General features: G+C 28.7%; 1 protein-coding gene across 3 annotated transcripts; it reads left to right on the top strand.

The window, feature by feature from the left end:
• The first annotated feature begins 32,418 nt into the window (after positions 1-32,418).
• zyd (sodium/potassium/calcium exchanger zydeco) lies at positions 32,419-53,895 on the top strand. 3 transcript variants are annotated; one of them, XM_088187285.1, is made up of 10 exons: positions 32,419-32,529; positions 40,312-40,485; positions 43,769-43,956; positions 44,028-44,217; positions 48,179-48,253; positions 48,371-48,786; positions 49,274-49,436; positions 50,340-50,441; positions 53,191-53,312; positions 53,592-53,895. In XM_088187285.1, the coding sequence occupies exons 1-10, from the start codon at positions 32,505-32,507 to the stop codon at positions 53,799-53,801; spliced, it is 1,665 nt and encodes a 554-aa protein (XP_088043411.1). In that variant the 5' UTR covers positions 32,419-32,504; the 3' UTR covers positions 53,802-53,895. The 3 variants fall into 3 exon arrangements, with proteins under 3 accessions (XP_088043411.1, XP_088043412.1, XP_088043414.1); XM_088187288.1 differs by lacking the exon at positions 32,419-32,529 and adding an exon at positions 39,905-40,062; XM_088187286.1 differs by lacking the exon at positions 48,179-48,253.
• Positions 53,896-72,089: the final 18,194 nt, after the last annotated feature.

Below are 72,089 nucleotides of genomic sequence, written 5' to 3'. Positions count from 1 at the left end.
TTGCACAGTATGCTGCAATATTAGAATTCATCGAACATTTCGACCTATTGCTAAAATATAATAATGTCTTTGTTTACTTTTTTTTATATTATTGTCTATATCTGTAAAAAATATATAAATAATTGCACCAGTGTATATATATTGTTAGGAAACAAACATAAATGTACCCGAATCAATCGATACAATAGAAAGGCTATCATTAAACTCTTATTAAGTTACACATGCATACCTACATAATCTTTATCAAATATTATTGTGCGGTTTTCTGCGTACATAACTTTATACGTTATGTAAATTTAACGCAACATAAAAAACATATAATATAAAAAAATAAAATAATAAAAAAGATATTCTAAATTGCAATAATGTTGTTTGCTTTACGTCATTAATTTATTATATTACGTTTAAATGGTTTAATAACATTATTAGTTCAAATATTGTGCAATACTTAAGATACGGAGTGATTTGTTTAAATTTAGAAAGTTTTTATTATTGTCAAAAAAATTACACGTTAGTTATTTATATATTACACTTAAATCATTGCAAAAAAATTTGCAAAATTTATCGATAGCGAATATTCATTTAATAAAAACTTGTTAATTTATATTGATAAAAATATTATATATTTATTTATTTTTGAGCAATACGGTTTTAATGTATCTTTGATTACCTTAGATATATTAAATTTTAATATTTGACTTTTATACATACATTACGTATTGGTTAATAGCAATAAATACTTTTTATTGACTTTAATATTACTTGTTTTGAATGTTGAACTGTTTTATACTACCACTTTATTTGTTAATATACCTAACCAGACTTTTTAGATTATTGACCGAAACCAGACTTCAGAAAAATTATTTTGATCGATAATGGCAAAAAAGCAATTCTGTGTAGTTAAATGTTTAATGAACAGACTGTAACTCAAAAGATTTATTAATTATTTTTACTAGTAATTAAACTGTTTTTTGTGTTACTAGTAAATAATTTAAATGATTCATCATATACAAAAATAAGATGTCGAATGAATGATTTCTGTGTTTATAAATTGTATATACAAAAGATACAGATATTGTCTCTTGTGGCACTTCAGAGCCTGCTGGGCCATAAGTGTTATTCGACGATGCTTGAAATAATTTATCTTATGTAGTAAGTAATTATTGTTATTAAGTTACGACATATTTTCACCGGTGAATCGGCAATGACGAAAATATACCGTTTCATGCTTAATGTAAGGTGACGGTAATTTGCAATCGCTTATGCATATTCATGTGAGTAAGAAAGTCCCATTTAATAATACGACTTAAATTTATGGATTGTCCGTTATAATATTATATTAAATTTGCTTCTATTGTATTATTTAGACACATATTCTGTTGACCGATAGTATCAGATAATTATGAAACCCAATATTTTTTTTAATTTGATAATTTCCAACGTGCACAGTTTTCCAATGAGAGTTGCGTCGGCACACGACTTAATTATGCGCATTTCTAATGCGCTATTGTTGACCTCTAGGGTTATCGTGTCAAGCATTAAATAAAGCTCCGATATTAATTATATAGTCTGCATGTGTTATTTTCACAGTAAAAATATTTGATTTTTTCCGTAATAAACACTCATACGCGTAGTTATTTTTATGAAATATACGATTATGCATAAAACATACAAAAATAGATGCATATTGAGAATCGTGGAATTTTAATTGCTTTTGCACAAAAAATTGATTTATTACTCTAATAAAGATGCACTTTTATATTCGTTATATTATTAAATACATCATGGTTATATTTTATAAATTAAATTTCATATAATATGTTTTCAGATGGATATAAACATGTTATTAAATATTTTTTATTTAACCTTTAATGCATGGTGTTGCAAATCTGCAACAGTTTATTTAAGCGCTTATTATTAACTTATAATACATAGTGTTACATATGTGTAACAAACACCGAGCCAATATATTTTTAAAATATTCCGATATATGACTCCATTTAAAAAAAATCATTGGGTGCAGATTTCTCACATTTTTAGGAACTTCAACATTTAATAATAAAAGAAATAAAATTAATTTATATACTACAAAAGGTTAGTCTACCATTGTTTATTTATTTTTGATTTCTATTTTTTGTAATATTTGCATAAAATAAACAAAACATGCAGTTATAGACACCGGCCCATATTGATCATGAGAAATAAAATCAAAATGCCGAAATCCAATTGAATTTCACAATGTGTGAAAAATGTGGTGTGGTCTTATTTTTTAATACGAAGAAAAATTTCTTTGAGAATTTCCACTCTTATATATTTTTTGTATGTTTTTAATTTAATATATTTAGTCGCATTTTAGTATAAATATATTTTTATTTTTGAATTTATAAAAATCATGCATTTAAGAGTTTAATTGCTTTGACTTTCATTTAACTGCATATAGGTACCAATAAAATTTGAATGAAGGATCGGTTTACCTTAATTGTATTTGGATTAGGGGTTTCAAATTATAATCCAGAAGATATCCAACATATTTTTTATTAATATTTTCCAGAAGATATCCAACGACTAATAGAATTTATCCAATATGGTTCTCGAATGAGGTAATTACAATTCTTAGAAAGAAACATGTCATACATAAAATCTGGAAACGAACATGAAATTCTCTCATCTATGAAGAATTTCGTACTCTGCGATCGCGTGCAAAATTGATGATTTCCAATTGCCATCGGAACTATATTGGAGACTATGAAAAGTCGATAATTTTAGATCCGAAAAAATTTTGGAAATTCGTTAACTCAAAACGCGATGGCCAATCCTTACTGTCATCGATGAGTTGGAACAACGTCAATTTTGAAGGTTCTGAAGAGATTGCAGATGGATTTGCTAGGTATTTTCAAACCGTATACCATAATGATGGGTCACATTTAGAGTTTAATTCTAATTACGATGAGACTCATCGTTCATGGTCATCTTTGTTATCAATCAAAACCTTTAGTTTGGTTGATATGGAATATGGATTTAGCAGACTAAAGTCCATTTTTACCTCGGGACCAGATTTTATTCCAGACTACATTCTGAAAGGATGCAAGTCTGGTATTTTACAGCCTCTAAAATTTATATTTAATTTAATTTTGAGATCCTCTTGTTTTCCAGAATTGTGGAAATGTTCAAAAGTCATTCCGATTCATAAAAAGGGTCCCAAATCTCAGATTGACAATTACAGGCCAATAGCTTTGATCTCATCACCTGCAAAATTATTTGAAATTGTTTTGCATAAATACATTTTTAATCATTGCATGTGTATGCTTCTCGACCAACAACATGGTTTCCGTAAATCTCGATCCACTGTCATTAATCTAATGGTTTTGTCTAACTATGTTTCAAAATCATTGGACTCTGGTGTACAAGTGGACGTCGTATACACAGATTTTGAAAAAGCATTTGATAAAGTTAACCATGCTTTACTTGTAAAAAAGTTATCTAATTTCGGGTTTTCTGAAGATCTCATAAATCTATTGTCAAATTACTTGACCAATAGATATCAATTCGTCAAGTATAATAACTCTTTTTTAGAACGATATAAGACCTCTACTGGAGTACCTCAAGGATCCAATTTGGGTCCATTGTTGTTTTTATTGTTCATTAATGACATAGAAACAGCAATAGAGCATTCAGATTTTTTATTATATGCAGATGACTTAAAAATTTACAAGAAAATGCATTCGATTTCTGATTCCCTCGACCTACAGGAGGATCTCAACTCTATATGGAAATGGGCTTGCTATAACCAATTGCCTTTCAGTGTAAAGAAATGTCACACAATTTCATTTTCAAGGTCATTAACGCCGGCAAAATATTCATACCATCTAGGCGGATATTTTCTGGAAAGGTTTTCTTCAACTAAGGATTTAGGAGTGACTTTCGAAGAACGTTGGAAATTTAGCCAGCACATTGCAGAGACTCATAGCAAATCCTTAAAAATGCTCGGTTTTATCTTAAGAAATGCGCGTTACTTCAGGAATACTTTAGTATTGCGCACTCTTTATGATACTCTAGTCCGCAGCATACTAGAAACTAGCTCCATCATTTGGATCCCAGGCGTAATGAATCAATTTAATAAATTGAAGCTGGAATAAGTACAAAGTAAATTTCTTCGATATTTATACTTGAAGGAATACGGGTATTATCCGTTCTTGTTTACCAGTGCTTTTATTTTAGGAGCCCTGGGATACGTTTCTTTGTCGACTCGCAGAAGTGTTTATGTAATTAAACACTTCTGGAAATTGCTCAAAGGCATCGTAGACAATCCTTCAGTGCTCGAGCAGCTTCAAATGTGGGCTCCTGAAAGTGGTTATAGTTCTCGGTCGCGTCCACTATTCTTGCCTGTTAAGTCTAGAACTGGAGCACTTGCCAACTCTTCTCTGGCCAAGGCTATTTATCTGCTCAATTCTGTCCATAGAAATATTGACATTTTTTCTTGCACATATGGAGTTTTGGTTCAGTTCGTATGGGACAATGCACACCTGTTGAGGTGATTTGTATCTGTTGTTTTGTCTTGTTTATATTTGTATGTATTATGATGTATTTGTACTTTTGACTATCGTGACGCATTGGGGTTGCCTGTCAGGTCACGATGGTTATAATTTTAATAAATAAATAAATATTAATCCAATGAAAAATGTCTGCGCATGTGGCTAAGCAATTTATTGTATACGAACCATCAATGCATTAAAATAAATATTACTAGATTTATTCGAAAATTATAGATAGTCTAGATTCTAGAATATATTCTGAATCATTTATTTTGTGATTGGTCAATTTAATCAATAGGAGCATGAGAATAAGTTTCCTGATTAAATCACATAATGCACGTAGATTATAATATTTATTGTCACTCAAATTACCATTGCATATAAAGTTTATCGATCGTTAAATGCTTAATGACTAAGAATGGCCTTTGACTACGATCTTGATCACTGTTTTAAATTCACGACTAAGACTTATCATTAAATTTTGAGCTACCGATGCTTGATACGCATGTTTATGCTTAGGTATAGCCTGCGTAAATGCAAATTTATTATATAACTACAGTTAGTAGAGATTTTAATGCTGGAGCAATTGATTATGTTGTTTAAGAAAGATTTGGACGGCCATGCGTTGTCAATCATTGGCGTTAAACGATAGATTAATGTCTGTAAAAAGTATCTAAAACTGTTCTATATAAAACAGTTAACAAAAAAATAAATGCTTCAGAAATATAGTCTAGACTTTGTGTTTAGGCAATTAGGCAATTAGAAGAAGTAGAAAAAGGGATCAAATACTTTGGAATCAATAAACTCGTTTTATGGCTTACCAAATGCATTGAGATCAATGATGACGTTAAGTTGTTTAATTTAATAAGTCATTTGAACAATATAATATAATAGACATTTTTTAGACTTTTAATATCCTCAGTATAAATGACTTATTACAAATAGGTATATAGCCCGCAGTGATATTTTTTGGATCTAATTTGATTTATCTCACTATTACGAAAACGTCAGTAACTTTCGGCATCTTCTAATCCAATATCGAATAAGACATAAGTGGGTTAGGTGTTTATATGCGTTTTTTGTAAGTTGTTACATTAAATTACAAATGTAACTCACAACATGGAGATGTATGAGATCGTGATGCTGGGAAATTGCGAAATTGTCGGACTTGAGCGCGTTTGGCAACGGAATTTGTATAAAAAATGCCGTTGATGATAATGATGATGATTCGTTAATTCGCTTAAAGGGTCGAACGGATGTTTTTTTACTCAAATTGAGTAACGTGCATCGGTTACTTACCTGCCAATGTACATACTATTACATACTGAGATGAAAAGTGAAAGGCTTTCGCTGCTCAAGTGAACTAACTACCAGTGACCGCGGGCTCATCAGCGAGCATAGCACGCTACATGTTATATAACATTTTTAATGTTATGTACATTCTGTATAATACGCTTGTATAACGAACCGTTTCGAGTTTCGAGATTAAACTATTATGGTACACTAGGGTGGCAATTTAGGAGTGACATAAATATTGACGAATATTAGAAAATTGTTAATACTGTACTGTTTTCGTGTACCCATTTTCGGACGCGCCTATGAAGCCCTTTTATATTTACTATAATGCGTAGCAAAATGTGTTTTAAAGTTTAAATTAATAGAATAGTTTTTCTAAATATTTCATAAGACTTTTGTGAATATTTGGATATCATCATCAGATATCAGCAAAGTAAGTTATGATCGTCATCATAACTAACTTTGTAAAAAAATTTTCAATTCATTAAAATTATTTTTATCTAATTGTAAAAGTATGATTGATAGATTAGAATGGTTGAAAGTTCAAGAAATATTGAGTATGAATGTTTTAGTATTTATATATAAGTTAGAAAATAATATGTTACCTGAATATTTTAATAAGTATTTAATAAGAAATAAAGATGTACATAAATATAATACTAGAAATAGAGAAAATTTAAAGATAATTAAGTATAAGAAAACGAGTACGGCTAGGGGAATTATGTACGGAGGTTTTGATTTATATAATAGTCTTCCAAGAGAAATCCGAAACAGCAAAAATATAACGGGTTTCATAAATGGAATAAAAAAACACCTTCGTACATATAGAAATAAATTATAATATTAAGACTTTATTATTGTATATTTTTAGTTTTTCTTTCTGTTATGTATTTTTTATATATTTTTATATATGTTTACTAAATTTGTTAGATGTAAAGATTAGCTATTAAGCTAAATAAATTAATAAAATAAAATAAATAATCTGTGGTTATTCAAGGCAGACTATTTATCTATGGAAGCTAATACTTTAATCATTTCAAGCATTAACTTAACTAAACACGATTTTATTTTTATTAACTAAACACAATTAACTCTACTAAACAGTTCGGTGGAAATCAATATTTTCTGTAGAAGCCTTAAAAAATTGTCACTTACATTTACTATTTTTACTAAACCTTCTATTTATACAAAATATTCACTAAGTGCTAAAAAAACACTTACATCATTTGCTTTGCTTTGCTGTTCTCAGTGAAATATACATATATTTTTAAGCAAATTTCTTCTGTGATAATCAAACATGACTTGATTAATTTATCATTGGTAAAAAAACTCTTTTTCATTGATTAAAATAAATATTAAAATAACTTTGTTATAGCTTCATTTTCAGTATTTATTTTAACGAAAAAATGCTTTGTAATGAAAAATTTTGTTTTCAACTTTCCAACTTTTTTAGCAGTTGTAAATATCGTCTTGAGTGCTTATTTCAGTAATGATGACGTATATTGTATTATTAATTCATACATAAAGTCATTGCACAATAAACATATTTTTTGTCATCTAATTCAATAAGAAAATAATTCATACTGCACTCCGCTTTAAAATCACGACATTCGAAGCACACAAGTCTTCTCTTCTTATGTTTTAATAATGATATAACGAATATCCATAATTAATCAATTGATAATGAAATGTGGCACTGAAGACGCTATCGAATTATAATATATAATAACTGTATAACGTAAAACGTAAGCACGTATTTAACTGTACCATTTAATCTGATCTTAGCTTGTAGGGCGAATTTATATATTATTTATATCCATAAAATGACGCATTTATTTTTGTTTAATTTACTTTTATTTTAATAAGAGATTTTAAATTAAACTATGATATTTTAGTTAAATTGCATTTTAAATATTTGTAATTCATTAAGTATGTTAGGAATTTAGATTTATTACAATGTCCAGGTAACAATGTCTATAAACTGATAAAAAGTAGAGCATTCATAAAGAATTTGATAGAATTCTACACGATATTTGCGTTTGGTGTTTGAAGAGTTTGACATTTCACCAACATAATTTTATGAATGGTTTGCATCAATAGTTTATGTCAATAGAAATAATTCAAAAAAGCACTTTTTTACTGAAATATTAAACGTGAAATATTTAATGGATCATTATGTGTAAAACTAAAGTGAAATCGATAACGTCATAAACTTCAAACACATATGAGTAATTATAATATACTGATATATGCAACTTTTGAAATCGAAATTATGTTTGTCAGTTCTATTTTTTTCTCCTACTCATTCTTCGTTTCTTTCTTTTCATCGAATGCGCCTAAAGCATTTTACGTAATCGAATCATTAAACATAATATGCAGCATCGATTCGACATCGATGGATCGTTTCGACTTCTATTATAAAAGAATTCAGTTTTTTTATTATTAGCCAACGACATGTCTCAGCGCAAACACATCGTGTAAAGAAGTTGTCATACACCGTATGTTTTTTTGTGTGGGTTTGTTGGCACGAGCGAATAAAAAAAACAACTAAACAGTCAGAATATGTAAAGATGAATTAAATTGTGATAAACAATGTATGTTGTAACTATTTAAAACATCTCGATGCCGGGTTCTTATAGAAAATTGTAAAAAAAATGGAAGGTCAGATTTGGGACTAATTTAGACAATTAAATCTATAGTAAAATAGGAGCATTGATTCAATAAAATAACAGAATCAATAATTTAAAATATTTTTCTTGTATATTACGACTAGAGTCTCCAATTACTCGAACCATCAACTACTCGAGTATCGAATATTAAAATTTTAAAATACTCGAGTACTCGAGTACTTTCGAGTATTTACCAAATGTACCAAAATAGCTATTATTCAAATTCGTGCACATATAAATAAATAAATAAAATACTTGGTATGCTTATTTTTACAATTATTTTAACTTCACGAACATACTTTTTAAAAACAATAATGCAAAAAGTGTCTCGAATTTAATATTACTGCTAACCTTTGGTTTTATTATTCCCGTTATGGAAAAAACCCTTTCCGTTGCTGTTGATGTTGGTCTTATTGTCATTAACGCGTTGGATAAGGCTTCTAATTTATATCTGTTCGCTTTTTATAGATATAAAATTTTTTGAACTCTCTTTTTATGTTCTCTTCTTTCATTCCCTTTTCTGCTTTTCTCTTATTTCCTTCGACTATTGACAAAATAGCATTTTGTAATTCTTCTTGAATAGATTTTTTTTATTAACAATATACAATATTCTACTCCTTCTGATTGATGCGAAGAATTTAAATCTGTATCCTTCGAAGATGTATTTGGGTGAATCCCTTTCACTCTAGAGCTAAACGGTTCGCAAAGAACTGACTTTACTTTAAATGCCTTTAAAACACACAATTGTTTTGATTTATATTTTAAGCTGAGGGATCAGTATAAACAATTGACAACACTTTACGCTACAACTGCATAGTCATAAAACCTAAAAAAAATTTTTGTTGATATTTCATATTGTTCATTGCCATAAATTAGATAAGTCGGGACTGTCGAACAGAAAACACAAAATAAATTTCTCCGTCGTACCCACTAAGGGCCCATACGCACTGTCGGCTAGCCGCCGGCGACTGTACTTTATATGGTTTTAAATGGGTGCATACGCACGCAGGCGCCGAGTCGCCGGAGCGTCAGGCGCGATCCTGCGCAGAGGTGATGCACAGGCGACTTGCCTGTCGCGGCAACCTATAAAAGCATGGGTTTAGATGAGTGCATTCGCACGAGGAGCGACTTTCGAGGCGACTTATACATCATTCACAAAAAATGGCTTCGACACAGAAACGCTCATCGTAGAAATTGAATCCCGAATCGTTTACAATAATTTTATATGAATATTGATAACGAAAAAAAAATATTGTGAAATAATATGCATAATTATTTTATATTATTTCTTGCTTCTCAATTTAAATTAATTTTATTAACATAATACAGATACATTTATAATTGAATTTGGGAAACAAAAAGCGTTTCATACAGGGAAATTCAATATTATATTGAAAATAAAATAATATTTTTTTCTCTTTAAAATTAATATTGCAATTTCTTCGCGAATGTACTACCCGACCTCGAGTCGCTCGGCTTAGCCGCCTAGCCTAACTACCTGCGTTTTTGAGCCGGCGGTCCCTAGTTGCCGGCGGCTAGCCGACAGTGCGTATGGGCCCTAACATAGCCGACGACCGGAACTATGCAACTATGGAACTATGAAAAAATTATACCTGATAGTAACCGCTCTAAGGGCCCATACGCACTGTCGGCTAGCCGCCGGCGACTAGGGACCGCCGGCTCAAAAACGCAGGTAGCTAGACTAGGCGGCTAAGCCGAGCGACTCGAGGTCGGGTAGTACATTCGCGAAGAAATTGCAATATTAATTTTAAAGAGAAAAAAATATTATTTTAATTTCAATATAATATTGAATTTCCCCGTATGAAACGCTTTTTGTTTCCCAAATGCAATTATAAATGTATATGTATTATGTTAATAAAATTAATTTAAATCGAGAAGCAAGAAATAATATAATATAATTATACATATTATTTCACAATATTTTTTTTTCGTTATCAATATTCATATAAAATTATTGTAAACGATTCGAGATTCAATTTCTACGATGAGCTTTTATAAGTCGCCTCGAAAGTCGCTCCTCGTGCGAATGCACTCATCTAAACCCATGCTTTTATAGGTTGCCGCGACAGGCAAGTCGCCTGTGCATCACCCCTGCACAGGATCGCGCCTGACGCTCCGGCGACTCGGCGCCTGCGTGCGTATGCACCCATTTAAAACTATATAAAGTACAGTCGCCGGGCGGCTAGCCGACAGTGCGTATGGGCCCTAACTCGGGACTTCGGGCATAAACGCCAAATAAAAGCAAGACGTTAACCTTTACCGGACCGAGTTAAAGTTATTTTTGTTTCTGAAATATTTAAAAAAAAATTAATTTCGAGTATTAATCGAGTAATTTTCAAAATACTCGATTATCAAGTACTTGAAAAATAGACAAAAATACTCGAGTATCGAGTACTCGATTACTCGAATTGGAGACTCTAATTACGACCAATCTTTTATTCATAAGCACTTCTTACATGAGTCCTATTTTCTTAAGATTAAAATTACAATTGTGATGTTGACTTAAACTAATTAAACACTAGTTCTCATCTAGATTCCGCCTGATGATGCCAAATTTAACATTTGTAGAAATATTTATATAAAAAATTGATAATCCCTGCCTTATTACTCAGTTAGAGACGAACATACAGAGAAGGATACAGCATGCATCGAATGCACGTAGTATGAGAGCAAGCGAGAGCAATGTACAGATCCAAGGCTTAGGGAGCGAGTATGACGAGTGGGAGCGTGTAAAATCACATAGATTTTATATATTTTAGATAAAAATATCAGTACATTTAATTTTAAGTATGAACTCATACGTCATAAAAATATTTTTATTTAAAACCAATTATTTTTTGAAGCTTATTATAAAGTGGCAATTTATTTGTAGAATATACATTTTTATGCAAGTACGTTTTTATGTTTATTAAAATAGTAATTTATAAAAAATATTAGCAAAATCTTATCGATTTAAAAGTTCGGAGACCCCTGCTCTGGAGGGTCCATACTGAGCATTATGCAACTACGAGAAAAGCTACGCTTATTAATTCGAAAGTTATGGGTCGGTTATGCACGTAGTAAATCAGAACTGTGTGAATAATTTTGTTCCTCTTCTTAATGTTTCCCAAAGAATCCTGCATTTACGGGTTAAAGATTGCCATTCATTACATGATGCATATCAAAAGCTTGGGAATTCGAAAAATTCCGCATTGTTTGCTAAGCAATTACATAGTACATCGATTAATTAACGAACTGTTTCAGGTGCAAACATTTATGTCTAAAAATATACAATATATATTTTACTGTTTTTATATTTCTAGATAACTATAATTTTTTGTCGGTATACTAAAACTAATAAATGTATAACATATTTAGGACACCCAAACAACAAACATATTAGTGTTGCTATTATTTAAGAGAAAACCTCAAGAAATATGTTCATTATCTGAACGCGTTATAATAATACAACCAATATAAAATCAGATTAATTTCAATATAATAGAGACGATGAGAAAATTTTACTGATAAATGAAAAAAAATATAATAAAATATACCAAAAAAAGGACATAAATATGACAATCTTACTTAGTTTGAGTAACATAAAATGAACTGAATTTGCAAACCATAGAGCCATAACAAATAGTAATCAACTTGAAGTGGGACAACACAAAAAAAATTCAAAAAACAATATATTAACCAGATCTGAATTAATTCCAGTAGTTATTAAAAATATCTGAACGAGGTAAACTTAAATATCTTCATAAAATTCCTTATTAAAATATACTAAAAACGATCCTCTTACCATAAAATAAAAATTCGAATGTGTGAAGCGACTTCAGACTTATCAGCTTTATAAGCCAATCACTGAAAATTCTGTAAAAATATACAAGGAAAAATCACATACGTTGCGTGGAAGCTATTAGCATGAAACAATTTGAATTTAGGAAAGGCCTAGGTACACAAAAAGTGCTCTTCTGTATGCATATGCTGCTTCAAGGATGTTCGTAAACCTGTTCATATTTGCTTCACAGATTTTGAGAAAGCATTTGACCGCGTAAAACATGATCATCTTGAGAGACAAAATTTTATCGGGCTAAGGTTATAAGACATCTCATCATAAAAAATATGTATTAAAATCAATCAGCAATAATAAGCACTGAATACGACCAAATAGAGCCAAGTAAGCGTAACATTATGCGGATGAAGAATTAGAAGAATTTGACCCCGACAGGAAGATCTAAATCGAAATAACTATAAAACATATTTTAAAATTTACTCTCACGTACAAGCACTTATATACATCTTTAGACCATAATCAAAATCTAGTCATTGCTAAGATATGGATGCGAGACCTGGACATTAAAAAATATTAGAATCAATAGACTAGAAGCGTTTTAAATCTGGCTTTATATGCGTATACTAAAAGTTATATGGACTGAGAGATATGACGCTATCGAAAACTGCTTTTAACCATAAAACGGAGAAAGATGGAATACTTTGAGCACATGAATCAAGGTCCGCAATATGAACTTCTTTATACCTTAATATTTTGAAAATTTGAAGGTAAATATGGATATATTGGTAGTGAAACATATGTCTATGGATGGCGATGCCAGCTGAAAACCGGAAGGGATACTGAAAATTTATCAATGAAGTGGTCGCCAATGTATGGAATCGGACATGACACAAAAAGTAGAATTTTGTTCGATGATTACTTATTTTATTTATTTTTTCTATTTAGTGCAACATGTTTTTTTATGTTTGTATAATTAAAACTTTTTTTTGATATTCTGAAAGTAACTCCTAAGCTTTTGTTGAATAATATAAATTTACTTTCATCTACAGGTTTTAATTTTTAATTCAGATTTTTAAATGATATTTGTGACCATGGTTCAACACTTACTCTTACTTTGTATTGATATATGCGAGTACTATGTATAATTTTATAATTTCAGTATAAATACTCCACGTGAGGTCAGCAAACTTATTATTTTTTTATATTCTGCGTAAACCAACAACTATTTACATTTATGCTTCATATTGGATTTTAATAATTTATTTTCAAGGGTAACAGTTCAATAAAAATATTGAATATTATATGCGCAAGGATGTCAATAATTGTTTATTTGTCGTAATTTCAATGTTTACACTAGAATCATTAAAAAAATATGAAGTGTTTTATCCTTTTAATTTATACTAATAAATTGTTAAAATATTTAAAACACTCAAAACGCATTCCAATAACAAGTATAAATCATCTATTGGTCATCACCTAAATTTAAATATGTGATTAATAAAAAATCTAGTAATCCTTGTATTATTTTAATATGCTAAATTAAAACGTATGTTCTATTAATTAAATATAAGCAAATCTATAAGCATTTTAAGTTTTTGCTCTAATATTTTTTTGTGTATATATATTATTATAATTAGTCAGATAAGTGCAAATAAAAAAAATATCTTGAATTTTAGTACTATTCACATATATTGTTTCAATATTGTATAAGATCTGATCAATATATTACAAAAAAATTGATTAGTCCTGATAAATAACTCTTCTAATAAAACCACAACGTCCGCAATTGTAAATTTACATAATATAATGGTATTATGCATTACAGGCATAATATAGTATATATGATAATATACATATATATATAGTACTTATTATAAATTTTATTTTATTGCATCATTATATTGCAAGTTATCATTGCGATTCACCTTTTTTACAATACACATATATATAAAAAAGTGAAATGTTTAATTGTGTTATTGTTTAAACGGTTTCCAAACTTAACGAATGGGTTAACTCTATTATGTTATTTTTTTCGCTAATAGAAACGCTCTATTGTTTTAACTTACTTATTAATAATTAAAAAATGATTTTCCATGTTTTTTATGTATATAATACATATGTTTTATATTAATTGGAAAAAATAATACAAATCTTATTTTCAAACTCAAGGATAACATATAATTACGTAATTAATATTTTACAAAATTGTTATTACACAAATATAAAATGATTGCTATTAATTATAATTTATTGTGTAAAATTTGGGAAAAATGTCTAAAGTAAACTAGTTTTTTTAAGGCCGGTTTTTCGCCGATGTTGAACATTGTTCGGAGAAAGTTGGTTTTTATTTTGTAACACGATGATCTGGCCGGTGTTTAAGATATACATATGTACATCATATTTATGGTTCATGTGTGTAAATAAAAAATAAGCACACCTTAACCATAAACGATTTTTTAAATTGCCCCTGGTTATAATTTTATTATAGAAAATGATCGATTTATATAATGCATATTATTTACTGGTTTTCTTCAAATTTATGCTAATATGGTTTTATTTTAATGTGCATTTCTAGTTATATTGCAAATATTTTTATATAATAAAATAAATTATAAAACAACTTCTAACCATCTTGAATGTATTATTTTTTTATATTTAAAAATTGATAATATTTTTGTATTATCATGATAAATTAATATATCAAAAATAAAATATGTATTTGTTGATAAAATATGTATTAAGTAAATTGTAATAATTACTATGAGTAGCTTAAAAGCGTCAGATATAATTTTAATGTTTATGGTGGTGTACCTTAATGATCTAATTTAGATACCGTATTATCTTTATTATTTAATATTGATATAAGCTCTTTATTAATTCATTCACATTTTTTTATTATACACTGTGACTAAAAGTTATTAAATAAATGACCTTTTGCTAGATTAAAAAAATAAAATAAAGATGGTAATAAATCATTACATTTATAAATAAAATAAATACATATTTTATAGTAATTATAACAATTAATTAAGAACAGTAATGTTTTAATGATATATAATAATATTAACATGTAGTCAACTAAAGCTTTTATGAATATTTTTTATTTTGAATTTTTAAATCATTTACAGTTATTTATATTATTTAATGGTGTGATCTGATGTAAAATGTATAATACATTTATTTTATCATCACTTTAACATATGAGTATAATTTAATCGAAAGGATTGAACATTAATTTTTACTGTATATTATCTATTCAAAAACTTAACATTGTCTTATATTCTTTAAAAGCTTTGACATTTCTTACTGAAGCAGTTTTTCTAATAAATTGTGTTTAATTTATTTTTCATGAGCTCGGTTTGTTTCGAATTCTTTTAGCTTTTTTCCTGATACATGTATAAGTAATAAACTTCGATAGATAAACTTTGTAGGGCTCACAAAATATTGCAGACGATTTCTGTTCCAATCTCGAGGAATCTTTTTACCGCCTTTCGCTCATTTGAATTATTATTTTTGTACTTGCTATTCAGTACTGACCGTCAAGAAAATTGAGCGCTTAAATGGCAAATACTGAGCCTAATTTGGTTTCCAATTTAATTTTGAAGGATTGCAAAATCTGACTTTTTTGCTGATGAAATGAACAAAACCCCTATTTATAAAAATAGTGACAAATTGTGAATAAATAAAAATAGACCAGTCGCAATGTTATCTGAACCAGCTAAATTGTTTGACATTATGTTTTTCACCAAAATGGTGACCAAATCTATCGATGTAGCAATTAATATAGATGTCGTTTGTATGGATTCTGAGAAAGCTTTCTACAAGGTTTGTCATTGATTACTATTAAAAAATATTGTCGGACCTCGGTTGCTCAGATGATTTAACTCGGTTAAAAATGATGAATAATATAGGAATACATTTTATTGGCATAAATGGGCTAGTGGAGGAATCCAGAAGCGGTTGATAAAAGACAATATTTTGTCAAAAATTAAATTTTCTTTGACTTATTGTTCCAAAAAAAAGATTTGCTGCCCTAATTGAAAAAAAATTAAGAAATAATGGGACAAAAAAGCTTTTCTACATAGTCGTCTTATTGATTTGTATTGCTACTCGTAGATATCACAATAAAGTATTTTTAGAAGTACCAGAATGTAAGGAAGATTGTTTAAACACTTCTTCTTGTTTGAAATACTAAATATTCATAAATAGTCTAACGGATAATTTGTCATAAAAGTCGAAGTTTGGTAAAACATTTTTTGTTTTTTTTTTTATTATTAATAATAAATATTAACTGTTTTTCTGGCCAGTATGTATTTTATGGAATATTGTGACACATTAGGGCCTATTAGGTAGGTCACAATGGTCTTAATTTAATTTAAATTAATGATTACTTATTAATTTAATTAAAAATTATTTGAGTAATAATTGTGCAGTTTTTATATCATGTATTGTAAATTTCAATTATATTGGACATGGAACTAACATTTTAAATTATTATTTTTTGTTACAATATAGGTATTGATATTGTTAAATAATTTTCATTATATATGGTTATGTTTTGTGGATAAACATAAGGTGATCTTTAATCAAAACAATAAAAACAAATACAATATAAAACTCAAAATAAACCAATAGCAGTTAAGTATTATTATTAGCATATTCACAGTGTAACAGTTTCAAGAATGTTTAATTATTTTAGACATTGTTTCTTACAAAAATGATCAAAACAAAAAACATATACATTCAATTATAATAAAATTCACTAACAAGCCAAATTGTATAAACTATAAAAATAGTTTATGTAACAAGTTGATATTGCTCAATAAGTAGATCAATCATTACATCACCATTTGATAGCACCAATTCGAAACCGCCATCAGTATCAAAATAAAAGAATAGATTTATTTTTTACACGTCGTTACTATTATTGTAAGACACAATAACAATAAAAAAAATCGTTCGACACCAATTTGGACACAATCGAAACGAGTTCCACTACTTTTTCGGACTCTTCTTCTTATAACACGAGGTGAAGAAGAAGATGAAAAAAAAACGACTAAATAAAACAACGACGTCGAATGAACTTTCCCTTTCGTTACTACCATCGTAATGGTAGTAGTAGTCCGTTGCAATTATGTTCGACAATTTCTGTTACATATTATTACAGAAGATGATCGTCTCACTGTTACGCCGAACAATGGCGCGTGCGTCTGCGGTTAAAGTCGTGGTGTTGTCTTTAGAACGAAGAAAAAAGTGATGATACAACTATCTAGGTCGATGGCTTTCAAACTACGATTCTCGTTATATTTTTTTTTATTGATCTTGCGACTTTTTCATACAATAGAATATTTCCGTTTAGGTGCTATAAACCTATTAACTATTACGCACAATGATTTTTATTGGTAATAATTTATATTATAGAAAAGGATGAATTACAAAATATGAATAGGCAACACACCTTAAACCAGTTTGTATTAAACATCGTAAATGTATAATATATATCAATTACAGGATTCTTAACGCCAGAGAGAGTCCACAATTCACTTGCTAAAATTATATGCAAACAAATATACAAAAGATGTACGCCTTACTCTCCCACTCTTCAGTCTCATATATAGTCAAGATTGTATATCCAAAGGGCATGAGTTTAGTTTGTTAAGAATCATTTAGTGGCCAAACGAAGACAATATCGATATATATCATGAAAAGATTTGCAATTATTGGCGAAAGCAGTGATCAAATTCACTATAAAAATTAAGCAAAATAAATCTCTACCATTCTTAGACTTATTGATTCTTGGAAATAATAATATAACTTTCAGACACACAGACTAATTAATTCTCATCACCATTATTTTCAAGTAAATTTTATAGCAGCCTCCCTATTTATATTAGATAAGCTTTCAGATAATTAATATACATTTAAGAAACTTAAAAAGTCAAAGAAGCGTCACAATTTAATATCATCACTATTATTTGTAATAAAAAGAAAAATAATAAAAAAATGGTATATACTTTCTTTTAACTATGTATTGAAGGATCTCGAAAAAGACTTTTAGAGTCCTTTTCAAACGAAAGTGTTTTTAAAACAACTTGTAAATCATATAATAAAAATTAACCATTCTATTGAATGAAAAAGAAACTTTAAATTGAACCACAATAAATATATTTAATTTTATGTGGCAGTTACGACAAAATTTATATTGATGAAGATGACCCCAGCATCGATGTCGAAACGTCGGTAAAAAGAGATTTTTTCATCTCTAATAGATATTAAATTTTAAATAAAAATTATTCGTAACGAAACTGATTTTTTTAGTACGTGGATACATGTGTTTGAAAAACACTGATCTAGGTAATAGTAGCCGAAAAAAGTGTATCATTTCACTGATTACGGCGTGAGATTGTATCGTGTTTGGTTAGTACGTGATTCAAGAGTGTATTGAAATTAACATCCATTTCCTACTTACGATAATGCGGTTCGTGATGGTTGGGGTCGATTTTGCAATCGAAATCTGGTGATATTTAACCCCGCAAAGGAGATTAGGATTCATCTTGAATTCACGTGCATTTTTTATTCATATAAAAAAATGAATTATTATTTTTTGCACAAATGTTGCAAAAATAGAAAATATCTTTATGACGAATGCTTTTCTTTAACCATCGTAATAATTACATAATTAAAATTCGTAATTAGCAGTGAAAAATTGCTATAAATAGGCGTATAATACTTCCCGGTTTCACAAAATTTTCGACATGACTTTTAGCCTCTACAGCATCCCAAATAAAACTTAAGCTTCATAATAATTGTAAGCTTAACTTATAGCTAACCATAACTTTTTTATTTATTATCAGAGGTATTAAAAAAACATTTTGCAATAACAATTTAATTAAAAATCAAAATCTTATAAAAACGAATAGTATTAAAGAAAATATTATCTAGGAATCATAAGTTTTAGCTTAAGATTATATTATAAAAAAAAATATTTCATTACAAATTAGATCTTGTAACTGTTGTATCTTTTAAATTACAAAAAACAGCTATAAACAAATATGTAAAGTATGTTCACATAGTTTAATAATAATGATGTTTGACGTTACTTTCGATATTAACCAGAACTTCGTTGTTAAAAAATATTGCTTATATCAATAACTGGCTTGAAATTTAATTAATTTCATGATTGCCGTTTCAGTATAGTAAAAACGCTCTTTTACCTATAAATATTATTTACTAAGATTTTAATACAGTTTATCAGGTTTACAAAATTAAAGTAAAATTAATATTCTTTGCAATCCCCTTTTTTTTTCATAAATATACATTTTTTCTGCAAAAATAAAATGTGTAAATAGCATCTATCCTAATTAAATAAATATTGGTTGTTTTTAATGCTTTCTGATTTTAAAATTAATAATTGTGGTTTTCTTCGAAAAAGATTACGAAAAAAATAGTTTATTATTTGTCTTTAGGTCAATCAAAATATTATTTAAAAAAATGATTAAAGCTAAGTAAATATCTCTGTCTTGTTTTAATGTAGTGTGTCTAATACGCGTATACTAAAAAAATGGAAGGCTTAGAAGACTGCATTATCCTTTTAGCGCGCAAAGGCCGAAATCGGTCTAAAATTTAATACCGATCCATAATAAAATCATCATTAGCATCAAAATACGTCGTCAAGGAAGATCTTTGGTTGATATATCGACCATATGAAATAAAGTTGTCGCTATCGGCCAAAAAACTATAGAATCAAAAATTAAATTAAAACATTACAACAATCTCAAAGAATTATTTTTTATTATTATTTCTTTATATGATTATATGTAATATATTTCAAACAATAAATGATATTTTTGTGCCACTATTTGATCATTTATTATATAATAAATATATTCTTAAAATATTACCCTAAGTGGTCAATGATCGATATATCAACCGACGGAAATTTAAAAAATTTCCAAAAAAAAATTTTTTCCTAATGTTTTTTTATCAAAATTATTTTTTATATATAATAAGAGTTTTAATTTTGCTACCATTAATTCCAAATTAATTTGCGCCTTAAAAGGTTAAACTCTTTAAAAAAAAACTATGTTTTTAGTTGACAGCAAGAAAGCTTTAAACAACCCAGTTAGCATGTTATAAATAGAGAAAAAAACGCGTCTAGCTTGCCATTATGTAAAAAATGTTTACATTGTAAACATTTGGCTCTGTATTTATTGATAATAAATAATGAAAAGGTAGCTCTGTTAGATAAAGCTATTTAATAATTATGTAAGACATAGATTTATTTATTTATTTTATTTTATTACTAATATATGATAAAATAATAATAATTTATGTTTGCTTGTTTTTTATCAAAATTTCTTAAATTAATTGATATTTCCAATGGCCTTTTTAATTATAGAAATTGTAAAACTGCTTTAATTTTCCATTGATTAAAAGATATTAAATACTAAATGATTTAAAAATGAATATGTATTTTAAATGAAAATAATACTAATCTATTTATAATAACATTTCAATGAGTATTCCTTCTGTACAACTAAGAAATAATTAAAATAATATCTAAATGATGCAAAACTATCCTTATGTTATTTCCTTATATTTAAATAATAGATATCATTTATTAAAATATAAATAAATTGTTTTTGTATAATACGTAAATAAATAAAATCAGTCTGCCATCTGTTGAATTTGTATGAAAGTATTTTAAAAGTTCATTTTCGTTGAGAATGTTCGCTAATATATATTATTTGACTAAATATTATATTTTATTATATATTAATAAAAGGAACACATATTTGTATTATTATTTTAATATCTAGTTATATTAAAATAAAATAGAAATAATAATTTGACAATAAAAGTTATTCAGTATATTTTGATGTCACCAAACATGTTGCAAGTAATACAAGAAAAAAGAATTTTTTTAACTAAGCAATGATTCAATAAAAGAGTTTTGTATTAATAATTTAAATATAGAATATTCGACACTTTCTATAAAAATCTATATGATAATTATTGATTTTCTTACATTATATTTTAAGAGTAATATGTAAAATAAATTGCTATGATTTTTTAAACAAGGTAATTAAAACATTTTTACGTCCTGCTCAACTACAAAAAAATCAATTTTATATGTTTAGCCCTTGTAGTAAGAGTAGTGTCACAGACTACTCTTACTACAAGGGCTAAACAAGGATTATGAAATACTTTTAAATGTACAGTATCATATATTGTCAAAGGATAAAATATTACAAATATGGAATTTTCACTAGAAGATTCAAGACAGATCACTTTTTTGCACTAAATACACAAAATGCAATTTTAATAAATGTCATATATACATACCATAGACTTTAATGTATAATATTACACAATATATTTATACTTTGTAATATAAGTGTTAGAGCTCTCCCTGTCGAACATCATATAAAGATAAAAATTAAGAAGCTATTACAAAATGAAGCAAAGTGCCTTGGCATATCTCTTATTCAATAATACCTTTTATAAAATACATTCGAGACTGCGGGGTCGAGACGATTGCTATCATATTAAAATTTTCAATCCAAATACTTGCAATAAAAACAGTAATATAACTATAATTCACATACGGACTATGCATTTGAAACCGTCGGGCATACGGTGACAAAAACGAACGATACTAGTCAAGAAGTTCAAACAAGAGACTTGCTGGCAAATACATATACTAATTAACGATTCAAAAGACTTCAGTCCTATGCTTACATAAGGATCGGAATGTTGATATCTAACAAAATTAAACGAGTGACAATTTGCAAAGAATAACTTGGGAAGAAAGTGTTCTGTTGAGAATCATCTGTACGTTTATGATATAATATATTGACAATAGGTGTCTTTAGAGTAATCAGTTCATTTTGACAAAGCAGTAATATAATAAGAAAAGTTTGTTTTGCAATATTTTGTATATTAATGACATAGTTAATAACGTGAAAAAATGTAAAATTCATCTATTTGCGGATGACACATTAATGTATTGCATAGGTGATAACATTAAAGAAATTGTAAATAATTTAAATAATGAATTAAGTATATTAGAAATATGGTTAAAGAATAATGTACATAAAACTAAATGTATGTTTATTAATTATAAAAATGTGTTAGATAATAGTACCAAAATAGTAATAAATAACTCTAGTATAGAAATAGTGGATAATATAAAATATTTAGGAGTAATTGTTGATACAAAATTAAATTTTAAAGAACATTGTAATTACATATTAAAAAAAATTAGTAGAAAAATAGGTTTATTATCTAGATTAAGAAATATATTAAGTATAAATACAAAAAAAAGAATTTACAATAGTATAATATTGCCCCATTTTAATTATTGTGCAACACTATTAAATATGTTAAATAAATTAGATAAACAAATGTTGCAAAAATTACAAAATAGGGCAATGAGAGTAATCTTAAATAAAAATAGATTAACTAATTGTAAAAGTATGATTGATAGATTAGAATGGTTGAATGTTCAAGAAATATTGAGTATGAATGTTTTAGTATTTATATATAAGTTAGAAAATAATATGTTATCAGAATATTTTAATAAGTATTTAATAAGAAATAAAGATGTACAGAAATATAATACTAGAAATAGAGAAAATTTAAAGATAATTAAGTATAAGAAAACGAGTACGGCTAGGGGAATTATGTACGGAGGTTTTGATTTATATAATAGTCTTCCAAGAGAAATCCGAAACAGCAAAAATATAACGGGTTTCATAAATGGAATAAAAAAACACCTTCGTACATATAGAAATAAATTATAATATTAAGACTTTATTATTGTATATTTTTATTTTTTCTTTCTGTTATGTATTTTTTATATATTTTTATATATGTTTACTAAATTTGTTAGATGTAAAGATTAGCTATTAGGCTAAATAAATTAATAAAATAAAATAAAATAAAATAAATAAATAAAATAAAATAGTTTTTCAAATTTGTACAATACTTGCGTGGATCTTCTTTTATTTATATCATAAATTGATTCCGCTAGTCTTTTCTTTCTCTCAAGCAATTAGTACGACTACTGCAATGACTGAATTAGTTATAAAAACATGATCTGAATCCAACGTGTTGAAAGTTTGATTCATAGACCGCTTCGTGTATACGGTAGAGGCCAACCTTTGTTCGTCTGATGAGTTTGTGTAAATATTTATTAATTATAAGTACAATAGCAAATTTTGATTGCTTGTTAATAAAATATTTGCGAAGGGTTACAATGGACATAAACAAATAATATATTTGGCATGTTTAATTGAATTAAGACCTAGGTCACCCCAATGCATCATGTGAAAATAATAATACTGAAGAAAAAAATATTTCACCCAGAATTTTTTTTACAACTGCCTTCTATAAATTATGATACAAACTGTCTACGATCGTTGATTTAACTCGAGAATAACCGAGTTAAATCATCTGAGCAACTGAGGTCCGAAATTTGTTTTACTAATGACTTTTAAACCTTGTCGAATGTCTTTTTATATACAACTTTTTTGTGTAATGTTTTGGTGAAACAAAAAAGATTATTTTTTTAGTATAAGTCAGTTCAAGCGATGGCTTTAGAAATGCACGTTTAACCTCGAAGATGAATTGAGAAAATCGTAGTCGTCAAGGTTTAATGATTAGCAGAAAGCTCTTATCCACTTTTCATATCATTCATCATCAGCAAATTAATATTGGTGTAATATTCAAATAACTGCAATGACTGTCAACAGTATTATTATGATGTTGCAGAGGTGACATTAGATTTGCTAAAAACTTGTATTTAAGCATAATGTAGGAGCCAATATATTTCATTGACTATGATACTGTTCTGCTCATGATAATCACGTCATACACCTCTTTATACCTACATACAAACAAAGTGTATTATCGGTGTTTAATATTTTAATTTAATAGAATTTTTTTAGAAAAATTAGAATTTAAATACATCTGATTTAAAATAATTTGCGAACTTTGATTTTAAAATATTCGATTTTTGCTCGGTCAAGTAACTTATGAGCCACTTTGTAGTAACCTAGTAGCTATACATAAGTTTGTATCGAGTCACGGACCGACAATATCCATTCGCGTTTCATATCAAACCATTCATCCGAGCTTCGATATAAATAGCAATTTTTCACTCTCGCTTTCGAGGGAAAATTGCGTCTCGTTTTTCTCGACGGCGAGATACCGATGAACTTTCGTCACATGCGTCACTGATAAATATGTACTTGTGGACGTATACACGCGTATGTGTATGGGTGTAACATACAATATTAATACGATCAGTTGTCATAAATTACATATACACAAACACTGTGTAACATCACATACGCCGAGAACGAACCGTGTTGCATGTCTCTACAATCCTCAATACACTTGTGACACCAAATTGTCGACATGTGGACAATGCGCAGGGCTAAATCAGATCACCGGTCGCGTCTGTTCAATTTGTTTCTTTTTCATGCGTGTATATTTGCTGTACATTATATATACACACGTATATATAAATACGTACATATAAATATTCAATTGTAATTAACAACATTATAAGGCTTAAGAAAGATACCACCGCAGAAATCAGTATGCTGTCATTTATTTTAAATACAACATACATCAGGCGATAAAAATTATGATTACACATTTTAGCTAGAGAATTTAACATCAGACACTTTCATTGGAATTGTTCTACTGCAAATTGGTCTGGGAGAGTACTGTTTGGAAATATGTACAAAACACTCGATTATACATCACCAAAATTAATTACCCGTCAATCTTAGGCATAACATCCTCATATCATCTCTTTGATAACCTTTAATTACGATAAATCTAAATGGAAAAGGTTGAGGCTCAATGTCAAATATCGCTTGCATTTCAAGCAAAAATATACACTACTCAAGTCACTAAAACAATTTACTATGATATTATCGTTTTACATCTGTAATTGTACAAGCAAAAATGTCTTTTGTTCTGACGCGTAAGCATAATCCTACCTCGCCGATTATTGTACACAGTGGATTAAAAAATATAATAAGCCACTGCAATTAAAATTTGTGCAAAAGTTAATTGACCTGTGTAATAATTGACTAAAAAAATAAATAAAAAACAACATGTGGTCGCATAAACTTATCGATAAGACAAAATCAATTAAAGTGCTAGCCAGTGCTTTTTCGACGTCTTATATATTACTTTGACATTAAATTATACCCACTCGGGAACGTATAAAATTATTTTTAAGTCACATTTATCACTTGCATAATTGACATAGTAAGCCTGCTGAAAATTCTAAGTTATGTATATTTAAAAATAAAATAATACTAAATCTTATGATCTAGATAGATTGGATAACATCTTAGTGTAAAAAACCCTTCCCTTTAATGGCTTACACAACTTATCCTGTATATATATATATAAATGCGTGTTTATCTCACAATGTAAAAACAGTTAAAATTGATATACTGAAAAACACCGAAAAATAGCATTTTAATCTTTTGCGCCCGCCACCCAGGGAAGGGTGCTGTTTTTAACGGAAGCCAGAAAACGGTTATGCTTGCACTACACTCTCTGGAAGTTAGCCAAAGTTTGGCCAAGAACGGAGAATATAGTGGGTTACTTCGGTCGAGTTCGATTCTGCCCGCTCTAAAATCTCTCGGAAGTTGTCCGAGGTTATCGAGAACGGGAGGTAAAGTAGGGGTAATTCAGTCGACTTGGACAGCTTCAAGCGCTTCCGAAGATTGTCGGCAAACGGACCGAAGTCAGAGCAGCTGTTTCAAGCGCGAGCGGTGAGATACTTCCCCTTTCGCTTTCTCGCGTATCGAGAGAGAGAGATAATATGGTTTTTCGCAAACTGAGATAGAACGAGTAGCTCGGTTCAATTTCAGTATGCGTCATGATCAACACGCATGACGAGCGCTGCATCGTGGTCACATGGTCAAGTTATAATACCACATGCTTATCGGGGACTTCAACAGACTCTTACTGACATCTTTGAATATTTTAGGGCACCAAAAGGGATTAATTATATTTTTGATAGTATATTCTTCTAACAGATATCGTTATTATATTTTTTTTTAATAATTAGTGGTACTTGATTTTGTTAAAAAAAATCGTTTCGAATATGTATTTTCCTAGATCGGTTTATATAAATGTCACACCATAACGAATTCTTATTTAGAATCGATGGCGACAAGTTCTAGGATAGTCACAGATGTGGTGATCGTATTCTGAAGTATTATTTTTATGCCTTATGGTATTTTGCAAAAGCTGATTTTGCGTAAATTGAATATTTACGACCGAAAATTTTTCATTGATATTGTATTGGTGAGTGCCCACACAAACTTTTATAATTATCAGTAGCGTAATTTTAATAATTTAACAATTTAAAAATTACGAATATTTGGCACATTTTTCGCAAATATGGCAGCTGTACGTGACAGCAGCCACCGTACGAACGTCGTTCACGGCCGCTGTCCGGACGGCATATGAAATTTGTGGCAGTGTGGCGACCTCGGCCGACTTCAATTGAACTTCGGTTCGGACAACTTCCAGAGAGTGTAGTGCAAGCATTAGACGGATACTCCAGAAATAATACGACGGTAGTTCTAGAGACTGATCGACTCTTTTGAGTACTGTCTTTTAACTATCTTTATTTACTTAATCAATTCATATTTATAGTAAAAATATAATACATACAATTTTATTATTGTGTAACATGTGTCATAATAATTTATTCGTCACTATATGAATTTATTAATAATAAAATAAAGTAAGGTTATTAAACCCGATCTTTAGCGGTAGTTAATTTGATGGTCCCCCCAGATCATATATGTATGTCTTATTAGTCTATCATCATCGTCTAGAGAAATATTTAATTATTAATCTTATCGCAATTGAAAGAATCTCTTGTTATTAAAATCATAAACAAACAAATTTTGGTCAAAAACGACTATTTTACAATGAAAAATGTATAGAATTATTAATTTTTAAAGTTAGAAAAAACATTTGTGATAGTTTGGCACAAATTCTTAATCTATAAATTATCTAAATATAAAGCTTTTGATTATTTTATACGCTCATACCTGAGAATTCGAAGCTATTGAACACTTGATACCGCGTAAAATTACAGCTGGAGTTCCACAGGGTAGATTGTTCGTGCCGTTCCTCTTTTTGTATTGTATTAATGACAATTAAATATAAAAAAATACCAACTTATCTTTGTACGCTGACGACACATCCAGCACAGGGTTTTAAACAGCTTGTAATTAAATAACAGAATTTTTAACTCTAAACATGATATTTAAGAGAAATAGTGTATTGACAAAAAGTTAAAATTTTCTGCATAAACAACTATATAGACCGATAAAAACATATGCTTGCTCGGTGGGGAGTAACACTGACAATTTTTTTGTTTCAAAACAAAGGGATAAAAATAATATATACTTATAAGTGTTATTTAATTCTATAAATTAAAATATATTGTCATAATAATACCGAAAAATATTACACAAGAACAAAATAACCCACTAATTTCCGGAATCGGTGACTACAACAAAGCCAAACCTACATTTAGATTCAAACATAAAATGTCTTAATTTTATAATAAACAAGTATAGCTTGAATAAATAAATGACTACAGTTAAAGTATGCTAGCTTTTTTAATGCTACTGAGTAATTTAATAGAGGTGTTAGATAGGGATATGTTCAAACTACTACTCTGTTTAATTTATATTCTGAAAGCACTCCAAGGACAAGAAGGAATAAAAATCGGCGGAGATAAAATTAGTAATATCCGCTATGCTGATGACATGGCAATATTTTACGACCTTCAAAGATCGCTGAATAGTGTAAATAAATTTAAAAAAAGGGCCTACGAATAAACATCGATAAATTAAAATTTACGGTTATAAGCTAGTAAGCTTAAAATTAAACAGAAATTGATTTGAGAGTGTAAAGCATTTCAAATACCTGGGTAGTTGGAATAATGTCGAGATAGACCCTAATGTGGAAATTCAAATCCGCTAGAGACAAGTTTAAAAATTTAAAACTGGTCTCACAAGCAAGAGCTTTTAACTTTAGATCAAAATTTAATTTGTCTTGTCAATGTTATTATACGGATGCAAGACTGTAAGCATTTCAAATGTAGCTTCATAGGCATATGCTGAAAATTTCCAAGACAAAAGTCCCAAATGACCTAATTCTCTTATTGATAGAACGCCTTCGAGTACTTCTTTCAACCATAAAACAAGATTATAGAGTACATCGAACACGTTCATTAGAGATCCGAAATATGAAATTCTTGATACCTTAATAATGGGAAAAATTGAAGGTGAAAAATGTATCAAAAGAAATAAGATGTCTTGCTACCGAAGCATATACATTTGGATGGAGATGACAGCCAAATATGTTTTTTGTGCAGCCAAGAACCAAGAGGGACATTTGGATCAACCAGGTGATCGTCAACGTCTAGAATCGGACATGACATCAAATGAAGAAGAATATTTATTTAGTTAGGAAAGCATTGAAAGCTTAGTGACTTGTCTTAAATTAAACTCTAACTTGAAAGTTATTAAGACAATCGATTAATGTGAAAGAATCTAATCACTTTTTTGCAGACAATTTTATTTTGCAATGCAGCGATAAAACACTAGTATATTATGACAACTGCTATATAATTTTTATTATTGCTCAATAGCGCAATCAATAAAAGGCATTGCGATAAATTGTATAAATAGAGTCCTCTTCTTACGCGTAACATTTGTTTCAGAAATTGATTCGTAAAAGACAGTAGCATCAAAAATACTGTGATTTATGGTAAAAACGTATTATTTTAATAAAACAATAAAAGTATTTACGTAGATTATGGTTATCATATGATTTTATGCAGGGACATATTTTATTATCTTAAACTTAAACTTACATAAGCAAAGCTTTATTAAAATATATTATTGTAAACATATATATATATTTGTATAACCATATTTTAACATTTTATAATGTAAAACATATATACGAATGCTTTCGTATGTATCATATCCATCTATCTAATGACTTGGCTTAAGCGATTTTAAGGTCAATTACGACTTTGCTCTTTGCTAATTTGCTTGGGTCAAGGTTACTAAATATAGATTATTATTTTTTTAATTACAATTAATCGTATTAACTCTAAAATAATCATTTCAACACATAAAGAAAATTTAATTTTGTGTCACTAAAATTTTTAGTGTTTCTTTCAAATGAGTGCAATTTCTTAATTAGCATTGATCTAATTTGAACGTTTATAGGAGGAAATTTGTCGTTACTGTCCAATAACGTAGCTAAGTGCATATTTTCCAAGGTCTTTTGGATAAAACGAATGAGTCTTGATAACTCTTAACGAATGTGTAAGGAACGTGTGAATTTATTGGTATAAATGGACGATCGTTAAGCGTATATTATTACGAAACAAGTGTTGTATTGAAGTATTAATTAAAAAAAAATTTTCATTGTAATAAAATAAAATTAAATTTTACAATTTACGAAATCTTTTTAAAGTAATATTTAAAACCCGACGTTCTGTTTTGCCAAAAATAATGGTTTATTTTGTATGACGATTGATGTTTCAAACTGTCAAATTTTAATGAAGACAACCATTAAATTAATTTAGCAAAACATAAAAAAACGATAAAGACAATGCTGAAAATAATATAGGTAGCACAAATTCATTACCAACTTCATTACTATTGATTGTGTCACACAACGCTTATAACCATCGATGTGATAATATTTTCGTTTATGAAAAAATTGAGTTCATAAAAATACATTGCGAATAATTTTAATGGACAAAAATATATAAAATTATTCTAGTACTAAGATTATCTAAACATCATCAAAAAAGATACGATAAAGTGGTGTTTAGTAAAATTATAATGTTTTATTAGGTGATTTTAGATACGCATATCTTTAAACCTTTTATTATAAAGCTTAATATTTTACTTACAATAGTAAAAAAACTAAATTTAAAATAGTTGACGATAAAATTATTGTTGTAAAAATTATAAAATTGTCATTGTTGAATAATCATTATAAAAAAAATTCTCTTAAAATTTTAAATTATTATTATTACTCTATGAAATTACTAAATATTACTAAAAAAGCATTATATTTCATTAAGTAATGATATAGTTTGTACTCTAATAGATGGTATAAGCGTAATGATACGCGTTGGAAAACTTGTCACGCAAGAACACCAATTGTGCATCGCTCATGAAATTCAAGTTCTTTACCAAAATATTTCAGCTCAACTCTCGGAATCGAAGTGAAACTGAAATTTTCAGTAATATAATAGTTTAGAAATTCGTGACAATAGTTAATAAATCGCCTAATATATATATGATTTTCATTTTTAATAATAGATAAAATGAACATATTCTTAAATTAGACTGTAAACCTAGATTGAATAGTCCAATATATGCTAAAGCGATTTGAAGTATATAAAAACGCAAATATTAGGTAATTCCAAAATTAAAATTCTTGGGAGGTTCTAGGATGATCGGAAGTCTTTGAATAAATAACATTTTTTGTAATTTTCTGTTACTCTAACCGGCCAGCGGCTTTATCTTTGCTTTGATGATCTAAGAATCCGCTCCCATAAGAATAAATTACGCTTGGAAATGGCAGAATGAAAAACAATTTAGGGCTATTTTTCTTTTTCTATAATCCAAAAGGTTTTTTTTTATATTGTTTTTGTAAAGTAGCAACAGCTGTTATTAACATTTGTCTTACGATTATTATTGACAGCCGAAAGGGCCTTAATATTGTTGTTAAAACAATTGGAAAATATCAATTCAGAACTAAACGGGCAATTTAAGAGAAATTATATAACCTAAGAAATTGGAGATTAATGTCAATAATCAAATATTTGCAAAATTCATTTTTTTTTAATTATTTTTCAAAAGCAGAAATATATAAAATAGGGGGGAAATTATTCTAAGGACCCTCGCGACTCCATTAAATCATTAAAATCCATTGATGAAATTTAAAATTTATCTTTGGTGCAACAATTAGAGAAATAAATTTCTTTCAGCCTGAACAGAGAGTAATGGAAAAAGAATTCAAAATATTTTAATCTACGGGCAAGTCTTATATTAAATTAGCACAACAACACAAAACAAGATGAATTTTTCCACGGCCAAAATATTTTTAAAATAATAACGTGGATGTTTGCTTCTACTTTATATGGTTTGTGTTTTTAAAAGGTTATTTTAAAAATAAGCTTTTAAAAAACACATGTTAAAATAAATCATATGTTTTCAGTAAAAATTAACTATTTTATTGAAAGAATAAAATAATTAAAATATCGAAACATCATTGGTAACGAACTTTCTGATTTTAATGCCGATGAAACAGCAGTTATACATATCAATAATAATAAATTTGTATAAATATAAAAATCCCAAGATATTTGAATTAAAATTTTGTCTCGGATTTAAATTCCCTAATATAAGATTTAATATATATATTTATAAACCTTTTTTTTTAACTTTTCTGTATGAAGTTTATGTTTATTTTTTATAAATCGGTTTTATCTTATATTTTAATATTATATTATCGATTTTATGACATGGACTTTCAGAATTATTTCGCTTGGATCTAACATCATAATTTTTTTTTTCAATAGTAGTTGAACTCTGATTTTTATGTATAGATTTTAAATGTTGTTATTCTGTGGTATGTTTTTAATTATAAACGATATTGAATGATTAATTACACTATAGGAAAAAACTATTTATTATAAAAAAAATTTTCAACATATAATTTTCTTTAGCAAGCTTCCGTCAGCGAAATAATGCAATATGTCAATCTAAAAATGATAACAGCTACTCCAAGATAATTGTAGATGCTCATGGTGTCTATCATAAGTTTAATAACACAGCACAGATTTTAATAAAAAAAATATTCATAAGAATATTAAAGCTTTCCTTACATTTACCGGTCTTCTTCTTGTCAATGACCGCACATAATAGTTAATAAGGATTTTCATCTCCTAGCCCTGATTCGTCCTGCGTACTTTTGCGAGTGTGCGACGATACACCAGTACACAATCACCAAACCAATTGGAGTTGTGTGGCCCTCTTGGTGAGGAGGTCACGCGACGCAGTACTCCGCGGCCAGTCTTTTCGTTTGCACGCGGGCTCCAAAACGAACACCATGGAACCTTTTTCCCTTTCCGGAGGTAAGAATATCGACTCAATAAACAAAAATGCACCAACATTAAGAACGTATCGATCTATTGTGCCGTTTCAAAATATAAAGTAAATAAAATCCTGTGAGAAACGTAGAAGAAAATCGTTTCGCGGCACCCCTTTAAGCAGGCGCCCTTATACGCGCAACTGATGCACCTCGTGCGTATATCAGCATTTTTTCAGTCTCGATTTCGTGGTTCTCGCTCACAAGACAGTGGCCGGGAATCATCAGTCGGTAAACGAATCTTATACGTGATCCTTTATCTTGCTCAATCAAGGCAAATAGACTTGTACCGGTTGGTCTCGAGGATTTTCATGAGCGGATGTCGAATATAGATCAAGATCATTACGCATCACGTTTCCGTTGCTGTGTGATTTACGAACATGACGGACACTTTTTCTTATCGCCGGCAAAAAACTAAAAATCCAAAATATTTCGTCTAAAAATTCTAAAAAAATCAATATCGGCGGTTGTTGCGCCGCTGAGGATGAAGCTCCACGTGATTTTTAATAACATGTATCATATGTGTTTACACAATGTGATCCAAAAGTTATTTTATTATTTTAAATATTTATTTTAATTTATAATCTACATAAAAAAATAATGTAATGGGTTAAAACACAAAAACCAAATTAAGCTAAATTGTGATTTTTTAAATTTAACAAAATTACTGTTTTTTATGTTATTTTTAGTATTTTGTTTATTTATATTTAAATCATTCATAAAAAAATAATTAAAATTTGCATAACATAAATTATTAAATAAAGTATTTTTAAATAAAAAATAATCACATCAATATTTGTATACATACATTAACACACAAATTAAAATTATAAAAATGTGCAAAACTCTTATAAATAAAAATTTACATTTTCCCAAAAATTTTATATAAAAAATAAAGTAATATGAAAAAATTAATATTTACATCTAAAATGACCAAAATTATTTATTTTTTCATTATAATACTCATAAAATTTTCTAAAAATGCAAGTATTATTATTTAAATGTTATGCGTTATATAATACTTACTAATTAATTAGCAATCAATAGTACCATGTAAGATATAATAAACCATCATAAAATAAAAGCGTCATATTTTGGAAAAAACCAGTCATGTATTATGTACCTACAAAAAAGTTTCTGACCGTATATTAAAAATAACAATCATAGTATTAAAGCAAAGGCTTTTCATTTTGAAGAAAACATCTAATATAAAGATAATTATTATTTTTATTTTAAAAAATATAATAAAAAAAAGTTTAAAAACTAGTAAATGTCACTTTGAATCTTCCATATATAAAAACAGATAAATCATATCGAATATTTTATATATGTATATAGTTAGTTTAATACAACGGAGTAAAAATTAAAAAATAATATTAGAAATTTAAATAACATTGTTATTCTTATTTGAGTAATTTAATATTAAAGCTGCAGTTATAATGTTTAAAAATGCAGCTATAGTGTTTTTTAAAATAACTACAAAATTTATTTATTTAAAATAAAATAAAATCGATTCTAATATACCTAGTACTATTTAATTATTTGCTCAGTAGCTTATAACGTACGTATTTAAATTCTTATATCTATAACATCTTTATTATCTTAATAGAAAAACAAATAGTTTTATGTATTCAGACACATTTACCATAACAACCCTTTAGATATTTGGTTTCAGTGCTTGAATTTCTTGCCGAATAGTCTTAGACATATTGACATACACCCACTCCCAGTTAATCTAAATTATTGCCACATCTTCCTGGCAGCAATTCTCAGATATGTCCTACACTTGTTCCAGCATTTGATTCCAAAGTCTTCGAGTGGACGTCCCTGGCAATTCTTGAGTGCTATGCTTCATAGGTTCAATATTATCTGCACGCGTACTAAACGTGGTCTTCCGGACTCGTGGCAAATCACTGATGGACCCCTGATACTGAAAACGTCTAAGTGAAACATTACTAACTTCGTGGGCGGATTCCTCTCATGGAAAAAATCGCATGTATGCTGAGATAAATTTATTAAGCGTTTTATAATAATAATGGTCACTTACGTTCAATGTGTTAATCTCAAACTATATTTTTATAAATATCGCATGTTTTCATGGTTTGAAGTAAACAATTAATATTATTTATTTTAATTAGCGATTTAATGTAAGAATCTGTTGAATAAAATTCAGCCTGATTCGCTTATACTTGAGAGGTAGAAGTTATGATGTTTCTCTAAATAAACAACACACATTACCGCGTAAAGTCCTCAGATTTTTTTTGCGTTATGTCTCTTCATTGTATGCATGTATATGATAATTATATACCAAAATTAAAAATATACAGCCTATAACGAGTGCTTATGGTTTTATATTAATCTAGCGTATTATACAGAGAGGTTTTGAAAATGAATAAATAAAAATTAGAATAAATAGGCTTTGCTACCTTTCCATAATGAACAGGATAGTAGTGAGAAATAACAAATTTTGAATATATAACTATTAAACAGACATGAAATTTAGACAGATTAATCTGTCTAAATTTTAAACAAAAAATAATAAAATTCAATTTTTTACTATTATTCTTATGAACTTTATAATAAGCAAAGATGCATGAAAGTTGTTATATCAACAGCAGAGAATATGTTTTATTTTAACAGCACAAAATAAAAAACATATCTGAGACTACGATATAAGAAAAACACAAAATGAAGTGAGTAAGTCTCTCACTAGACAAAATACAAAAACACCTATATAGTTGAAGCAAAAGCATACCTTAGAATTCCCTAAAATATTGAGCTAAACATTTAATAAATATATTAATAAGTATTTAATCCTATCTTATTTTTTTTCTTATATCTATATAAAAAGTATTTATTCTAAATAATTCAATGTTAATAATTGCAACTAATATTAATTTCTTTGCATTATATTGCACACAGTAAAACACAATTTTAACAAGTGTTTAAAAATCAATACTATATATTTCATTATCTTGTTATTTTTGATTATGGTGAAACAAGCGTTTTATTAAGGAAAAGCAATATTTACATTGAAAAAGTTTGATAGGGTGAAAATATATAAAATTTATTTACAAGTGTACATGTTAAAGAATATTTATAGCATTGTTTTTTTATAATGTTATAATAACAATATTAGAAACATTTAGTATATAGTACAAATATAAATATTTGTATATGCTTAACATACACTATATGATTAGTAACTATTTGATTTAAATTTTAATATGAAATATGTAAGATTTGTGTTTATTATATTATAACTTATATGTTTGTATCTTGTACTTTAATAGTTTCAAGCATTTTTTTTAGTCAGATAATGTTAAAATTTAGATAAGTGTTTTACAATGATGCGACATATCGGACCGAAATTATTTATTTTTTTATAAAAACGCACTACAAAGGCAAATATAGCAATTATTAAATTTAATTTAGAAGCTTAGATTTATAATTCAGAAAAAAAAATTAAGTAAATAACTAAAATTGACAAGATGAAACGAGTCATTACATCTTGTCAATTTTAGAATTTTTCTTAATGACTTACTTAATAATTATACTAAGAAATCTCTAGCACTGGTTTTATGCTATAATTTTGTTCAAATTTAAAATTCATAAATAAAATTTGTTACTTTCTTAATTTCGATTTTTATCATTTTTATTGAAAATATTTATGTTACTAGCCAAAAACTTTTTTTACACAAATATATTTAAACCAAATACGTGCTTTCAAAAATATATTACAATAAACAATATTACAAAAGGTAAATCTTTGCTTAAATAAAATACTTGTCTACTAATTTAGAAAGAATATATTTATAATTTATCATTAAAACGAATTTAATTTGTGTTATATATTACATTTCAACGTATATACACTATCTATAAAAAGGCTTTTTATAAATAAATTTATGACTTTTGGTATATTGTACAGTAATTGATATATTTATATAAATTTACCGATCTAATGTGAAAACCTTTGACACAAGTTAAAGCTGGTTATTTCAAAGTCAATGAAAGATCGTGCGGATGCCCATCCCATCGACACGAATCGCGTGTCCATTTTATGAAAGAAGATTGTTACACTAAACAATCGTTCTATGTGGGAGTGGAGCGTCAGAAAAAAATAAAAATCTAATTAAAAATTTATAACCATTAAAAAAACATGTTCCTTGTGATTAATAACAAGATTTTATTTCCGGTGTGACGAACATTCTGAATCAATGAATGTATTTTTCTTTTCGTCACAGCATCTTATTATATTTTGCAAGAAAAAATTAAGATCCAGTAACGAATTAACTGAAATAGTATTGGACAAAAAAGTTAATAATTTATAAATATTTATATGTGTTTTTATTGAACAACACTATTTCAGTTGATTCATTGCTGGATAAACACCTCTTAGGAGTTCATCCAACTCGGTCTTGCGCTTGTGAAATCCAATTCGATCTCATTAATTTTGTTAACCTATCGTGCATTGAACTGTTTAAATTGTGCATCCTAAAGTGCTTGCTGACTTGCTTATAAGAATCAGTTTTATTATTATTATACAGTTTGGAACTGAATATTTTCTAAAATCTATTATTATTTGTTTTTATAAATGTATTAATTCAAGTTTCGTATACTTTATTTATATATGATCACTTAATCTTTAAATGATTTTTAATTTAAAATATATATATTTAAAAGCATATAAGTTAATTTAAGATCACTGAAAAAGAATCAGAAATAATAGGAAAGTATATTTTTAAAACACTCTACTAAAACAATTTTTTCTTGTAAAACACTGACGTTTAAATTGTGTACTAAGCGTTTTCAAATTTTCAAAAACAAATTTTCTGTCTATAAGATCCTATGTGTTTCAATAGAATACCAAAAAAATTTTAAATATGGAAATTTTAAAACTACGCCACTCTTATAGCTTATAAAATTCGATTACCATTTAAAATTAAACGCTGATTTTAGCTTTTAATATTTTTTTGAAAAAACTGACTCTTACCATATTTTTTACATTTAACTTTAACAATCCTTAAATCTTTTATTAATTCACATATTTAAGTCCAGGTCCTTCATGATCAGGTTCTTTTCCTTGAACACGGTCTGGCCGCATCTTTCTTCAAGCAGATTTCTGTTTTTTTGGTTCAATTAGAGGTGTAAGAAATGTTGAAATATATTTATATAAAACATCTTTATCTATCAAATAAAAAATAAATATACACCTTAAATCAAAATAAAATTGTTAGAATCTTTAAAATACTTTTAAAATATATTTTTAAAAATTTATTTATTATATGGAAGACTTAATGTTAATAAAAATATTGCAGAAATGTGCATTCAATAGTGATTCATTGCGAATATCACACAGTGCTACTAGATTGCATAGCATTATTACAGACAACATATTCCTAATTTTTTAATGATTTTCTTTAATAATAATTATAATTAATATATTTTGTTGCATGCTAGCAGAATCATGCAGCTAATTTTACCATGTTTTTATTACTGCAATATATTACAATTTTCATTTTAGTATTATAATATATTTTCTCTAATATTTTAATGTTATCAATAAGATTAAATTTCATAAAAAAACGCGCTAATGCCTCTATTTACTTTATCAAAATTTAATTATATATTAACCTTAACTAGAACCATTTAAATAATGTATATTATTTAAATTAAAATCACGTTGCGAAAAGTCACGAAATTAGGTAAAATAAATATATGTCAAGTACTTACACATTTGACATAATAAAATCAAAGCAAAATAGCTCATTGTTGTTATCTCGCGGAATCAAACACAATAAGCGATTCGAGTTTCAATTGATTACTAGAAACAGCATCCGGTCAATTTAATTAGTGGATGTTACGAATACTTATGTATTTTTGTTATTTTGTCAAAAAAAGAACTAAATGACTACTTTGTTACAAAATTTGTTGCGTAGGTGAACATCCAAAGCGTACAATTCAATTAAACGATAAAACCATTCATGATTCGTAAACAGTATTATAATAAAATCTAGATTGGTAAATAGTAAACAAAATACATTTATACATGTACATGTTTGAGAATATGTGTTAATACATAAATACACAATACACTGTATATTATATTTTTATTAAGAGAATGTATTATATATAATTTTAACAATGCACAAAGAGCCAAAAAAATACTTGAAATAGTAACGTTAATAAAGTTATAAATTGTTTAAATTTTTATCACTAAATAAAATAATACTTTAAATTTTTAATTACCACTGAATCATTATAAATTTATACTAATAAATACTGTATCCTTAAAATAAGTTATTTTTACAAAAATAATAGTTAATAAAATATATTAAGTACATTTATCTAGTATAAATATTTTTTTTATAATTATCATAAACTGTTTTTTTTTAAAAAACTTTTATTAATATTTTTTGATTATTTGTCAAAGGACAAAAACGTTAATTAGGCGCTGTGTTGTAGTATTAACATATTAATTATTAGACGAATAAATTAGAACGCTCATTTATTATCATGTACCCAATTTAAGATTTAATGCACAAGTAATTAAGCCAATTTGTGAATTGAAGCCGTTACATTAAGGTTACGTGCTAATAAATTAATAGTTTTGAAATTATGTCAGCTCTCGCTTAAAACTATTAAATAAACAAGCAAATAATTCGATAAAATGCCCACTAAATTAAAATCTAGTTTTGCTTTTATTTTATATACATACATAACCTAAAATATAAATTAATAGTTTCACTGGCTAATCAAGTTAGTTAAGTTGTTCTTATGACAATAAATAATAGCAATTACTTATGTCATAAAAAATATATTTTTAAATTTGTAATGGTTGCCTCAAATAATGAGAATTAGGTATTTAATGAGATCCTCAAAAAACATTTTATTTGATTATATCATAAATTAATTTAAAGCATTGCCTTTATTAATAAATTCATAGGACTTAGCTTTACATATTATGTGACTTTATCAATCAAAATGGTTATTTTGCCATACTTTAGCTAGGACGCCAGGAGTCGAAAAAAAACTTTTGGTTTGCTATTTAATTGTCTATTGGTGTTACTCACAATTTTTCAGCTGCAATAAGCAAACATGACTTAATTAATTCCTCACCGGTAAATGACTTTCCTTTATTAATTTATAAATAAGCGTTAACTAATTTTAGTTATAGTGAAATAAAAACGTTGTAATTAAAAATTCCGTTTTAAACATTTCTGTATTATTTTATTAACGTAACAATAAACGTAATGCTTTATCATCTTATTCGATAACAATATAATTCAGACTCTGTTATAAAATCACTACATTCGAAGTTCACTAGTCTCTTATTTTCTAGCTTTGACAGTGACAATGAATATTCACGGGTAATAAAATGAGATCGAAATATCGCAAAAAGCGTTGCACGTGGCGCTGAAAATGCTGTCGAATTATAACTACGTAACGTCACAGTGGAATGCGAAGCAATAAGAGCACCACATATGGTTAAATTTTGCAACTCATTAACCCGACGGTAGGTCGTTTCGTTATAGAGCATATTTTTAAATTTAAAGAGTTTGAAAATAATAAATGTAACTTGTCGGATTAGCATAGGCAGCGGGCCGGATTTAACTCGCGGGCCGTAGTTTGCTCATCCTGTACTGAATGATTATTTACTAAATTAAGTTTCACTATATGAATTTTTGACATGATGAGCTAAAATGTATGCATGTTGTTATTTATTCAAAAAACTTATTTCATTATTTTTATACATAAATTTCAGGGAAAAATTGTACGCAGCCTGCCATAGACGACTTTCCAAAAGATTTCTTCACTGAAGAAGAACGAGAAGCTGGCGCCGTAGTGCTACACGTGATCGCTTCTTTATATTTATTTGCTGCGCTTGCTGTAGTCTGTGATAAGTTTTTTGTTCCTGCCGTCGATAGAATATGTCAAGGTAAAATATTTAAGTCGAACAAATAAAATATTTTTCTATCCATATTTTTCGCATAAGCTCCGAGTGAAATGCCAGTCAATGTGCCCTCCCAATCATTATATCATAATGTTGTACTTAAGTGGCTAGACTATGACGTCAAGAGTATGTCTACTATATTATGTGCTATCAAGCGAAGTTTATTAATATGGTAAGCGCATAAGTGGGTGTTGAAAGGACTGACCGATGCGCCGTGACAATAATCTTCCTCTTCGTCGTATCCCTCATCATTAAGGCTCATGATCTTCATATTCACTTAAAACTTAAACTAGAAATATCTTTTAACATACTTGACTTGTTTAAACCAGAGTTTTCCAAATTATATTACAATATATTATATATATCAACCGCCGGGTCTGTTGTTAAATTGTCTTCAAATAGCATTGTTTTTTGGAAGAGAAAGGACCACATTAAACAATTATTTATATCAGGGAAGCTTTATTATTAGTTCTAGTTAAATGTTATATATTACGCTAAAAATATTTTAAGGGTTGTAATGTTCCTAATACAAAAATGTTCCATAACTAAAATAAATTTGACAACACTGCTTTCTACCATCTCTATGAATTAAATTTTATAATAACATTTTTAAGTTTTTAATAATGGTATAACATTTTTTATTTTAATCATATGATTAATTGTTATACTTCAAAAATACAGTTTTTTTGCATTTCTGTTCCTATTAAATTGGTTTTATTAAAATTTTAGTCTATTTTAGACATTCCAACGACATTGTTTCACTGCAATGAAATAGTATTTCATATTTGTTAAGCCTTTAAGTATTTATTCTTAAATAAATTTTCAACTTAAATACCTTAAAATTTTTCTCAATACAACTAAAAATATAATAATAAATTCTAGATATAAATAAATAATTATACACAATTTATTGTGTTATTTTATTTAATAATGCGAATATTTTACACATTTATTGCATCTAAAAAATATTATATATACATATACATCTTTAAGAAAATGCCTGATAACTCAAAATATAATAATGATAATGAATGAATTATGTGTTATATGTACTTCTGATCATGGTATACATAATAAATTTATTTAATTGTAAATGAAAAAAAATATAAATAAAACTCAAATTTATGCAGAGAAGAAAAAATATGTACAACAAACTTAAATATAACTTATGAATATAAATATACTAAGGTGTGACTTTTAATTTTGTATGTGTTATTATTTTTATAATTTTATATTAAAAAGACACGATCTTTTTAATTTCAATTAATCTGATATTTTCCTATTTATACACTATAACATTGGATGGCAAATTTTTATCACCAAGTCCTGACACCTTAAATAAACGTAGAAAAGATCTAGATTTGCTTATTTATATTACTAGTGATATTTTGATATCTTCATACCTTCAATAGCTTTGTCAATGCACTTTTAATCATCCTTTGTCGCAGTATTGTAACAATTTGTTCTTCCTTTTTACCATCGGCATTGTTTACGACCATTTAGCTCTTAAAAGCGGTCGAATTGCATATTCATAGATGTTAAATATAATTGGGAAGATGATGTATCATTGTCTTGCATCCTTTAAGAGCTTCGCCATTTCTTGCTGAAGCAGTTTTTAAGTAATTTTCATACTCTCGGCGTATTTTGAACTCTTTCATGCTTTCTGGGTTAAAATTTCCTGATTCGTTTAAACGCCAAACTCCGATAAAAAAAAACTTAAGACAGTTCCCAAAATATTTCTGACGACTTCCCGCAATATTTCCGTTCAATTTTAGTAAAACCTCATTCGCTTTCTTTTTTTTGTACTTGGTCCTTAGTACTGACCAGCAAAAAAACTAAGCGCTCAGAACTTATATAAGGCTTTGAGAATTCCCGATTTTCATTTTTAACCCTTTTAACGTCAGAGACTTTTTAGTAGGCCATAGGTTATTTCTCTTCACGCGTTAGTTTCTCTTTCTAAAAAAATGTATAAAATACTTAGTTTATTAATAAATGCCTAGTACAATAATCTTTATTAATTAAAAAAAAATCGTTAACTTGTTTTAAAAATAAATTATAATTATCAACAAATGACTCACCGGTGAGTCACTGCCATTTAAGTAGTTAAGGGTTGTGAAGTCACTCTCGCTGCTTCTATAAAACGTATTTTTGATCTGATTCTTAAGACGTCATCATTTCCTGAACTTTGGAAATGCACAAAAGTCACTCCAATTTATAAAAAATATGGCAAATTATGTTACACTGAATCGGTAACATCGCTTTTTGCATATAAATTTTCTGTTGCTTCATCATAAATTAAGAAAATTATCTGACGAATGCATTCATTAATCCAATGGGATAGTAGCGCTCCTGTAAAGTTTTTTGGAACTAAGCCAAATGTCAAGTTTATTGAAGGGTCTAAATTTGTTGCTCGGATGATTTAACTCGGTTATTCTCAAGTTTGTAGTCTATGGGGTCGATTGTCGATAGCATATTTCACCTAGTCAGGGATTCTTCAAGGGTCCAACCTGCGCCCTCTGCTCTTTGCGATATTTATAAAGGACGGCAGTTCTTTCTGTACACAAATGTTTTATTATTGTCTAAATGCATTTGATCTAATGCAAAAGTGATTTAGATTCTCTGTAAAGATGGGCTTCCTTCAACCATCTGCCTTATAGTTTCGAAAAGTGCCATACTGTGTTATTTTCTCGATCCCGTTATCCATCACAATATTTTTTAAATCTCTGTGGAAACATATTCGCTAGAGTCTTGAAATCACTTTTAAGAAAAAGTGGAGGTTCTCTTTACACGTAATTGTCATCTGTGACAAATTTTCTAGGATGCTCAGCTTTGTCACTAACTAGGAACGCATTTTACTTTGACTATTTGTCAGTAGTTTGCAAGTTCACAGCATCGAGATTTAAAATTTAGAATCCACAAATAAACAAATACTCCATCTCAATCTAAAAACTTCAGAAAATATTTCTGAGAAACGTATGAATCTCTCAACATATTTTTGGCGACAGTAACGAAGAGCTGGAACAATTTATGTGAAATGGTCATTGGTTCTTTCAAGTGAGTGTTTATGAGTGTATACTGAATTTAAATATGTGTCAGTATGTATAATGTATGTGTATGAAATGTCTAAACTATTTTGTAAAAATGCCATCGTAACCTGTCAAGTCACGAGATTCAGATTTGTAATAAAAAAAATTAAAATTTAATTAAGACCTGCTTTCTTGTTTCTCTTTCTTTAGCAAAACTTAATTTTTATTGTATTCTGATACAGCATTAAACATGTCAAACGACGTTGCGGGAGCGACTTTCATGGCGGCGGCAACATCAGCACCAGAATTATTCGTGAATGTGATAGGAACCTTTATAACGGAAGGAGACATTGGAGTTGGAACTATTGTCGGCTCAGCCGTGTTCAACATTTTGGCTGTGGCCGCTTGCTGTGGCATCGGAGCTGGAATGGTATTCCTAATTAAAATATATCATTAATAATTTTATAGAATAAGAATCTCATATTTTATTTTCATCTAAAGCAAGTTATACCTTTGGACTGGTGGCCACTAACAAGAGACTGTCTGGCGTACGGCTTCACAGTGTCAGTTCTTATTTGTATCATACACGACGAAAGAGTCGAGTGGTACGAAGCCATGGTGCTCGTTAGTCTATACGTTGTCTATATAGCTGTGATGTACTATGACAAGGCTTTCCAGAGATGTGCTAGAGGTTAGTAAATATATATTTAAAAAAATGACATTGCACGCAAACGCATGAAAAACTAACAAGTTGATTTATGTAATATTATATAATGCGTGAAGAAAAAAACGTCTTTCGATACAAATACTTTTTTTAGTACAGATTTTTTATATTGTATAAAATACATACATAAAAAAAATAAAAGACTTGAGCTAAAAGTATTCAATATATATATATATATATATATATATACAGATTGATCCAATTCAAGTTTCCTATATTGGCAGCATCGTAAATCAGACAGGTGTCAATAATCACGCGTGTTTAAAGTGTCAAATGTGAATTTGCACTTTAAACACGCGTTAAAGTTATTTAATTGTTCCACATACCGAAATTTACGGGAATTGTGATAAATTCTACCATCCTATTGAGCGAGAAATTTGAAAAGACTGGAGGCGTTGGAGATGGTGTAAGGCCTGTGTATCATCTTGGCGCCCATTCAGTCGAGAATATTGCTGCTGTACGCAGCTTTTGGGCTTTTCTTACGGCTCCCTTTGGCCCATTTTACATCTGGATTTGCACCTATACCCGTATAAAATTTATATCATACAAGAACTGAAGCACCATGGACTGTAAATCATTTAATCAGATTGGGTGTTAGAAAATCTTATTCGCTAATGAGGCACATTTCCATCTTTATAGCTATGTTGATAAGCAAATTGCAACAATATGGGCAATGAAAATTCTTATGTGATTCACGAAAGACCATTACATGCCCAAAAAGTGACAGTTTGGTGCGCATTGTGGTCAGGCGGCGTCATTTGGGTCTCACTAACTATGATGGTCGGATTGTAACAGTCAATGATGAATGCTATATGCGCATGATAACCAATTATTTTTAACTTGAAGTCGAAGATATTGATGTGGAAGACATGTGATTTTAACAATATGGCGCAACCTGTTTTGCGAGAAAGTTCAGAAAGATGCGATTTAAAGCCACTAGATTTTTTTGTGGTATTACGTAGTGTCTACGTCGACAAACCCTAAACGTCGGGGCACCTAAAAACCAACATCCGCCTGAAATATATTCGAAATAGTCATCAAAAGAATCGGCTGCTATGAAAGATCCAGAGGCGGTTTATTTAGTTGATATTATTGTTTATAATTAATGAAATACAAAATTATAAAAAAAATCTGATGATTTAATTTACGTGTATTTTAAGTTCAGTAACTGAAGTTGGATCAACCTTTATATATACTATATGAATTTAAACCATAATATTTACTTCTAATAATAATCGTAGGACATAATATATTTGCTTATTAAAAAATAGTATATCACATCTAAAATCAATATCAGATATGTCTATTTTATATGTCAAGTTAATAATAATGATTTAAATAATAATATTTATTCAATGGAAATACAGTGTTTATCAATACGAGCAGTACACATTGAGTCACTTTTCCGATTCTTCTCAAAAGTCGATGATATTTTTTTGCAATAAAGACATTTATTTTGGAAAAGAATTTGCTACTCAAAGTCTTCATGGTAATGAATAATGCTCTTGCTCACCCTCCAAATCTTGAGAACGATTTAATGGAATAATTGAGGTTCGTTACGATCAAGTTTCTTCAGGTTATTTTGCACCTCTACAAGTTTCACACTAAATCACTATTTCAGTGATGTTTCGATGTGACCGAGACGACAAAACTCACCCGTAGATATTTTTGAAAAATATTTTCACATCGTGAGCTGCCTCAAGATCATCGATAAAGCATGGAGCGGGGTTACTAAGAGAATTCTTCTCAAATAAAACATGTCCTTGTGTACTTTCTCATAGACTTTCTCAAAAATATTGTAAAGTCACATTAAACATAATAAGGTATCATTTCTTTTTGAAATACAACTAATGTTAAATCATTATCTGCCTGAAGGAACAAAAACATTATACCAAAAATTGCGACAAAATTATTAAAATTAAACGTTTTTATTCTATGAAAAATACCCTGAAAAAAAGCAAATTCAGTTATATAAATTCGATCATTTATTAAAAGGGGAGGTACTATGTCGATAAAATTTTTCTGGACCTTGAGGTAGATTTAAAATTACTAAGAATATTGACCTTCACAATACAAAAAACTTTTTGCGAACATATAATTGCCATATTCTTTTAAAAGCTCAAAAAAATGGTTGATTAATCTTAACAAAATACTTTTATAAGAAAATTTACTATTAGTTAAAAACATTAAAATGGATATTGACGGTGTATTAAGTGATAAAGATTAATGCTATATATTCATAAAATTGTTATTGTATTATTTTCTATTAATTTTAATATTTTTTTCCTATTTTACAAGTTTTTTAATTTTTTTATATGAATTTTTAGTGTACACATGCAAATATATATGATCAATAATTTAAAATTTGTGCAAAAATATGCACAAATTGTGAATAAATAATACAAAAAAATAATGTTTTATTGGAAAAAAGCCGATATAAAAAAATGCGTAAAAATCGACCAATGTCCAAGTTGGTTCTATTTTTATGTAAATTGTTTTATTTCTAATACAAATTTATAATGCTTGTATTTAAAACGTATTAAGTAAACTATTTCTTTGTAATCAGAAAAAAATGGTGTTTATTTTCTCACTTCAAATATGATTATAGTTACGATGGTTATTCTGTAAATAAGTTCTTCAATTAAAAAAAATATGTTGTCTAATGTTAAAAATAATTTAAATACTGTCGATATGTTGTTTAATCAGATTAAAATATATATTTATAAATAATTAAATACTGAATTTTACATAAATCAAAACAATATTGATGAAAATATCATAGTTCTATAAATTTAAAATATATTTATAACACTAAGATAATCATTAATTAAATATGCGACATGTTATTTTTCTCAATCATATTTAGATTAATAGAAATTGTTATAGATTTTAAATTTAGTGATTTTTGAAAATTTACCAATTTTATTAAAAACTTTTTTTAAATTTAAATATGCTCTGGTATTTAAAACTGTATTTAAAAATAATCATTATTACATTATTAAATACAGCAATTACATAATATATTACAACAATTAAACATAATTAGATACATGTGTGTTGTACATAATTATATTTAAGTGTAGTAAAAAATTCACGCATTTTAAAAATCGTTTAAAAAAAAATATAAAAAATGAACGTTTTATTAATTTTATGTATGTAAAACATGAATTTAAATATTTATACTCATATTTTATTAAAATATTATTTTATAAAAAATGTTGAAAATATATAGATATCTGCGAAACGATTGTTATACTTCTTAATTAAAAAGTAAGACACAAACTTAATCTACACATATTGATTGATAAATAACATTCTAGATATATTGTTAAAAATATTTTTAATATTCTTTAAAATTATTTTATTAAAATTGTTATTTAATTCATTTAAAACTGTAGCTCAGTGTATTTCAGTTGATTTGTTTTTAATTTAATGCTCATTTTAGTTTATTTATGTGCATTTTGTGCTTTATTAATTTTAATAATATAATTAATAACATTGGTCAACAAATATAAACATTGTTTCTTTATTAACTTATGTATTTTAATTGAAAGGCTTGCATGTGATCACAAGAGGTTTATTATTATTAAAACACCCTGTTCAATTTTTTTTATTTTTTTTATAATATATTTTAGTAGCAATAGTTGCTGTTATCCTAGCTTGATATGAAGAAATACATATGTATGTACATGTATTTGAAACTAGCGCATAATTGTATTTTTAAAAAAATGATATCAAATGTATTATTATTGATATTTTTGATAAACCTGTATCACAATTAGAAATAACTAAAAAATAATATTTTTTTAAATTATTTGTGCAAAACTTTTTAATGTGTTGTTATTGCTTTTTGTGGTTGATCAGTGTTATTACAAATTGAATATTTAAAACTATTGCTTCTAATTAATTGTTTCTAAATTGGGCACAGAGGGTCTTAAGCGGGCTGCGTCGCACAAAAGACGTTCTGTAGAAGAAGTAGTTGTTCGTTCTTCTAAAATTTCCGGTGAGTGGAAAACGTCGCTTCTACCACTACTTCCAACGCACGTTCCTTCAACTCGATAAAGAAATAAGCCGATCGGATTTTAATTAACGATTTTTTTATTTGATTAATTACATTCAGATGCGATAGAAGCTCAACTGTCGATGAATACGGTAATGTCAGATAAGAAAGAACGCCAACAGCCCAACGGCGGGGTGAAGTGGTCCGGCGAATCTGTGGATTCTGCAGACAATCCGAAATCGCAAAAGATAGCTAATATATATTCGATTCAAAGCGTATATTGCGAGGACCACTTGACGGTAAATGACATAATACCTACGAAAATTGAACAAATTAAAAAGCTGCATGAAGTATCGCCGTCGTCAAAAGTTACAGAGGATTACGACAAAATAGAAATTGCGCCCGACGACGACGTCACGTCCAAGACAAAAAAAGACAAACTCGCTAATGTCAACGACAATGACAAACATTTAGATTTGGATGAGTACGTGCACAGCCTTTGGAAGTGGCCCAGGGGAAGAAGTTGGTTCACCAAAGTATTATTTTACTTCATACGCGATGGAGAACAATGTTCATTCTAAATGTGTTTTTAGTCTTACTTATTTAATCTTCAACTATTATCAGAGACCTAATCCATTAATTATTTAATAATTTTAGAAGTACTAAAATTTATTATATATTTTTTTCATAGCATATACATATATCACATATTAATAAATAGTAATCTCGTTGATTGAACTGTAATAATTAAGTTTTTTATCTAAATTATAATAATAAATATTGTGGTTATATCATTTATAAATAACACAATTATTATCGATAGATTTATGTGCAGTTGCTCGTATTATGTTGAAAGGTGATATGTAAAAACCAAAAATCTGATATTAGTTAATGATTAAATATCGAAGTTGTCTTGTATCATAAAATGTAATTAAAAGATTTGAGCACTAGAGAGAACATTGATCGCCATAGATGATAAGGATGCTCTTGCAACAATACGATAACATTTTTGTTTGCTTACAGACTGCTTGGGTGATCACGTGGCCCATTCATTTGATATTCGCATTCACTATTCCAGACTGTGAAAAAACACAGTTCAAACGGTGGTTTCCATTGACGTTTCTGATGTGCATTATTTGGATTGGGTCGCTGTCCTACCTCGTCGCGTGGATGATTACGATCATAGGTTTGTACTGATGATAGGTTTCGAATCCTTCACTCAAACACTTTCTTGAACTAGGAATATAGAAAAAAAAATACTCAACGTTTAAATCCTCTAAGGATTAAATAAAACTATTATGTTCTGTGTGTCGATTTTGATTCGCTCGTTATATATAATCCTTTAAATCTAGTGCTTGTCACCAAGCGCGTATGGTGAAATACATTCCCTTTCGCTCGCTAGCGCGCTAAGTGACGAGAGTGAGTGAGAAGAAGTGGGCGTGCGGAACGCATGTAACGCGCGCCATCTCTCACTCTCCTAAACTATATAATAAAATTTATGCGAGACAGTATTTAGTGGGCTGATTTTTGGAGACTGAAATAAATGTGCAATAGCAAGAAATATAATTTACACGATAAACCGATAAGGTACACGAAAGCTTAAGCGCGGTTATTATAGGTAAAGCAAAAATAAATAATATTTTTTTACACGCAAATAATATTAAAAAAGATATATATAATTTTAATTTTTATTCCTAATTTTTCTCAATAAATTATTCGAGGTTTTAATTCTCGTTGGTTTTTCGTTACAAATGATTCTAGATGATTTTTAGCATCTTCAAAAGAATCAAAATTTTTATTAAAGATGATCATCAGATAGTTGGAGCAATATCAATATGCTGATAAGCATATTGATATTGTAAATAAAATTATATATAAGAACAGTATAGGAACTAACCAAAAACAGTATAGGAACTAACTTCAAAATAAAATTAACTGCAATGTGTTGACTCAATGGCAGCCGGCGACAAAATAGTTTCAAATGATCTCATTACAAAATTATCATTTCTTTTCGTTTTAGTTTGGGTTTTGAAGGGAATGTATGCCTAAATATATTTGTAACATATTTAATAAAATTTTTCTTTCACAGGTGACACGTTAAAAATTCCAGACTCTGTCATGGGAATTACTTTTTTGGCTGCTGGAACTTCTGTTCCTGAAGCAGTGTCGAGCGTTATCGTAGCAAAACAAGGTACAGTTTTTAAACTAATTTTAAAAGCAATGGGTAATTTTAATGTTCAATAATACAAAGCAAATGATGCAGTTCATAACTAAATTTGAAATAAATTAAAATTTCTGTCTTTGGTTCACATATTTATAAAATATTTGCCCGGTTAGTTACTTAAGATTACAGAGCCCATGGGCAACATTATAATGTGCAAGATGTCTTTGTCTGAGAAACATTAATTGCAATGACTAACAAAAAAGGAAAGAAAATAAATAAATTTGAAATAGGAAAATATAAGAACGACAAGGATGCGAAAGAAGTTTGTCGAGACTAGGAAGCCAGTTACAAAGCAACAATGGATGATAGAGGAAATATTGGATCTAATTAATTATCGTATGAAATTAAAAAGCATTAAGCAGATAAAATATAATAATATTCATGGTCTTAAAAATATAATTAAAAAAGCCAAAAAAGATTAATGAATCAAAAATTCCAAAAAAATTGCAACAAAAACACGATCATTATAATTTATATAAAAAAAAATAAAACAAACATTAGGACTAAAAATAAAAAAATTGACGCTCCTGAAAGACACAAAAAGAAAAATAATGCTTAGTCTAAGCGAAAAAAATTAAATAGAATATGTACATAAAATCATTATTTGCGATCCAAAGAGAAGCCATAACAAATGAGAACCAACTTGAAAATAGACTAAAAGATTAAAAAACTAATAAAAAACACTACACTCTCTGGAAGTTGTCAGAACCTAAGTTCAACTGAAATCGGCCAAGGTTGCCACACTGCCACAAATTTCATATGCCGTCCGGACGGCGGGCGTGAATGGCCTACGCACGGCGGCTGCTGTCATGTACAGCTGGCATATTTGCGCACGATCGAAAAATGTGCCAAATAATCGCAATTTTTAAATTGTCATATTATTAAAATTACGCTACTGATAATTATAAAAGTTTGTGTTTATTCTCACCAATACAATATCAGTGAAAACTTTTCGGTCGTAAATATTCAATTTACGCAAAATCTTTGTCGACTTTTGCAAAATGCATTAAGGCATAAAAATGATACTTTAGAATACGAACACACATCTGTGACTATCCTAGAATTTGTCTCCATCGATTCTAAATAAAAATTCGTTATGGTGTGACATTTATATAAACCGATTTAGGAAAATACATATGGATATTCAAAACGATTTTTTTTTAACAAAATCAAGTACCACTAATTATTTTTTAATTATTTAATTTTATATGAAAAAAAATATAATAACGATATCTGTTAGAAGAATATACTATCAAAAATTTAATTAATCCCTTTTGGTGCCCTAAAATATTCAAATATGTCAGTAAGAGTGTGTTAAAGTCCCCGATAAGCATGTGGTATTATAACTTGAACACGTGACCACAATGCAGCGCTCGACGTGGGTGTTGACCATAGGACGCCTACGCGCATACTGAAATTGAACCGAGTTACTCGTTCTATTTCAGTTTGCGAAAAACATTATCTCTCTCAATCTCGTTACTTAACACGCGAGAGAGCGAAAGGAGAAGTATCTCACCGCTTGCGCTCGAAAGAGCAGCTCCGACTTCGGTCCGTTTGCCGACAATGTTCGGAAGCGCTCGAAGCTGGCTAAGTCGACTGAATTACCCCCACTTTACCTCCCGTTCTCGGTAACCTCGGACAACTTCCGAGAGATTTTAGACCGAACTCGACCGAAGTAACCCACTATATTCTCCGTCCTTGGCCAACCTTGACCAACTTCCAGAGAGTGTAGTGCAGGCATAAGTCTTTGAAAAATCTGGACGAGGAAAACTTATTTATGAAATTCCTTAATAAATTAAACTCTTCTAGAAAAATATCCCACGACTAGTTGCTTGTCGCTTTTTGCAACTACAGAGATGTTACAAAGTTCGTAAGCCTGTTTAATTTTGCTTCATAGATTTTGAGAAATTATTCGACTGCGTAAACCAACTCATCTTATAAAGTTCTATCTGGCTAGATGACAAAAATTTTACTTAAAAAATCTGTATTGAAATCAATTACCAATAATAAGAGTTGAAGGAGCTTAAACCGAAATAATTTTAATACAGGAGGTTTATGGCATTAGCAAGCATACCGTGGGCCTGGTAAGATTATTATTAGACGAAGATTAAATTGAGAGAGTAAAGCATTTTAAATATCTAGATAGTTTTGTTAACCGTTTGAATGCCACTAGGATGCGGATGTCCGTTCCTAGTATTGAATTTATTATTTTTTTTATAAAATGATGAAATATTTTTTTCGATTCTTTTTGGGTACTTATTTACTTGTATAAATTTTCAGAAATATTTTTTTAAATATGTTTATAAAAATGCTTAGCATTCTTGGCGCTAAAAGAGTTAAAGATGAAGTGAACCAATTAAAAAAAGAGATAGAGCTTATGATTTCATAATCTTTTAAGTAATATCTAAAATATATTTTCATTGATAATCGTTTTTTAAGGTCTAATAGTTTCTATAGCAAATTTTGTATCAATGCCTATTAGAAGAATTTAAGTGACACTGTTACTTTATTTAAGCCTCATTTATTTTTTCTTTCTGATCAATTACCAACTATGGAAGAAAATGTTACACAAGGAAATAAAGAAAATATGTTATCAAAAATATGTATTTTTATTTATAATAATATATCATGACCAATGTATTTTGGACACTGAAATTTTACTGTTGCTCAATTTTAACGAGACTAATTAAATAAACTCTTGTTGTGCTTTTTTCAGGACACGGATCAATGGGCATCAGTAATTCAATTGGCTCGAATACATTTGACATTTTGCTTTGTTTAGGATTACCTTGGCTATTCAAAGCCGCTTTCCTTCCTACAGAGCCGAATCATCATTGGGTGAGGCAACATAATTTGTTTTTTTTTTATATAATTTTTAAATAATTAAAATTCGCAATATATATACTGCGAATGAACACAAATACACAGCGAATTTAAAAAATAACAACGCAGCGTTTTTAATTTTACCGCAGAGCGTATTTTATTTTAGTGCATGTTTTTTGTGCGATTTTTTGAGATTGTTTGATCCTATTGTTTTGTGCGATTGTTTTATCCTATTTATTATATTTTTTTAGATGTTTGTTCTAATTTGTTCAGATTCGAATTGAAACATTTCAGGTAGCGATCAATTCGGCCGGTCTGGAGTATTCAGCCATATCGTTACTGTCTACCCTGTTCATGATGTACGCCACGTTCTACTTCAATAAGTTCAGACTGGACAAGAGGGTCGGTCGCGTATGTCTGTGTATGTACGCAGTTTTTTTGGTACTAGCGACACTCATCGAACTAAATGTACTGTTTCAAGTGAACTTACCGACGTGCGAATAAAGCCGTTTTGCGCAACAAGTACTGGAACTTTAAATTGAATTGTGTCATTAAAATGTTTGTTATTTTTTATAAAACAATAACAAAAAAATAAAAAGTTAGATAATTATTTTAATTTACCAAATACGTTTTTATTCAATAAGTAAGGTGGCGGTCACACTGTAGTGTGAGCACGCCACATACAAATGCCGGCAAACGATTGTCACTAACTAAAATACAGTCAATTATAAAACCAAAGTACCGTGATTATGTTATTACTAGCTGTATTTCACACAAGGCTATCTACGGAATCTTCAACATCCGTCTACAGAATCATATCTTAAATAGACTCATTTACCATCACACATTTACTCCCAGTGTCATGTTTTATTCTATATAAGAGATTATATAAAATATCTTACTTTATTTACTAGTTGTATTCGTGCTGGCTTTGTTCTTTTAGACATTGCCCACTTCTACATTCATCGGCCCAGATAGTGCTTTTAATCGACCAGGTGAATGTCATTTCCTTTAAATTTGCATTTGCAAGCCATTTAATAATCTTCCCTCTATATTTTGCATTATCGATGGCTAGTAATCGATACAGCAATGACATCTCAAATCTGGTCGGTCCATTAAACTGTATTTTTAGTAAATAAGCTTTCTACTTACAAAACAAGTCACCACAAATATTTTTAATAATTTAAACTCGAATATATTCATTAAATTATGAAAAATCGAAATACACAGATTAAATAATAAATACAATAAAAAGTATCAAGATCTTCGTTTTTATGTTTAACATAAAATAAGTACAAAGTTTTATTTTATTCCTGCTTCCGAAAAGTCTTATTTAGTTACTATAGATATTATAACATATTATTATCATAAAAAACTTTAGACAGCCTTAAGATTAAACATTATTAGTATTAATTTAAGCGATACCAGCTAATAAGCTCACAACTGCATAATATTAAAGCTGAAAGACAAGTAATTTTTGGAATTTCGTCAATTACACATTGTTTTTTTTTATCTCGGCTTTGCTTCAGATAAAGATAAAAATCTTTGGACCAATAGTTGAAAAATAGGTAAATATTTTTGGTATATAAGCTTACAATTAAAAGTCAATTATAGATATCATAAATACAGTTGCTTGTCATTGCTATCCATAGAATCTTTTTGTTTTAAATACACTTGTTCTCCTCTCATTCACTCTCATTGTCCAACTTATGCGTTATTATACGTAAAATGTAACTGAACGCATTTTATGTATATTAATATTTCTGATCACATTTATTTGTGAGCACTGGTAATTTAGAAACCAGTGGCATACTAAATCTGATCGATTTATTTAACTAGAGATCTCTTTATCAAATAAGCTTTTTATTACTAGTCATGACTTATAATTTTGCAAAAAAATACCACAGATACTGCTGAATAATTTGCAAATTCCAGGATAAAAACGTTGATGCTCATTGCTATCTGTATGATCTTCAACATCCGCTTTAAGTAACACATTTTTAATGCATCCATCCTCCTTTTAAATTCGCTCTCAGCACGATATATTCTCCATAGACAATGAATGCATATGGCTATTCAAGTAAGATAAAATATATATTTTTCTTATTTATTGATTGATAAAAAGTTTTTGTTTATTCTATTTTTAAATATTTTTTTTATTTTAAAACTATATTTATTTTTATTTTGCTAATTTAATAATTTTACATTGCAAGAAACAAATATACAGTATTAGAACTTAATGTATATTTATTGCTTTGAATAAATAAATTTAAGCTTTTTTTAATACTAATAGGATATGACACCATGAGGAAAATATTAATATCTTTATAAAACATATTAATGATCAATTAAAAAATATATTTATAGAAATGTGTTAATTCTAAATATCTACAAATAGTAGTAATAAATATAATATGTTTCAATTGTCGAATTTTGTTATATTTAAAATATAATCTCTAATGACTGTATTTGTTGGTGATAACTAAAGTGTGCGTTTATAGTGTAATATGTAAATTAATGAATATAATGACGTTTGAATTGTAAATTATTATATATTAATAATATGATCATTATTTGTATTTCTGCAAACGATACGTAGTATTATATTATAGATGTATTAAGGCGATATAGCAAATCATAATTTATATTTATATTGAAAAAATCCAATATTTTGTACTTCTGATTAGGTTCTGCGTTTCTTTAAGCCCGTCTTAATATAAATATATTTTAATTTAGGTTTACCAAACGCAACATAATGGACTGTTAATTTTCGAATATACATATAAATACTTTAATCATAATAAAAATACACTACGTAATGGTTGTAAGATATATTTTGTATTTTTAAGCTCCAAGATTGAATAGACATTTATGACAAGACAATAAAGTATAAAACAAAAATCTTAAAAGCATTTAATACATTATTATATTTAGATATTATAGAATATATTTTATATAAAACACATTTATGTTTGTCTAGTTCCTCTTTATTTAAAATGATAGTATTTTTTTTATTTACAAATTCAATTTGAAAAGCTTTAAATATACACATATGTTTATATGCACGTGTGTGTACATTTATATATGTATGTATTAGTGAACCTTAAAATATACCAAACTAATAAAAAGTCATACATGTTTATGTTACTTGTAAATTATGAATTGTACATAATTAATCGTTAATCACTTAGTTAACAATGCTTATATTAAGGTTAGTTTGAAATATGTATATGGTGCAACATTATAAAATTAAAAAATAATATGGTGACACCATAAATTGTTTCTTCAACATTACGAGTTTTTATCGTTTTATATAAACATACATTAGTATCGCAGTTTTCACACATTAAACAAGTCATGAATCGTATTTTACATTAATCATATTTGTGCTATTTATTTCCTTTATAAGGATTCGTTCATTTTGAAATGATTTTTTTATAGGAAAATATATTGTTTATACAATTTGTGAAATAATAAATGCAATAAAATTGATGATCTAATGGACTTTTAAAAGTATCACTTGGCGTAGAAGTTACACTGGACACCGACAGATGGCAACATATATAATATATTTTAAAATTTAAAATTTAATATAAAATAACACATTAACGAAAAAATTATTTATTACATTTCAGTATAAAAAACTGATAATATAATAAAATAAAATTATTAATATTATATAAAAATAAAGTTGTTATCGGTAATATTGTACAATTAATCATAAACACGCATTATTTCATCTAAATGTACTGATAACGGAGATGGAGGACTTGCCTACAAGATGTTGAAGATGGACCGGTAGGTAAGGGCCTATACTCGACGGGTTTTTTAGCTCTTGAATTTCTGATGGCATGAACTCAGAAGTAAATGTTCAAGTGTGAGTGACAATAAAGTGTCCGAGAAAGACAAATATTATATTTCAATTAAAATTACCAGGTACTTGATAAAAATAAGTATTCGTTTATTTAAACGTCGCACGGTGGGGTATTTGCTCGATCTGGGCGGCCAAAAGTCGTTTATGAAAATTTAAGCGCAGGTAAAAAAGATAAAATGCTCTGTAAAGCTGATAATTTTGCGCATAATAATCAACAATTCCCCCACTCCTTGCATAACGCTAGCGCCCCCACGATCGATTGGAAGTCAGTCATCCCTTCGAGTGCACGCATCGTTTTCTCGGCGTCGATTACATACTCGTACATTGGACAATTATTATTATTTTATTTGAGTACAGTTAAAAATTCAAACCATTGATTGTAATAAAGCAGGTAAGCGTTTCTACGTTTCATAGCTCTTTGTTACAGTTACTGTCATATTAAACACACAATATTGTTTTGAATAAGTACCATTTTTTAGTACCTTTTCCAATTTTTTTTTTCTTAATTTTAAGTTCATTTTATATTTCCCACCACTTTTTAATGTAGATTTTATATACAATATAAAGCTTAGGTCTTTCTCTTTATGATACATATAAAATTGGCTGCGGATTTTTGCGGTTTTTAACTCATTGCATACTATTATTCTTAAAAATGGGACGGGGCTTAGACGCGAAAATTAGGACCTAAAAGTTTTAAACTATTGTAACTTTTTAATTAAGTGACGTGTTAACGTCAAATTTCAAATGCAGTTTTATAATGATTTTTTTTTAATAATATGATCACCATGGTAAAATCAGTAAACCCCAAATTGTGGATCGCGTAATAATAAAATAAAATAATAATTTGTTTAGAATCACCAAATATACACATATTTAAAAATGAAAACGATACCGAGTATGATAAAATACTAGTCAAATACTTTTTCTTGTTAAAAAAAAGCAAATATCAAACTTTGTGACAAATACAATTTATTTTTATTTTTAACACTTGACGCGGCGAAATTCACCGACCGTTCAACACGGAATTCCTCTTCCTCGGGCCTACAATTTAAGAAATACTTTAAAGACTTATTAAAATAAAGTTTCTTGAATCATTTCATGAAAAAAAAATTTTTTTTATTAAAGTTTTTTTTTTTAATTTTTTTTTTCTAAAATGTATTTTGTAACACTTATAATATTATATATTTGACTAAGAGCACTTATGGAATCAATTAAAGTGGAGAAATAATTTTGGCCGTCCAGATCGGGCAAATACCCCACTGTGCGTCGGAAGCACTACTCTCACTCCCATAAAGTCGAGCGCGGAGCAACGCTCGCACGTAGCCCATGAAACAACCGTATGTTCTTAACTAATATTTTTTATGGTAGATAAAGTTTATTTTAATTTTAAAATAAATAGGTTTTTTTATTTACACTTTCGTAAAACGTAATTTTATATAAATAAAAGATATCAAACGACCAGCTAAAATACATTTAAAAAAATCTTACGCGGGAACCGTTTTAATTTTATGTTACTGTGTTATATTCAATTTTTCGTATACATTATCTCTGTGATTAATCTTGTATGTTTCTATGTTCGTATTTTTTTATATATGCGTTGCACTTTTTTGTCGCAGCGCCCATCTTACTCACGCTATTTTAACGCGGCGCTGTTTTTACGACGCTGTTTTGTCCTGTGACGTTTTGTTGGAGGACACTTTATGAACCGTACTTAAAATAAAATATAACATATTAAAATTTAATATTTTACTTATTCGTAATATTTGTAATGTTATTTCTTCATATTATATAACATTAACATATGAGCGTGGTTTTGCTCATAAAAAATGAACGTGGATTTGCTCGCCCTTGATGTCCGTGAAACGCTTATTTATTATTAGGATCGCATAAAAGCTGGAGGGACTCGAAAAGTTGCGTCGAACGGTTATGGTCGTTCCCTTAATATGCGCTTGAAATGGTTTTATAATACTAGGACAGCAGAAAAGCTAGAATGTGTCATTAACAATTTGAACACGCTAGTGTTCAACAATTTCAGGCTTTCCGGCAAGGTGTTAGAAACGCTTTTATAATATTAGGATCGCAGAAAAACTAGAGGGTTCAATGCAAGTCTTTAAATCAGTTTGCTAAAATCAATTTAAAATTTAAGCATAATTAGATTATATGTAATATCATAATAACATATTGATTGTTCTTATTCAATAATAAATAATCAAATTTTTATTGACTTTCAAATCTAAAAAATTCCATGGCCTTCAAATCTAAAAAAATCTACCTAGTAAACAAAAAGTAAACTATCTTAGTCAAATTTACTAAACAAAATAACTGCACCGATTAGGAGAGCAGAAGAGAGCAAGGTAGTTTGAATCAGATTTTGCCAGTAAATACACCGACGATGCACACATAAAACTTTTCAACACACGCATACACATCGGAAAGCGCATCGGATCAATACATTACTTCAACCCTTGCGGTACACAAACTTTTAGCAAAGACTAGATATTAAACTAAATCTGACTTTTAAAATAAATTTAATTATATTTTGATGTGACGCGAAATCACTAACAAGTGTAGTACATATATATAAATATACATAGCTTATATTATATCGTCTAAAATAATGCTGTTTAGCTAAAGTGTACTTTATATTTTATGTTAAACTATATGAATATCGTTTTTTAAATTTAAGTTTCAAAATTAAATTTCAAAAAAAATTAAATGTTTTGTCAGTACGTTTTTTATTTTATCTGTATTGGCGCACATCTGGACTATATATTCCGATAAAATAGACCCCAAAATTTATGATTGCAGAAAGTGATTGTATGTCACATGAATTTCTAAAAAAAATCACATTTGTGAAGTAGTATGTGATTCAATAAATATTTATAAAACGCAAAGATAGTTAAAAAATCGAGCAGAAAATTATAAGATCAATAATATCCTGAATGTGAAAGACTACCAAAGATAGACGATGATGTTCTGGCTATAAAAAAAAGAAACAAATCCTACTCAAACTATCCATCTGAGACACTAAACCAGTCCGATTCAACAGTAAATAGCCACAATAAAAACATTGGGAAGGCTTGGAAATATAGGTTTGACACGAATTAAGCCATGTATCTGTGTATTTCAAGAACTTCTGAATCTTAAAAAATTTCATGAGAAATGGGTGTAGTATGACAGTAATCGTCGTAGAAGACAGGGGTTATCCAAATGTTATTTTAAGTATATGGTGGGATTGCAAAGAGTTTGTGCATTTCCAAACAAGAAAGTAAAAAAAAACTGTATTTGTCAACAGAAGTCGAATCGAACAGCAAAGTGCGCCCTCATGTGGCACAATTGTCTCTCGATTAAATCAAGGAACTTGGCTTAAAGATATTATCTCATTCACCTTATTCTCCAAACTCTGTAATTTCGATCAATGCAACATTTCCTAAGCGAAATAATCGGAATAGAGACGATGTAAAAAGGGTGAATATTTTGAATCAAAGCCTCAAACATTTTTTGTAAATTGAATTAAAAAATTATCAAGAAGTAGATTAATGTTATATTCTTACAAGAAAATTATATTTTGAACAATTAAAATATAAATAAACATTGAAAAGTGATTTTTTTATTTTTTTTAAATACAGTATTCGTTTCAGGATTACATATTTGTGCATGCTTTTATCAGTAAGTGAATGAAGTTAATTCGAATAATAGGGTTTTTCTTATTGCTTTTATGTTTATTATTATTAAAATAATTTCAAATGCATTTATTATTTAGATATTTAGATATACAATTTATCGATTTTAATTGTAGTCTGGGCTGACGGTAAACTTCATTTGAAGTACAAAACGAGCTTGAGGTTTGATTGACATAAGATCAGTTCACAATAAACTTTTTTAAAAAGTATATCTTGTAAAGAGCACTTAGTCCTCATATTACATTTATCTTAAAATCAATATAATATATTTTTATGTTTAATAGCTGTCATTTTTTAACTAGTTGGCTGACATGGTCTATTAAAAAAATGGTTAATTATCTGGTCATATTTAATAATAAAACACAACAATTCTTAAATTTTATTTTATACAGAAAATGCAGAGTATACAGAATATGCAGAATCAGACAGTGAACAAAAGTAGCAGGGACACAGAATTAGCTTAGAGGTCTACTTTAGCGCTAACTCCGGACCGAAACATGTATGTATACCCTTGTATATGTATACTTTTCAATATATAAAGTAGACAGGTGTTGTGTGTGTATGCAGCAAGATCGTCCCGGGCAAGGCAATGGTTCGTATTGGGAAGGTAGAACGAGCTTGAGGGTTGGCAGGTCATCAAACCTTACAGTGTACCTTGCTGCAGAAAATTAAGGGTGTGAGGCAGACAATTTAAACGTTTGTATTGAGAAAACAGAACCAAGGGAGCTGTTTAACCGTTCTCCGCCATAAATGCATCTCTGCACTGTTGTATGCATACATATAAAACAGAATGGGGATGAGGTACAGACAAGGGTTCTCAATTATTCGTAGTTTTCAACTATTCGAATATTAAATAAAAAATGGATAAAGTATTCGAATATATTCGTATTTTTTCTCTTTATTAATTTATTTAAACAATTATTGAATAAAATGAATAACTTGTAAATTATAATTTAATTATAAAATAATTATTTTAATTATTTACTAATTACCTTCATAATCGTTATGCTTGCACTACACTCTCTGGAAGTTGTCCGAGCCGAAGTTCAACTGAAATCAGCCAAGGTCGACAAGAGTAGCGGCTACACTGCCACAAATTTCTTATGCCGTCTGGACGTACGCACGGCGGCTGCTGTCATGTACAACTGGCATATTTGCGCGCAATCTAAAATGTGCCAAATAATCGCAATTTTTAAATTAATAAAATTACGATACTGATAATTATAAAAGTTTGTGTGGGCACTCACCAATACAATATCAGTGAAAACTTTTCGGTCGTAAATATTCAATTTACGCAAAATCTTTGTCGGCTTTTGCATAATGCCATAAGGCATAAAAATGATACTTTAGAATACGAACACCACATCTGTGACTATCCTAGAATTTGTCGTCATCGATTCTAAATAAAAATTCGTTAAGATGTGACATTTATATAAACCGATCTAGGAAAATTCATAAGGATATTCGAAACGATTTTTTTTAACAAAATCAAGTACCACTAATTATTTTTTAATTATTTAATTTTATATGAAAAAAAATATAATAACGATATCTGTTAGAAGAATATACTATCAAAAATATAATTAATCCCTTTTGGTTCCCTAAAATATTCAAAGATGTCAGTAAGAGTGTGTTAAAGTCCCCGATAAGCATGTGGCATTATAACTTGAACACGTGACCACGATGCAGCGCTCGACGTGCGTGTTGACCATAGGACGCCTACGCGCATACTGAAATTGAACCGAGTTACTCGTTCTATTTCAGTTTGCGAAAAACATTATCACTCTCAATCTCGTCACTTAACACGCGAGAGACCGAAAGGAGAAGTATCTCACCGCTCGCGCTCGAAAGAGCAGCTCCGACTTCGGTCCGTTTGCCGACAATGTTCGGAAGCGCTCGAAGCTGACCAAGTCGACTGAATTACTCCCACTTAACTTCCGTTCTCGGTAACCTTGGACAACTTCCGAGAGATTTTAGACCGAACTCGACCGAAGTAACCCACTATATTATCCGTTTTTGGCCAACCTTGCCCAACTTTCAGAGAGTGTAGTGCAGGCATTTAACTTTTTTAATTTTACCAAATATGCAAAACACAGTGCTGTGCGAGCTACTGATCAGCGAGGACGAGGATAAGGATCAGCTGCGATTTTAATAATTCAGAAAAATTGATGAAACATTTTGAATACATGATTTTATCAAACTATACAATAGCTAATAATGTTTGGAACGAAATTTATATACAAAAAGATAGGATCCGTATCGGCGTTTGTTTTGTGTGGATTTTTATATATATTACATAACTATATATAAGTTAACCGCGATCGAATTATTGAACTCATTAAAATAAATTTTTGCGTCTTGAACAACAAATACAAAAACGTAACACGAACTTCATAAAAATTTGCAACACACGCCTGTTTTTGAGATAAGCGTTAAACCATAATAAAGGGTGTGCCTTTTCAACATTTTGTTTCAACGTGAGATTTAAATTAACGTGGGTCCAAAATAATAACCCGCGTATCTAGGAAGCAGGATGAGGTGAAGGTATAAATGCAATATGGTCGATCGATTTCAGATATAAGCGCAATAAGCGTATTAGATATTCGGGGGTTTTGTATTTGCATAGTTTATGAATCATGCTGTCGTGCCATACAATATCAAACACATTTTCTATATTTAACATTAAAAGGTCCAGACTTTTTTTCGTATTAAAATTAGCGCATATATGCGTCAATAAATAACGGCAAAATAATATGTTGTAGACTGATATTTGCGGAAGCCAAATGCAATTAATATTTTTTCCAAAAGATTATTTTAAACGCATCACGATTACTTTTTTCGAATATTTGACTAAATGACGGTAATAAACTAATGGAACGACTTTAATACTTCAATCAGTAATACGGTAGCTATACATTTACGCAATACTTTTGCTAGTGAAGCCCTGTAAATGTGAGCACCCCATTGTAGTCTGGCTTTGTTACGAAACCATTATGTTGTTCCTGTTTTCCCCATCCATGCCGTCCAAATATATTTCCAGGGTCTGGTTCGATGTTACGAAAATATTTTTGTGCAAATTTATATTTGTTATTTTCAAATTCAGATTTACGATTATATTTAATCTAGAATTATTTTGCTCTTATGGTGTTTTTCGTAACTGGACCTAATGTCATTTAATTACATAAAAATAAAACAATCATCAACCACAGTGATGTTCATCTTCATATAGAATGCCATCAAAAACTATAAATATAAATATTAGAAACATCAAACGATTATAATACTGTGTATAAAAAATTAACTATTTTCTATTAGATATTTTCACCCTTTCACGGGATTTTCGGCAAATGGACTATCGAACACTGCATTCAAGAAATTAAGCCTAATTTATTTAAAAAGTCATTACAAATTAATTTCATCAAATTTACTCCTCTAAATGAAAACGTGGTTACTATTAAATTATTAAATTGATTTAAAACATAGTGTAATCGCTTGTGCTTTCAAAATTACCTTAAAATCCGATCTTAATAGATTTACACTTTAATAATAAAATGTTTTATTTGAGCCCTGCTAGTGTTTCCAATGAGATTTTGGATGTTAAATTTGTAACGATACTACAGATAAAAAATTATGAACAAATTAATATGTACGTCAACTCATAAATTAAAAATCGTCATTAAAGTCACTTTAAAAAGTAGAGCAGCAGCAATGGTGTATATAAAATTTATTAGCGTTACGTCTGAAATTGCCACCCTCTCTGTTTCTGCACCTACTAATTCAACGTATGTGCAGAAAGGGTACATTATTTTATTTAACTATTTACCACTCTTACATTTCAAAATTCATAAGGTACTAAATTATCATGCGCATTTTTTAAACCAGTAATACGTTCACTGAAGTTAACGATGCTATATTTAATTCATGGTTATAAGTTCTCAATAAAAAGCACTCATTAAGTATTGCAACTTAGCGCGTCTAGGGAAAATGATTTATATATTTTAATTCATATTTAAATTATAACTCATCAGAAGAGGTTTCATTAGGTGTCAATTGTCACATATTTCCAACATTAATTCGAACAATACACTGTTATGCATAGTCGACATTAAATGTACAATAATAAGTGATGCACCATTTGTATACTAATTTTAAGTATATTAAATTTAAAAATAAAATATGAGCCCATACTGAATCAATTGATGATATGAGGGGTGGTTCGTCAGCCATCTCTCGTTGTGTCCTGTTTTCCTGCTCCACGCGTTTCTGTTGCTAGGGAACTGACCCGTCTCGTTGCTAGCAGCTACAGCTTTCGAATACAACCCATTCATCGTAGTTTACTGATAAATAAAATCTCTTGGACGGTCTCGGGATTTTACATGCTATTTCTGTAAATTGTATATTAAATGTCATTCAATATGATTCGGTATAGTATGTCCTTCGTATGAGTTTTGATACAGCATAGTTATTTTTAGACTGTAAGACGACGCGATTACCCCTTTTCGTAATGCTGTAATACTAATTAACATAATTATATAAACAGGGGAATCTCCTCTGTTCGTGAACATACCGACAAATAACTTTAAATCATACAGTCAATCATCTGACCGATAAATACCGATTTTTATTGAGTAGCCGCGAATTTATATCAATATGTTAAATTATTCATAGCTTAAAAATGTTATATTATAGGATAAAAACAATAAATACATGATACATTTTTATTTGTATTATTAAGTTTCTAGGTAATACATTGGGACTCATGCCATTTAAATTAAAATATAATTTTCTTAGCTAATAATTTACTTTATAAATTAAAATAAACACTATTAGAAATGCGGTAATCTGATAATAAGATGGGTAGTGAATATTGTTAGTAATACTATTATTTATATTCTAACTTGTTGGTTGCTTTTATTTAACACCTTCATACTTATTATCTATCTTGTTGCAAACATTGGGAGAGCAGAACCAGACAGAGGTGTAACGGGGTACTACTATAAATGCATCCCTACAACTAGTATATGGACGCAAAACGGAAATGATGTGATGCATTGGACCAGGGATGGCGAACCTATGACGCGCGTTTTAAATATATGACATATATTTATGATTCGGTTCATACAAAATAAATGATTACGTTCATTTATGTTTTGGAATAATTTGTTTCAAAAATTCTCTCCGAAAAATTTGCGTCCTTTAACATTTTGTTCAAAAAAATCCAAGCATCATATTCTTTGCATAAATATTTGCCAATAAAATGTATATATAATATAAAGCTTTAAAATAAATGTAACTATTTATTAATTTATTACTACAAATCTGACTATCATGACTTGCCAGGTTTTTCCAATACGTAATTATGGCTTTTATAAAAAACTATTATTATACAAAAAACATTAAAAAAATAATCATGTTGCAATCTAAAAATATAAAAACATCTTCCTGTCTAACTTTTTCTTTCTTACTATTATGTACATAAATATAATCATAATAGTTAGATAAGCCATATTCCTTTCTGCATGCACAGAAATTGAAATTGATACTTAATTGATCAGATTTTGTTAATTAATGAAATGCATGTCACAGATATAAAATATTTAAAAATAATTTTAGGCAACATATTTCACAACAATAATTTCAAGAAATTATATTAATCTAAAAAAAGCTTTAGTGACTATAAATCTGAATAAATGTGTCTTATTTGAAATCGCACTTATATTTTGTCACAATTGTGAAATATGTTCACAATCCCTACATCAGCTGATCGTCTAGACATGTACGTGAAATAAAGGGGTATGGGATACTCGCCAATCACAGCACAGGAAATTACACGTGTATTTAGAAGTTGTATTGATTTAATGATAAATGTACCCCTGCACTCTAGTGCATATATAATGCGGCAAAGGGATGAGGTGAATGTTGTACCTAACAGCAGCGTGGCATTTCAGTAATACCACCTGTAGCTTTCTATATACTATATACACACATTTCGTAGTTGTGATGCATTGCTCGCTGAAATCTAGCAACCTTCTCTCTCAGTATGCTTCCTCGATACACCATTTCCATTATCAGGGTTGGTTCAGGGTTGAGGATGGAAGTCACTAAGCATTCCCAAGCTCACTTAAAGATTTTGATATTATGTATAACTCGCTTGCGACATAAAATTACATTTTTCCTAATTTTATTAAAGCTTATAATTATAAATGTTTATATATATCATATATTAAGAATACAAACAATAGATACATGATACATTTTTATTTGTAATAAATGGATTTTAGATTATCAATTGGGACTTATGACATTTTAATTAAAATAGATTTTCTAATAATTTACTCTATAAATAGAAACTAGAACTATTAGCTCTATAGATTGTAAAATGTGGTGATCTGATAGTAAGATGTAATCTGATAGTGAGATTCAATTTACAACTCCCGAGTTTAATGTTCGCAAAAATCGTTGTTCGGAAAGATCGTGTCCGTAAAAATCAACAAAAGTTATCTAGTAGATAACATTTCACAATGATTATAAATATGTGATTGCATACCTGGAATAATCGATAGCCAACATATCTAAGAGTAGGTTAACAATTTTTCTTCTGTGCAATCAGTACTCCTTTGGAACAGCCAAATTCGGGATATTCAGTTACATCAACCTTATGTAGTACGTTTTTTACAAAAATATAATACTTGCTAACAGTGAGATGATTGACTTTTTGTTTATGTATACTTGTATATCAATTCTACAGAAACACACGCTTTAAAATGAAATATTTCACGGACTGTAAATCGTATCACTTTGTATGAACAGTGTATATAATAATGCAAGTAAACAAAGGAAATATATTTAAATATAATAAAAAAATAACAATTTAATTTGCTCCGTCAATTTCTGAGCCACCGGCATTGTTGTTTCGACCAAGGAAAAAATAAGCATTCAAATATAAAACAAGATGGCCGACATCAACGTGACAACAGTTTTAAATAATTATTATTTATAACAAAATTTTGCTAAGCAACAATAATTTTCGTTAATTTGTCATGTGCATTGTTCGATTTAACTGAATATAAATATTCGAATTGCAAAGTAACTAGGTATGTTATAACCATGAAATTGAAATATATACATAATGTGTGTAATAACTAAAAGAATACATTGATTAAACTAGACAAACAATCTTCGTAAAGAAATCTTCAAATTTTGAATTACCATCGACGGGCTCCAAGGCCGAAAAGTAAGTTTTTCCTTTTACAATACATAAAAATGATCATTGCTTCTGATTCAATGCACATATTCGTTAGATTTGACTGAATATAATTACTCGAATTGTGAATAAACCAGGTACGTTTTAAATGTATGTATGAGGATTGAAAGTTAATGTCGATTAAATCGGTGGTGTCGCAGGGAGAACGCTATATATATATCAGCCAACGGACAGTTTATAAATTTGTAGTTTTTTGGATGTTATCTAATAAACGACATTTTACAATGATATAAATATGTGATTGCATACCTGGAATAATCGATAGACAAAATATCTAAGATTGGGTTGTTTTAATTCCGATGTCGCAAAATATGTATTTACTTCATTTTAACAATTTTTCTTCTGTGCAATCATTTCTCTTTTGGAACAGCCAAATTATATCAAACTTATGTAGTATCTTTTTTATAAAAAGATTATACTTGCTGACAGTGACTTCAACTTTTTGTTTATATATTCCAATTCTACCAAAGATCCGATGGTACCGAAGGTCCAGGTGGAAAGTTTCGCAAATTTTCAGGGTTATGTCTGATCTTTTCTTTTTATTTTTTATTTTAATGGTTAAATGTCTTTAAATTTGATATTAAATGTTATTACAAATGACAGTTTTGGGTTGAATATATATGTTATCGTTGAAATTTATTATTACGCGAAATAAACAAAAATTTGACAAATTTATAAAAAAAATGCAAGACCTTTGCTTCTTTCACTAGATAGGCAAATTATTTGAAGAATGTGTAAAAGAAGGATTATTTTGCATATTTCGTGAATTTATCAAAGCAGATAGTAGTGCTTCTATGTTATTTTTCGCAACTGGACCTAATGCAGCGCTTCTTAACCTTTCTGTTATTGCGACCCAGTTTACCAACGTAAATATTCTCGCGCCCCCCCCCCCTTTTTGATCTATCGAAAATTATAGTGTCATAAAATCATATGAGAAGCAAAATTAAAATCATATGAGAATCAAAAATTAGTTTTTAAAAACACTTTGTCTGTGAATGAATAAGCTTTACTTGCTTCTTACAAAGTTTCGTATTAAATAGCCAGATGCAAGAAACCTCACACTATTGGTGAAGAGCTAATTTTGCCAGCTGCAATTGAAATTGTAGAAACCATGTTCGGAGAAAATTTTGCAAAAAAATTAAAATCTATTCCACTTTCCAATGATACAGTTGCTCGTCGTATTGGTGACATGGCTGAAGATGTACAGCACCAGCTTTTTGCAAAATTGCGTGGAAAATTGTTTTCAATTCAACTTGATAAAGCAACTGATAACAATAAAGATGCTCATTTGATAGCCTATGTACGTTTTTGTGATGGTGTATCAGCTGTAGAAGAATTACTTTTTGGCAAACCGATACAGCAAAAGGCAACATCAACTGCTTTATTTACCATCTTGGATAATTTTATAAACGAGGCGAATATTGAATGGGAAAATTGTGTTGGAATATGCACCGATGGTGCTCGTTCAATGTCTGGAAGATTTCAAAGCATGCAAACACTAGTAAAACAAAAATCTTCACAGTTTATCTGGACACATTGCATGATCCACAGAGAGGCACTGGCGTCGAAAGAAATGACTACTGGTTTAAAAATCGTGTTATCTACAGTTGTAACTGTTGTAAATTATATAAATACGAGACCTTTAAAATCAAGAATGTTTTCTGAACTTTGTAAAGATATGGGATCAGTACATACAGCATTACTTTTTTTATTGCGAAGCTAGATGGTTATCACGTGGGAAGTTTTTGAAACGTGTTTTTCAATTAAGAGAAGAAATCTGTATTTTTCTGGAAGAAGAAAATCGACAAGAAGCCGTGATGTTTCGAGATACTGTATTTATTATAAAAATTGGGTTATTTAGTCGATATATTTGAGAAGTTAAATGTCTTGAATCTTCAACTTCAAGGAACAAATACATATATTTTGGAAACAAATGAAAAAGTCAATGCTTTTTGTAGAAAATTGGATTTGTGGCTTAGAAATTTAAAAGAAAAGAAATTGGAAATGTTTCCGAATATAGATGAATTTGTAAAGACATACAAAACCGAAGAAATATATTTAAACGTGATTTTATTAACTATAAACAAACATCTAAGCATGCTAGCAAAAAATTTAAAAAAATACTTTTTTGCTGAAGAAAAATTTCTAGCAAGTTACGAGTGGGTTAGAGACCCATATCACAATGTTCCACAAGGTCTCTCGACTTCTGAAGAGGAAACTTTTATTGATTTTACAACAAACTGTGAAATCAAAAGACAATTTAATAAGAAATCGATTTTTGAATTTTGGACTGGTTTGGATGACGAGTTTGCGACATTAAAACGAAGAGCTTTCCAAATGCTTTTACCGTTTTCAACATCTTATCTTTGCGAAACCGGATTTTCTGCGGTGGCTTCGTTGAAAACAAAATACAGATCACAGCTAAATATAGAAAAATAACTTAGGGTATCCATATCTAGTATTACTCCTTCATTTCAAAAACTTTGCAATGAGAAACAGGCTCAAGGAAGTCATTAATTAATAACAATAACATATTCAACTGGTATTTGTTTCATACTAATAAACTTAAATAATAAATATAATAAATTATTTATTGGTAATATGTAATTATAAACTGTATTCTTATTTTAAATATATATATAATTTTTTTAATTATACAATTTCTTTTATTTGACCTTCAACAAAGTTGCCCCACAAGTTGAGCCCCACAGGTTGAGAATCGCTGACCTAATGTCATCTGATTATATAAAAATAAAACAATCATAAATTACATATTCATTTAGAATGTTATCAAATTCTAAAACTGTATATATTAATTTATAGAAACATTAAACGATTATAATTCTTTGTATAATAATTAACCGCTTTTTGAGACGCCATAAAAATTAAATTAACTTCCCTGATTAGGTTTTATTTATGTTGATAAATAATATTTTTAAACACAAAATAAATATTCAAGTTCTCCTGTTCTATGGATATACACGTTCATTAGTTTGTGCCTCATACCCCTTATTTTGCTGCACACTCGGACTGCTCCAAAAGTTACTAAACTTTGCTTTTACTATTTTATGTGGCTACTTATCCTTTATATTCATCATATTCTTAATATATATAAATATTATTAATGTCGTAGGTTGTATCGCTATATTTTATTCTAAAATAAAATATGCATTAAAAAAATACAAATTGTAAAAGAGCAAGACATTTGCATTACTTAAAACTTTTTAAGCATACCTTATGTCGATTGCATGTGTATGCATTGCACCTCACCCCCTCTGTCTTTATCTGTGAACACTAATACATATTACTGTGCAAGGATGCAACTGGGTCATCTACCCCAAGCTCGATATGTTACCCTAATACACCCGCTTGAGTTGCCCGGGACAAACCAGAGCTCGTTTCTCACACTACCTTTAAACGTGAATGTACAGGTATGCAAGTATTAAGTAAAATGCTTTGCCGGTTTTGCACCCAGGACAGCCACGTGGCATTTCAGTCATACCACCTGTAGCTTTCAATATACTATATACATACATTTCGTAGTTGTGATGCATTCATCGCTGAAATTTAGCAACCTCTCTCTCACTATGCTTCCTCGATAAACCATTTCCGTTACCAGGGTTGGTTCAGAGCTGAAGATGAAACTCGGTAATCATCCTTAATCTCATATTCATAAATTATTAAAATATTATGTGTAATATGCTTGAGACACAAAATTGTTGTATTAGGTGAATAAATTCATAGCTTATAAATGTTATTATAAATTATATGTTAAGATAAAAATAATAGATACATGATACATTTTTATTTGTATTATTAGGTTTCTACTGGGTAATAAATTGCGACTCAAGACATTTAAATTAAAATACATTTTTCTTAGCTGATAATTCACTATTCGAATCACTAAATTTGATAAGGCTCGCCGATAGCCATGAGGGGCTGAAATTTTTTTGTTCAGCCTCTCATTCTCA

The sequence above is a fragment of the Plectrocnemia conspersa genome, unplaced genomic scaffold (assembly GCF_051122295.1).
Source record: "Plectrocnemia conspersa isolate PC_06_02 unplaced genomic scaffold, ASM5112229v1 ptg000006l, whole genome shotgun sequence".
Lineage (NCBI taxonomy): Eukaryota > Metazoa > Arthropoda > Insecta > Trichoptera > Polycentropodidae > Plectrocnemia > Plectrocnemia conspersa.
Note: the sequence above shows the minus strand (reverse complement) of the source record. Positions and strands in the feature narration are given on the sequence as shown.

Bases quoted from the DNA above. Each gene is read 5' to 3' on its own strand.
- zyd (XM_088187285.1), top strand. From the start codon at position 32,505: ATGGAACCTTTTTCCCTTTCCGGAG. The intron at 32,530-40,311 runs GTAAGAATATCG...CATAAATTTCAG, and splicing joins ACCTTTTTCCCTTTCCGGAG to GGAAAAATTGTACGCAGCCT. The intron at 49,437-50,339 runs GTTTGTACTGAT...TTTCTTTCACAG, and splicing joins GTGGATGATTACGATCATAG to GTGACACGTTAAAAATTCCA.